We start from the raw sequence: 72089 nt of genomic DNA on the forward strand, positions 1-72089 counted from the left end.
CACATGTTGGGTCTCTCTCTTTTTAACTGCAGTTAGCCTATCCTCAACACTACTTAGTCCAAAGAAATCATTCTCCAGTGAGAGAGAGACAACATTGAGCAGAGTTGGGAGGGTGAAGGAAATTTCCCAATTCCCTGCAAATTGCCTTATTTCAAAGTTACCTATGCACAGAACTCTTTCAGTTGTTGACCTCTGGTAAGAATTTGCTATTTATCAGTCACTGGTAGCTCTGCTCTCTGGCTGCCTTCCTGCCCAAAGACCTTCTGCAACCTAGTTCAGTAGCATTTGTACTCAGTAATCATTACTGAGCCTTAGATATTTTCAACAAGTTTTCCCAGCTTATCAATTTAGAAATTCACTGATAAATGAAAATCTCCTGTGTCATGGTTTCATTATTTGTTCATTCACTCATTGATTCAAATACTTACTCAATACCCAGATATCAAGTAACCTGTTAGGCACAATTGAACACAGACAGCTTTCTGTCCATTGGTGTCAGTAAGTAAAGGAATGGTCATGGGTACAAAGAGGAATTGTAAGATGATAATCTAGGTAACTGGATAATTATCATCATAGCTAAATTTATTGAACCCGTATCATATGTCAACACCCTACTCAGAACTTGACATTGTTTATTTTATGTAATCATCCCAACCCTATCCTCATTTTACAGATACAGAAACCAAGGCTCAGAGACATTAAGCAACATGCTGAATTTACACAAATAACTACCATCAACATGGTGATTTAAACCAAATTCTGTCTGACTCCAAAGTCATTTACTAAGCATGTGACTTTGGGCGAATTAGTTAAACAATATAATTCTCCTTCTCTAATCTGAAATACCATCTCAGTCCCAAAGAAGTAATTTGTACTAAGAGTTAAAATCCAGGACAGAGATGTTTACACTGTCACTGCCCAAAGTATACTTTATAAATACTATGTGTAAAAATCTGGCCTCTTCAACAATTTTCTTGATTCTGAAATGTCAGTGGAGGGAAGAGGAAGCTTAAATAAATATTTACAGTACTCATATTATGAAAGAATTTTCCAGCTGGTGTGTCTTGAAATGTTGATTGCCTTCACACAAACTGAGACCCTCCAGGGAAAACGTCGCAGACTTCATCTTCACGAGCTGTGAAGTTGTGATAAGGTGACCAACAATTATCACATGACACGAGGGACTCCTGTTCCGGGTGCCTACGTGGGTGTGACTTTGAGTTCTGAAAGAGGCCAGAGGAGAGCCTTTCTGCCTAAGTTTCTGGGCTGTGAGATGTACCACATCCAAGCCCACTGCGAGACTGGCTTTGCTGCCAAAAGCACACTTGATCAAATCCCTGCACTCCAGGGGCTTATTCAGGTTCAGCCACAGACTGATAGCTGACCAACCCCTGGAGAACTGAGAAATACACATTTGGAAGACACTTGGAGTCTGTGTTGAGAAAGCAGACAGAAAGGTTGCCGGGCAATTGGGAAACAAGCCGATAGGAGCCCTGTGGATTGAAGACTGAGGTGCACTTGGAGATCTTCATTTCCTGGGATGCATCAGTGTTATGTGGAGCTTAATTATGGCTAACCCTGGGAGGTAGGTATAATTATTATTCACATTTCCAGTTAAGGAAACTGAGGTTTAGAAAGGTCTCTGTACTTGCCCAGGGTCACACAGTAGGAAGTAGTGAAGGAAAGATTTGAACTCAGGTGTCTGACTAAAAGTCTCACTCTTGACAACTTTCAACCCAGCTCAAATTAAGAAGAAAAAACAAAACCAAAAAATTAATTCTTTTCATGAATACAATCCACGTTCCTTGGAACACAGTCCATGTTCCTCCACCCCAGTGGATGTCATAGGATCATTTTACGAACCTGGTTCTTGTTTGGTTATACTCCTTTCTACACTCCTTCCAACCATCTCTGGGAGCTGAAGCTGGCTTCCCCTCTCTGAGGAAATAGGAGTTTGAGGTTATCCTGTGTGGTTGTCAGAATCTGAGTGTCCCCAGCTGACGACTAGGGTAGTGGGCATCAAGGAGTCACCCTGTCCTCCAGCCTAGGTTAGTCTTCTCTATCCTCAGCCAGCTACCTCTAGCTAGGAGCAAACATCCTCCTCCTATCACAGGGGAGTGACTACATCAGGTAAATTGAGGTCCAAGTAGATTTTGTCCAGGGAAAGGTAGGGGACTGGATGAGAACCTCCTTGTGGAGAATAGAAGTCAATAAGCCAGTGATTCCACTGATCCGAGTCCAGTCCGGCCTGACCAAGAGAGAATCAAATCTTAGGGTGGCTTAAGCTAAGCATTCTCAGCTGGGAGAAATTTTGTTTGAAAGGGAACTCTTGGCAATGTCTGGAGACATTTTTGGTTGTCAGCACCTTGTTGGAAAAAGTATTACTGGTATGTAGTGAGTAGAGGACAAGAATACTGCTAACTATCCCACAAAGCCCAAGATAACTCCACAACAAAAATTATCCAACACCAAATGTCAATAGCACCAAAGTTGAGAAACTCTGGCATATGCCAGTCACTCCCTGGGATGCTCTGGGTCTGGCAACACTGAGTTCCATTTCCCCCTATACAACGAGGAGTTTTCATTGGCCCTTCAGACTTCTGTTGGCTAAAGGAATCAAAGCTTGGATACATAGTTATTCCCATGTGAGGGTCCATGGAGAATGAATCAGAGAGGACCAGAGAGAGAATTGATCTGGGATACTGAAGGTGCTAAGGAGCTTGGCCTTGGACAGACTATCTTCTATATCCTCAACTCCCTCCTCCCTGTCTCAGCTAGCACCTCTTCCCCATCACCCTGAAGTTTCAGACTCCCAAAGCCTTGTGGTCATTCTTCCTTGAAAACCTGTTTCTGGGAAAGGATCCAATGTTGATTCTTCCTAATGTAGAGTGAAAGTAAATTATCATGATCCCTCTCTCAGGAATATTGGCATTTTAAACCACATTGTCAACTGTGTAATGTGAGCCCTTTTTTTTTTCTTCCAGTTGAGGAGGTACAATTAGCTTATATGACAGAGTATGAGGCAATGGCAAGTAGGTAGAGGAAACCTAGGGTTCAGGGCTGGCCTGTAACAGAGGGTCCTTTTTGGTAACCTTGAAGTCACATCATGGAAGGCAACGGTAATGAGGATACTAATAGCCCACTATATTTACGGGGTACCTGCTCTGGATAGACACTGCTCTAATTGCTTTACCTCTATCAACTCATTTAATCTTTACAACACCCCACTGAGGTAGTTACTACCACGATCTTTATTTTATAAATGAGGAACTGAGACACAGAGCCCAAAAAAACTCACTCAAAGTCCATTAGCAACTGAAGGAGTAGGAGTCAAACTCAAACAGCTTGACTGTAGAGAAGAGTGTGGGCTCTTAGCCATCCCTGCTTCACGGCTTCTTGTGCTATAAAAAGAGCTCCAACCAGGAGGAATGGGCCCCACGCTACACTAGACACATGTGTGGGGCAAGTCAAACTACACTCAGGGTTATGGGTTCTTTCTTCACAAGGAGATAATTTTGGACCTAGCAAACACTGAGTTCCCTGCAAAAACTGACCTTCAGTGATTCTTACGGTCCAGATATAAAATTTCAAAATAAGTAGATTTCATCATATCTTTGGTGCCATTTCTACTGAGGGACGTGGTTGGGTAGTAAAACATTCTCTTAAATAATCTAGCAATGAGAACTTCATCCTGTGGAATCCACATTGCCTTCCCCTAGCCTTATACCCTTGCCCCAGAATTGGTTCAGCCACCAGAGCAGAACCCCAATTCCTTTATTTAATTGATCTCTTTTAGTAAAAGGAAAGAAAGCAAAGTAAATACACATTAAGCTGTGAATGGATGATGACTTCCAAAACCTTCTCTTATTCTGCAATGCCAAGCAAAGAACTTCAAGACAGTTGAAAAAGTGAAGATATTTGGGGTATGACAAATTTGGGTAGCACTCCTAAATCAGCAGGAAAGAATCTCTTTTCTCTCCAGGTCTAAAATTGTTTACACTGAACTAGTCCCATATTTCCTTTGCCTGTCATTATATTTAACCAAGAGGTAGGCACAAAGTCAGTGCTCAAAAAGTATCCCCTGGTTGACTAATTAAATAATGCCTCTGTGTACCTCAAGTTTTATTTTAGTAATTTAATCTCCATTAGAATAAAGTTAGAATTTGAATTTAGCTCTTGAAAAATACAACTTTACCACCTAACAAGTCAGGGATTTATCAGGAGGTTCCTCCATGCTCTGACTTGACATATTCCTAGAGAAGCTGATGACACATAACCAATATTTTTCTTCTCAAAGTACCAAAGCACTTATTAGGAATAAGAATCTCTGGCTCCACCCTAGTGTATTCTGAAATAGATTCTACATTTTGACAAGACCCTCAAATGGTTTGTTTGCATGTTGAAGTTTGAGAAGAATGGGAAGAGTTATTATTTATATTATATGATATTACATCATATTATGTCACATTATATTAGGGAGTGGCTAGAGAACCTACACCTGGATGCATAAGGCTAACTAAAGAATTTTTCATTTAAATATTGAAGATATTTGCATTTTTGGAGTCAGTTTGGGCCTAGAGGCAAGAATTAAATACACACACACACAGAGGAATTATCTCAGCTCTATGGGATTTTGCAGTCTAGTGAAGGACAGATACATAAAATTACAGTAGGACAATGATGGCACTGTAATGACAGTAGATTCTAGAGAGACAGTAGGGTAGGAGAAATGACTGGGCTTACCTGGAGATTCAGAGAAAGTTTGGGAATGGAAATAGAATAGTCAAGATCCTTTCAGTTTTCAGTTTCAAGACAGAAAACTGGTCCAAAGAGTGTCAAGCAAATGACATATGTTGTCTATCACCAGAAACAGAAGTCCAAACACTTCTGTCCACTTAATCATGGTACTAGAATTGCCAGGAAGACACAAGTCAGTCAAGCACTGGATGGAACAAAGCTTCATCCACACAGAAAAGGGAAAGTGTGAGATCAGTTCCAAAGGTAGGCCTCAGCCCCCCATGGCCAACAGGTCCCTCCTGGCTGCAGATGCAAGGCAAATGGGCCTGTATGTATCCCTTTTGTGCTCCAGTGGAAGGACTCAGCCCCCTCCCCAAAGAGGATAGAAATAGTAGGGTTAGCCAGGTGTCATATGACACACATGCTTAATCAGAACAAAAGAGCACACACTAAATCTGAAACAGGAAGAGTTATTTTGACACAAGGTGATAAGCCCAGCAGAGGCCACAAGGACTCTATCTCTTGGCAAGCCCAGCACAGGCCATAAGGACTCTATCTTTTAGCAAGAAAAGGTTTCAGACCCAAAACTCATTGTTTTACAGCTGTATGGGGGTCAAAAGACTGCTTGCATGAATTCTCAACTCTACCTTTTCCAAAAAGAGGTTTAAACCAAAAAATTTAAAAATGAAGAAGAAGAAGAAGAAGAAGAAGAAGAAGAAGAAGAAGAAGAAGAAGAAGAAAGAGAGAGAGAGAGAGAAAGAAAGGAAGGAAGGAAGGAAGAAAGAAGAAAGAAAGAAAGAAAGAAAGAAAGAAAGAAAGAAAGGAAGGAAGGAAGGAAGAAAGAAAGAAAGAAAGAAAGAAAGAAAGAAAGAAAGAAAGAAAAGGAAGATGTTGTTTTATATAACTTAACAATCCAGGAATTGTTGGCTTCAGGCATAGCTGTATCCAGGTGCTGAAATCTTGCCCTCAGAGACCCAATTTTATCCATTTCTTGGGCTTTCCTCTGTTTTGGCTTTACTCTTGGACAAGTTCCCTTCAGATGTTTATCAAGGAAGTTCAAGCTTACATTAAATTTTTAGGATTCCCAGAAAAAATTATTTTACCAGTTAATATTAGAAACTTACATTGGCTTGGCTTGGGTTATGTGATCATCTCTTCATCAGTTGCTGTGCCCAACAGATCTGGACTTGACTACTCATTCTACAACTAGTTTGCTTAACATGTATGAGTGTTCTCCTCTATAAAATGGCAGACAGTAATGCCCAGGTTGTAGTAGCAAGTGTAGTGAATGCTCACTGATGGGTAACTATGATTATTGTCATCATTTGTGGGTCTGTACTCCTAAAGAAGTTGACTTAGTTATTCAATATGGGGAACTTCTATTTTTGTTTTCTAAGTGATTTTCCTTGTTTACACATTTGTGAAGCCCAACACCATAAACACCTATGTCTGCTCAACATAAGTCCTGCAAAAGAAAGGCTTTTATCACACCAGCTAACCCAGTGACCCAGTGTGAGTGATGAGAGCCACCTAAAGAACATCAAACAAGGCAATTTAGATTTTAGAAAGACTTTAGACAAGAATTTAAAAAAATAAATAAATAAAAATGTAAAACCCTCACAGGGCTACAACGATTTAAAACATCATTTGTGGGGCACCTTGGTGGCTCAGTCAGTTAAGCATCCAACTGTTGGTTTCAGCTCAAGTCATGATCTTAGGGTCATGAGTTAGAGCCCTGCATGAAGCTCCACATTCAGAGTGGTGTCCGCTTGGGATTCTCTCTCCCTCTCCCTATTCCTCTCTCCCTGATAATGCTCACTCGCATTCTCTCTCTCTCTCAAATAAATAAATAAATCTTAAAAATAAATAAATAAATAAAATGTCGTTTGTCTGTGACCTCCACTGGCACTTTAGACTTTGATTTGGATCCTGATTCTACTCCATGGGAGGTTTACACAGAATTTTTCTGCTTCGGAGTCAGAATCTCGATTTCTATCACTCCCTCTAATTTCTGCCTTTGCTTTCAAGTCTGCATCACATCCCCTTGATGGGATTTCCACATGGGGCTTTTGCTGCGTAGGTATCTCCCAGAAAGTTCCTCCCTGGGCTCCATTGAATGAGGCCTAGGTAGAAGAAAGGCTGTAACATGATATGCTTTGGTCAGCTGGGGTAGTAGAATGGTGGACTCGGGCCTTGGAAATATAAATCAATTCAGAACACAACCTGTAGAAAGGAGGTAGCACAAGTGTCCAGGGGCACTTATCAACCCAGGTAGGGCAGAGTTCAAGCCAGGGCCTCCACCCACAAAAGATCTGATGGCACATTGTCTTGTCTCGTCAGCAATAACCATCCATATGAACTTAAACCTCCCCTGTTATAGTCAGAAACACCTGTCAATGAATGATAATGTGTTTAAATTTAACCTGACTATTATTTCTGAGCAACTGATGGAGTCTCGAATATTTTCAGAGACAGATCAAGGAAAAACTGCTTATTTATGCTAACAAAAGGTTATCCACAGAATACGCACAAATACTTTTGTTAGGAAAACAGAGGAGCTACATGACAAATACAGCCAGCCTACTGGAGCTACATTTCCATTCTCAGAAAATACCTAAGAGGGAAGTGGGAGAGGCAAAGAAAGAGGTAGGGGAGTGGGAAGAGACAGTTCTCATCCATAGCACGGCCTATTGTTTGAATCATTAGAACCTCTTTTCTCCTCCCAGGCTCCTTTCCTTCCACTTTAAAGGAAAGTGCTTTCTGTAGGATTAAAGTAACTTTCCTATTTAGCAGAAGAAAAAAGGAAAAACAGGAGAAACACCAAATGCATAACAATGATGACCTTCAAACTGCTGAGCTTTGAGGTTTGGCCTTTGCTCTGTGCTTGTAGCTATCTCTCAATAACTGATTAAGGGATTAACCATCCAATTTGTTCAAAAGAACAACAAGATTTATATACTTATAAGGTCCTGGAAGACATATACCTGAATTAGCATAACAATAACCTACACCAGAAGAGTCAGACAGAAAAGTCATTCACATTTATAGCTTGAATTTTAAAACTAACTATAAAGTAGAAAATCGTCTACCTTGCCACCCGCTCTAACAGGATTAAGGAGCACGTGTTGGTTTTATTTGTACTTCTTGAGCAAACAGGCCTAATTAGAAATGAAAAATCGTGGCTCAATCAAATGCAGGTTAATGACAGACAGATCTACACATGTTTTATCTGGGGGTCTTAAAGAGATACTATCTGATTCTAACAGGCATAAAAGGAGGTGAATTGCCAGCTGCCACAGAGCAGAGAGGACATTAAGCTCTACTGGTATTCTGAAGAAGGTGGGCAGGGCTGGGCTTGGAAGGGTGTCATTATGAACAGTGAGCTCACTCCAGGAGGCAAGTATTAGAAAAACAACAGAATCCCAGGCTTTCATTTTTAAATCTGGCCCCACCTCAACTGGGCAAAAAACTCTTTACTCACAAAAGGAAGAGAATTAGATTCCCTGTGTCAATATAAGGGGAATCAAGTCTTTTCAGGAAGGTCAGATGGCTAGATTCAGGCATGGGAATTGGTGTGTTGGCCCCAGAGCATCTTCCTGAGCAAACAGATGCCAGCAGATGTGGCCCCTGGGAACAGGGGGTAGCTTCAGGTTATCTGTCTGCCAAGTCTGAAAGTCCTCACACAGGATGAAAGGACTGGGGAGAACCCGCTGCAACTGCTCCTGACCTGTCTCAAAATCCACCCTGTGATAACTGACCTCTGGCTGCTGGTTCAAATCCCTAAACAGGATTTTGTAAAGAAAGTGAGGAAAGAGAGGAATTAGGATTTCACTCTCAGAGCGTAGGACCGTACACTAAAAACCATACACAGAAGCAAAGGGAAATTACTAAACTGAATCAAATTCTATCCGTTCTGTCTGACATTCCTCAGGGCTAGAAGATATTTTGCCCATCATCCCCACGCTTCCTCCACCTTTTCAGAAGAAAGTCATTTTAACCAGTCCTTAATTTGAACTTAAATTTTGGCTCCTCAAAAATGTCTCCTAGGGGCACCTGGGTGGTTCAGTCAGTTAAGCGTCGGACTCTTGATTTCAGTTCCGGGTCATGAGCTTGAGCCCCACATGGGGCCCCATGCTCAGGGAGGTGTCTGTTTGAGATTTTCTCTCTCTCCCTCTGCCCCTACCCCAACTCACACTCTAAACAAACAAACAAACAAATAATAAAATCTTTTAAAAAATAAATAAATAAAGTCTCCACAGGATTTTATCATCTTCCTCTGGCCTTCCCAGTCTTCCCTGAATGCTCTCACTTCCTTCAGAATTCAAGTTCACTTGCTCTACTTGGCTGGTCCAAACTAGTCGCTCCTGCCTGGGCTTTCCCCTTCTCTCCCTGAAGCCACTCCCACAGCTTTGTGATGCAGCCTTTCTTCTTCCAAGGCCCATTTCAAGTTCATCTTCACAAAGAAGCCCTTCCAAAAGTTTCTACCACACCCTACTTACTAACAGTGAATTTAACCAACTCCCCTGAGCAGCTGCCCATTCATCTGATACTGAGGTGGGCTGTACTGTTTTCCTTATTGTGCCTTTATTCGTGATTATCTTGGGCCTCATCCTGGGATTCCCCCTACCACATACACACACCCCAAAGGCTCTTTACTGTGCTCTGAACTTCCTCAGTCTTTAGCACTAAGCACTGCCAGTGCTATAAACACCCTGCTTGTCTGTGGATCAGGGACACACAGAAACAAGTTAATTCAATTAATAACAAGCTCAAAATACAATCAAGCTCATCATCTAATTCTAGGCACTAATCCATATGTGAGGAGTGAACCCAAGTGGCTTGAGTTTTTGTTGTCATTCCTGGTTTCGTTGTGATAGAGATATGCAAACCATGTTGTTATATCACATCACTTCTTGACTTTTTTTTTTTTTTTTAAACTCCACTGGAGTCTTCTTTCTGTGCTGTCAAGACATACGCCTATAATCATAGGAATCCCAGTTTCTGAAAGCAGAATACGGTGGTACAGGCTGACAAGGGAATTTTTCCTATTTGTAAATTAACATGAGAATATCTTAATGATATAAAGGTAAGTCGTCTAGGGGTGCCTGGATGGCTCAGGCAGTTAAGGGTCCGATCTTGATTTGGGTTCAGGTCATGATCTGAGGGTCATGAGATCAAACCCAGCATCAGGATCCAGGCTCAGGGTAGCATCTGCTTGGGACTCTCGGTCTCCCTCTTCCTCCCCCCATCCCCAGCCCATGCATACTCTCTGTCTCTAAATTAATTAATTAATTAAAATAAAGGTAAATTCTCTGTCCTTGTACATTAAGCAAATCACCTATCGTCTTCGTAGGCAGGAATAAAAATTACATTCATTTGAGAATTAAGGAAAACCAAAAACATGTCATCACCATAGGTAGAACAAAGAAATCCTATTTAATTCCTCTAATTCTTTCAGTGCCAGAAGCCATGGTCATCTAGAAAATAAGACCAGTGCATGTTAAATAGGATTCTGAGATTAGCAAATGAGGTACTCAGATTTGTTTATTCCGTGTCTGACCCAACTCCTTTGCAGGCAGAGGAAAACATGAATGTGTGAATCTTTCAGAATGAATTCCTGGCACCTCATCAGAACTAACCCAAATAACAAAGGAGAATTTGGACTGTCTGGGAGTGGCCCAGAGCCAGCTGTGGGGACCACTAGAATCAAATTCAGAGCTTCAGTGAATGGGAAATAAGCACAGGTCCCAGTGGGGAGAGGAGGCTGGGGGTAGGGGAGGACAGGAGAAGATAATTCAGACAGAGGTTGTACTCCATAGCAGCTCTCATTCTCAAAGATGCCAGACTATCACTGGGGGCTTTACAATGTAAAAATAGCTGAAACTGACCCTTTTTTGTGTTGATCAAAGTGATTTCTCAGTAAGGTGGCTTTGAAAAGCATCACAAAACTGAAAAAGGTTGTCAAACCCACCTCCTCCACCTCATGCTCCCCAGCCTCTTGGTTGTAAGTTATCAAAGGGGTTACTCATACAGCAACCTCAATCTCAAGAGTTAACTTGATAGAAGTATTTTTTGTTAACATTTGTCTCAGACACAAATGGATATAGTAGGTCACTTGGTTTTTATAAGGTAGTAAAGGAAGGGGTTCCAAAGAAACATTCATGCTTTATAAAATGAAACCGTTTTTCTGATTATTTTCTACTAAAGAGAGGAAAGAGATTAATTGGCATGAAGCAATTTCCAAGGTCGGCTCAGTGACTTTTCACTGATGGGCAAACCATATTCCCGGCATCATATAATTTTAAAGCTAGACAGGGCATTGGCGATCACCTCCCCAACTTCCACGTTTTCCAGATGAGGAACCAAAATCAGAGATAATCAGTGATTTTCACAAGGTGATATTGTGTTATAGGCAAATCCAGAATTCAAATAAAGGTCTCCAGACTCAATAAATATATTCAGCTGTGTCCTGCCACCTTCTTATGAGCTAAGAAATCATCCTGGCATGATCTAGGGGAAATTCTCTGGGAATTTCTCTAAAGTTTTCTAGGGAAAATAGCATGGCCATTGACTTAGAGAATACAGGCTGACTGAAGGCTACCTGGGTCTTAAAAAGTCCCCACCTACATCTATAGGCCTGATTAGATTAATGGTTTGACTGTTTCTATTCATGATGACACAGTTGTCTTCTATTACTATCTTCCACTATCTATTACTATTTACTATCCATTTCTGTCTGAAAAAATAGGCAGATTCATTATTATCCTAAACACTAACATTATGAAAGAACCCACCTACAAAAACCCTTCCCCTGAAAACCCCTCACCAACTTCTAGAGAGTCATTGACCTAATCCAAGTGTCTACTAGACAGAAAAGCTACCTGGAGAATGCATGCGTGTTGAATGAAGCATTCAAAATCATTTTTTTTTTTAAACAAGAATTGATCAACTCAAACAAAATATATCTCCAAAATTATCTGATGGCTTGTGACCCTGGGTGCAGTGTTTGTAAAATGATTTTTCAAGTTTTAGGTAACTCAGTCTATTACAAAAGACCAACCTCATTATTCAAGCAAAATTAGGGAACTTCTGAAGAACCGTAGCTGTGAGGCACTCAGGCTCTTCTGTTTCTTGAAGGTTCTAGCTTTACTCTGCTTACTGGTATGGTCCTGCTCCTCACATGCATTGCCTAACCCAGGATAAGAAACAGCTGTCACCTCACCATGCACAAAATGGTGGTGGTGGGTACTGAAATTCTAGGGTTGTCCCTTTCATGTCATTTGAGCAAAAAGACAGCTGCTCACCATCACACTCAAGATACCCTTTGCCTAAGTGGAAAATGCAGTAAAGTCATTCCTTCATGGCTGCATGTGGTTCCCTCTCGCATGCACTAGCATTGGCTGCAGAGGTGAAAGAGCTAAGAATCCACTCAGTGAACCATATTCATGTGAGTCGATAGCCTGTCCTTTTCATGCTTTTCCATGGTCTTTGCTTCCCTTTGCCCAGTCCCATTTCCCTATAGCTTTGTCTTCCCCCCTGTTTTTATATTTTTTAGAAAAAGGGATAATGAAGGGGAAGTTATGAGGAACAGTAGAGAAGAAATAGGTACAGTGACTCTGGCTAATCAAGCCCCCCTCTGTAATGTTCATCTGATAGGATTTGTGTCACCAAAACATTTGATCTTTTGCTGGTGGGGGAGGAGGGGTTGATCTGCATGTGCATGTATATTGTGTGTATGTGTGTGTGTGTGTGTGTTGGACATTCTTTGATATCCCAAAGACCTGACACACAGTGTTGGGTGAAGATTATTAAACTGAATGCAATACAGTGGTATTTGCACAAATTTCTTTGGAACTCAGGTGACTAGATTAATCATTTACAGTTTTATTAATACTTCTCTGGGCTTTTTTGTGATTATCCCAAGCAATTATTTCCTATTGTTCACATGCTACAAATCCAGATTGTAGAATGAGGGGAGAAAGGAGAAGAAAATCCAAGAAAAGGGAATAGAGCTAAATAAAACCAAAGTGGGTGGAAACAAGATATGTATTAGGAAAAGAATGGACCGGAACTTGAATTGCCAACTTTTAAATTAAGATGCAACTATTTGAGACTCAGTTTCCTTATCTTTAAACATGTAGAACGTGGCATTTAAAAACATTTCTGTGGAGGACAAATGGTATCATCTCAACATACATGTTTTATATACCATTAAACACCGCCAAACATAAGGAATAATTATTATAGTGGCAGAATGGTTAAGAACATCATCAAACCACCTGGGTTCATCTAGTCCTAGCTTTGCTTCTTATTATCTGTAGGTCTTTGGAAAAATAGTTAACCTATCTGAATCTAAGTATCCTCATCTCTAAAATGGAAATATTTATAGTAGCCACTTCTCATAGAGTTTTTTAAGAACAAAATGAGATATCCATAACCTAGCCCAGGACTTGGAAACACTTACAATGTACTCAAAACTGTTACCTATTTGTATCATTATTATTGTGGTAGCAGTTTTATTATGTCCCTGGTTCTACATGTTTTATGTATGTAAATACAAATACACACATGCACAGGCACACACACATATATACTCATACAGTTGATCCTTAAACAACAGTCGGGTTAGGGCACCTTCCCCTGTGAGTCAAAAATCTACATATAACTTTTGACTCCCCCAAAACTCACCTCCTAATACAAGCCTTACCAATAACATAAACACGGCCTCTCTGGGCCTATCCCCCTCCCAGCACCTTGATGTGTTCACCAACCCAGAAGCTAAAATAGTGACCAAACATACAATGAAGTACCAATGGGAGAGTACTAAGGAGCATTACCCAAAATGTGTCCCCACAAAATACCATCTCGTAAGAAGCTCCCCAAAAAAGAGATTCTATACAATTAAGAAATACTGCTTGCTGTTTTCACCTCATAAATATTCATCCTAACAAATTAAAGGTTCTGAGAAGTAATTTGTGTAACTTATCCAAAGACTCCCAGACTCAGGTGATCACCACACAGTCCTTATTTCTGAATGTGACACCTTTGAAGAGAACCAGTTTGGAAAATGTTAAACCAGAAGACTTCTCTACTCCTTCCCTTTTCTAAAAGTCTTTATGCAGATTGTTGAACATAAAATAGTGGGATCTGATGATATTTCAGGACCAAGATGATAGAACTGGAGTAGCCACAGTAGCCAAGTAGAGGAACTGGCTCATGGGCACACAGCCTTGCAGAAAATTACATAATGAGGTGGTCATGACTATTGTTCACTGAATATTTTAGGCACATAGTAGGATTCACTTCTATGTCCTCTTAATGTTAGATTTAGTCATATGATTTGCTCTGGCCAATTAAGTGAGTAGTAGTGCTAATGTGACTCTTTAACAAAAAAAGTTTGTTTTTTTAAGATTTTATGTATTTGCCAGAGAAAGCAAGAGAGCACAAGCAAGGGAAGTAGCAGAGGCAGCAGGAGAAGCAGGCTCCCCTCTGAACAGAGAGCCCCACGTGGGGCTTGATCCCAGAAACACTGGGATCATGACATGAGCCGAAGGCAGATGCCTAACCAACTGAGCCACCCAGATGTCTATAGCAAAGAAGTTTTAAAAGCTAGTATTTAAGTGACCACATCCTTTTTCCATTACTGAGGCAACTGTGTAAGCCTGTGTTGAGATGTAACCTGCATCAGTCTAGTCCTTACAGACTATGATGAGCAGAATCCCTTTTATGTTTTGTGATAAACATGTACCCGGAGAGAGAAACTCCTTTTCATTATAAGCCGGCAAGCTTTAGATGTTGTTTCTTTTCACAGCCTAACCTATTGTAATACATACTATCAATCTGACTACATACTCTCATCCATTTTTACCCCGGCCCCTCAGTGTCTATTACTCTCTGTTCCTACACTTAGACCGATTCCACCACTATCGATGGACTGATTTCACCCAAACCAAAACTGCTCTTTATAAGAATGTACATACTGAATCTTTCAATACTCAGAAACTCACCCACTCTCCATTCAAGATTTCTCCCACAGTGTAGGGAGAATTAGCCTCAATAGTTTAGAAAGATTCATGCCTCATTTTATTGAAAAGGGAAATCAGAGCATTCCCTTTGTAGATGAGTGTGACTGAATAATTCATTGAAAGCTTCATTATCTATAATTGTGATAACACACACTTTAAAATAAAGTATTGCACATATCAAATATCTCTGATACATTTCCGAGCAAATATGTGCACATATGTAATCAGCTGTGGTAATCAACTGCACATCAACAAAGAATCGGAGTGTTTTAGGGGCGTAAAGATGCTGTTACAGTTAACAATCATTTGGCAGTGTGGCTTATTTTAATAGACACATCACTTTAAAATAAGTCTTCACCATCTGCTGCAGCCTCTAATTACAAATGCAACAAGAACATAATTCACAATTGCATCATTAAAAAGTAAGACATAAGGGATTTAATGCATGCCTGTGTCCTTTTTTAATGCAGCAGACGTCTGTTCATCTTTTCTTGTGTTTCAGGCACAAAATTGGCGGTAAAACTTTCTTTGCTCCATATTGAAATTTCCCACAGTAGAGTGTTTCAGGGGACAACAGGAAATCCATGTAAGGGTGTTTAGTCGTCAAAAATATTCATAGGCTATAATCCTATTGATATTAGATTGACTTGTCAGCACTGTTTTTTACATGCAAGAAAAAAAACTATCTTCAAACCATTTACAAAGGAAGAGAAGAAAAAAGTCTATTCAGCAAGAAGTACAGATAAGGCAATTTAATCTTACCAATATAAATGGCTTGGAAATTCACCACCAGTTTAGGTGTCTATAATAAACTAACCTTTTAGCAGCCCACTTTCCAAATGTGCAAAGCTAGCTTGATGAGCCTGTCTTCTGCTAGACGCAAAATTAATATAAGAATATGTAAGTACCAAAACATCTTGTTTAAGGTCAATTCTCTATTTTTACCTGCAGATCAAACTTTAATTACACAAAGACTACTGAAGAAAAGAGTTGCCATGGCATGAACTGTCAATTTAGAAGTTTGAATTTGCTGGAGTGATACTTTGCCTAAAATAAGGGTATCAACCCCAGATGGATAAGGTCATGGTTAGAACCTTGAGGTCTAAATTTCAATGAGGTCTAAATGTTATCAAATAAAAATTCTAGTCTACTTTATAGCCTTTAAAAATAAAATCATTATCATGATCACCACCCTTTAGTTTTAAAAATATAAAAATGAATATTCATCTATATTACTAATCATTATAGTAAACTCAAGAGAATCACGTGGAAAGAAAAAACAAGCTGTATTCTTATGGCTCCTTTAGTCATTCCTAATCTTAAACAAACAGCATTAATCACTTAATCCAATCCTAGTAGATTTTCCTGTCTATCAGCATCATCGCCACAACAGTGGCTACTTTTTAAATAAGCTATGTGACTGTTTTTTAAGGTAAGCAGAGAGAAAAATATTCTTTGTTTTCCTGACATGGCACCATAACATGTACGAAGCGTCATGATTTCCCCAGGTAGTCTGTTTCATGTAATTTCAACAGGGGCACATATGCCATTTTCCTGTACTTCTTGTATTTCAAACAGATGACAAATAGTCTCTCCACAAAGTTACATTAAAGAAATATACAGAATGAAACGGGGCCACTATCTTACACTACCCACAAAAATTAACTCAAACTTTGATGAAAGACTCGAATGTAAGACCTGAACCCATAAAACTCCTAGAAGAAAACATAGGGAGTAAGCTCTTGGCAATGTTTTTGTTTGTTTGTTTGTTTTGTGTTTTTTGTGTTTTTTTTTTTTTATACCAAAGCAAAGACAACAAAACCAATCATAAACATGTGAGACTACATTTCTGTACAGCAAAGCAAACTGCCAACAAAATGAAAACACAGCCTACTGATTAAGAAAAAAATCTTTGCAAATCATAGATCTGATAAGGGTTTAATATCTAAAATCTATAAAGAATTTGTACAACTCAGTAGCAAACAAACAAACAAAAAAACAAATAATCTGATTTAAAAAATAAGCAGAGGGCCTTTTTTTCTAAGGAAACGTACAGATGGCCAACAGGTATATGAAAAGATGTTCAATGTCACTCATCATCAGGGAAATGAATATGAAAACCACAATGTGATACCAACTCACACCTGTTAGGGATGGCTACTAGCAAAAAGATAAGAAATAACAAGTGCTGTTTCACCTGGGTGGCTCAGTTGGTTAACCTTCTGCCTTCAGCTCAGGTCACCATCCCAGGGTCCTGGGATGGAGCTCTGCATTGGCCTCCTTGCTCAGCGGGGAGCCTGCTTCTTTCTCTGCCTGCTGCTCCCCCTGCTTGTTCCCCCCTCTCTGACAAATAAAAAATAAACTTTAAAAAAAAAAAGAAATAACAAATGCTGGCGAAGCTATGAGAAAAGGGACCCCTTGTGCACTGTTGGTGAGAATGTAAATTGGAGCAGCTGCTATGGAAAACAGTTCAGAGGTTTCTCAAAAAATTAAAAATTAGAACTACCAGATGATTAGCAATTACACTTCTGGGTAATTATCTTAATAAAATGAAAACATTAACTTAAAAAGATATATGCGTCCCCCATGTTCATTGCAATATTATTCACAATGGCCAAGATATGGAAACATAAGCCTCATCAACAGATAAATGGAGAAAGAAACTATCACGCACACACACATACTGGAATATTATTCAACCATAAAAAGCATGAAATTTTGTCATTTGTAACAGCATGAATAGATCTTAAGTGCATTATGCTAAGTGAAATAAGTCAGACAGAGAAGTACCTAGGTTGTTTGAGTCAGTAAAGTGTCCAACTCTTGATTTTGGCTCAGATTATGATCTCAGGGTCATGGGATTGAGCTCCATGTCAGGGGCCTCATTCAGCATGGAGTTAGCTTGAGATTTCGCCCTCCCTCTGCTCCTCCCCCTGTCATAAATTAATTAATTAATTAAATCTTTAAAAAAGAAAAAGAAAGTTGTTGGAGAATGACAAACACTGTGTGAACTCACTCATGTGGAATCTAAATAATTTTAATAATTTTCAAAATTTTAAAAACCAAGCTCATAGGTACATAGAATAGATTAGTGGTTTCTAGAGACAGAGGGTGGAGTGTAGGAAAAGTAGGTAAGAGGAGTCCAGGGGTACAAACTTCCAGTTATAAAATGAAGGATACAATGGGGAATATAATGGGGATATAATGTATAGCAGGGTAATTATGGTTGACAATGCTGTGTTGCATATTGGAAATTTCCTAAGACAGTGGACCTTAAAAACTCTCATCAAAAGAGAAAAAATTCTGTAACTCTATATGGTAACAAATAAATAAATAGATTTTTGAAAACAAATATACTCTGTCATCTATTCTTAACATCAGGCTAAAAGTAGCTTAGAATTTCTGGTGCTTCAGTCTGAAAATCCTTTAGCACTGCTAGTTTTACTTTTCTGAAATGTGTCCATGGAATGTATTAGCTCTTTCAATACTCTAGCATTTCCAAGGATTTGAATGAATGCAATGACTTGGAAACAACCTAGAATCTTCTCTCAAGACCTCTTTTTTTAAAGATTTTATTTATTTATTTGAGAGAGAGCACAAGAGTGGGGTGAGGGGAAGAGAGAAGCAGATACCCACTGAGCAGGGACACCAGTGTGGGACACAATCCTGGGACTCCAGGATCATGACCTGAACTGAAAACAGATGCTCAACTGACTGAGCCACCCAAGCACCCCAAGACCTCTCTAATCAACAACATCCTTCCATTTACTAGATAACTTTGCTTGTTCCTTCTTGGATGCCATGGTTCCTTACTTAGTTACTGCTTCTCATGTGATGCCCCCACACTGGGAGCAAAGAAGTTAAGCGTGACTCTACCATTCGTCAAAGAAGGGCAACCACAACTTATTGTTGATAGCCACTATCTTGATCCATTCACACTACTGGTTTTTCCCATCCTGATTAGAGCCACTTCCTGTCCTCTGGGTGTTCCAGGGGACCTACCTTCCCACTCATTCTACCACTCCACCTTTATGGCACAACCTTTACTACGGACTTATAGGACTAGCAATTACAACCAGTCATATAATTTTCTGCATCTTTCTTTTCTCACAGATAAGGCTCTCTCATCAAAGATTCTTTGTCTATAGGGCCCAAATATTTTATCTCGTAAAAACCAACAGTTACATTTTTGCTATTAGAATGAATCATTTTTATTTCCCCAATCCTTGGATTCTTTCCCCTACGGAGTAAAAACTTTCATTATTCCAAATTTAAAACAACAGTCCATAATAATCATCACCATGACCACTTTATTTGCAGAATTCCACATACATAAAATGAATTCCTGAAAGATACTGGAGCTACAAACCCTGGGTCATAAGAACACAACAATTTTAAGAAACATTTAAGCAAACCTAAAAGTTTGAATACCAAGATATAAAATGACTTATTTTATTTTCTAAATACCATAATTTCACCTTCTTACCAAAGAGCAAAATAGAATTTAAAAAGTCATAGAATCATGGAAATATGGGTCTTAAGGAGTATTCCAGGGAGCAAAACCTCCTAATTCATCTTTGAGTCTTTAGTCAGAAAAGAATGTATGAAAACCACCTCAAAATGATAGCTTTCTGCTACACGTTATTCCAGAAACTTCAGGAAGAGCGCCCCCCACACGCACCCCTACACTCTATCCTACCATCTCCCCCCCACCACCACCTGGCTTCCTCCAAGCCCCTTGTGGACAGGAAGTTCTTTCTCAACTCCCTGCTGCATTCTTGGACCTTTTTAAAATTATTACCAAAAAAGAACAGCTGTCCATTCTTCAGCACAATAAATTGTCTTTACTGTACTTTAATAAGATTTATTGATTGAGCTATCTCAGTCATCTCTCCCCTTGATTAAACAATGCAAATGCTTTTATCTTGTCGTTATTTTCATTTCACTGATATTATTTGGTCAATATCAATCCTTTTCCTTAGAAATTTTAAATCAGGTTGTTTTTGCTTTTTTTTTTTTTTTTTTTTCAGTCACATCCAATTTTAACAGTTATGGCCTCTGCCATTTTGAGTTTTCTTTATTTCCACAAAGTTCAATTTTCCCAGATCAAATTTTGCCGTCTAAATTTTGTCAAGGAGATTTCATTTTGCCATCAATTTTTTTAGCCAATAACAAATTCTACAGGCAGTTGCATTGTTGTCAGTATTATTTTGTTGCAATCGGTTCTACCAGTAATAGCCATTATGAATTTGATAAAAGAAAGATAGCCTGTATTTGTAACCCATGAGAAAATTGTCAGCAGTTTTTGAGAGACAGAAATAAAGGCAAAAAGCAGGATATGAAGAGGAGACAGAAGACAAGAGGAGACACCTACAAGGAGGTAGAAACAAAGACCCACACTGAGTGAAACCAAGAGAGAAGCTATAGTAATTTTATCATATGAATAGCTCAGCTCCCAAATGCATGGTGTTGTCAAAACGTTCTTGGGCCAAAATGGTGGAATCTAGGGGCACCTGGGTAGCTCATTTGGTTAAGCATCGGCCTAAGACTCAGGACCCTGGGATGGAGCCCTGCATTGGGCTCCCTGCTCAGTGGAGAGCCTGCTTTTTCCTCCCCCTCTACACCTCCCCCCCTGCTTGTACTCTCTCTCTCTTTCCGTGTCAAATAAATAAAATCTTTTTAAAAAATGGTGGCATCTATACACACAGCTTTGTTAGTTTTTCCACTACTATCCAATTTCATAAAATTACATTTTAAATTATAAGGACTGAACCCAAATATCATACACTCCTAATGGTTTGGTCTGTGCTCTGTGAAAACAAAGGGTTTGGCCGTGGTTTGTTCAGTCATCCAGTAGTTCATTCATTCACTAAATAAACGTGAGACACTGCTCACCACGTGTCTGATACAGTGTTAAGGACAGAAGGTGTGGGCTATGCGGACAATCGGAGCCCCTGCCTGCTCTCATGGCCAAGACCGTCTATATGAGACAAATAAATAAGTAAGATAGATGCCAACTGAGGTCAATGCTTTGAAGGAATGAATAGGGTTACAAGACAGAGTCAGTGGGTGGGAGAGCCTCTTGGGGGGAGCGAGATTAAAGTTGAAACCTGAAAGGTATAGCACACACAGCCAGCAATGAGCACCATAGACAGATGGAGCTGAAGAAACAAGCACTCTGAGGCAAGGAAGGGTGTGGACACTCACGGAACAGAAAAGAGATGAGTGTATTTGGAGAGAAGGGAGCAAGTGAAATATTCCAGAATAAGATACCTTCCTCTGACAAGTGTAAATGAGTAAACAAAAGCTTATTTTCAAGAAAATGAAAATCTGAGTGTTTGAGGTAGATAGTAGACTACTCAGAAACATTAATTCCGCTATTCCGTTTCCCACCAAACTAAGTTTTCAATTACCTTAAGCATTCAACCCCATATATGTCTGTATATGTCTGTGTGTATGTATGTATGTGCAAGTCATATTTCCTATTAACAAGTCTAAGATTACATTTTGTAATCTGTTTGAGGGATAAATGGAGGTTTGCTCTGGCTCAAAAGTTCCTGAAACATAATTTTCCCTATTGGTTTAGCCCAGTATGCAAAGCCCTGAGGAATATTTTAGCAACAAAGACCTTTCCCCCATCAAACACAGGAAGAAAGTTAACTTCATTTCCTCCTGTTCCTTCCTGCCACAAATCTACCTTCATATCAGAAGATAAACTGACCCCCAAACATAGGTGTAATTCAATATTCTATTTCAAATGCCATCTGATTTGAAACCCAAGTAATTAACAGCTCACCAGAGACCCTGCTGAAATAAAACCAACTTTGATCCTATTCCCAAATCCCTTGCCAAATGGATGGGCAGCTCAAAACCCTCTGCTTTTGCATTAATTGAAATGAATGCCTTTATCAGAAGAATGCTGTATGTGGGAGAGCAGGCTACATGGAGGTGTGTTTTTCAGCTTATTAGAGAAGCTAATTTGAGTGTTGGGATGGCATAAATATTGACATGCACTCTCTGGCATCTTGGAGGAACAGAGGCATACGAGACATGATACATCTTCATTTCAAGGAATAAACCTCTGTTTCTCTTACTCTACCACAGAGAGGGGCCATATTTTATTTCTAATATTTCAGTATGCAGAGAGTGGCTTTCGGGTCCAATGGGTGACTAGCCACAGACTAAGTGTACACAACAGGATAGTTTTCAGTAACTTGTTCTTTGTTGCTGTTGTTGTTCCAGCGCTCTGATAACCCACAGCATAGTCCACACACCATAACAGCTTTATTTACAGCAGTTACTTGGATAAGGTCAAAGGGTCCCTGAGGATTCACTTTAAGATAGATCAACTTGAAGACATAATTAGTGGTCACTGGTACTTATAATACAATAATAGTGGCCACGTGTTGAACTCTTACTTTCTGCCAGGCTCTGTGCTTTTGACCCTATACTGTTTTCCTCCCACCTCTGCTCTTAACCACTGTTTTCAAGGTACTTTCCAGTTACATCAGCAAGGTGAGTTGGAAGCCTAGTTTTCAGTCCCAGCTCTGAAGCGTAGTTTTCAGTCCCAGTACTTCTTACTCTGTGACTCTGTACAAGCTACAGTACCCTCTCTGGACCTCACTTTTGTCTACTACGAAAAGGACATAATAAAACCTATGCCAAAATCCATTGTGAGGGTGAATTGAATTTTTTTTAAATGTGAATTATGTTTAAATGCTAAAGTTCTACATGAGTATAATATATAATTATTATCAATTACTATTGTGAAATATCTACAGATTGCCAAGGAATGAGTAGATCCTTACATTTTCTTCAGGTCCCCATACAATCTGAAGAATAAGTATTATCCCCACGTTCCAAAGAAGGAAATGGATGTGGAGAGAGAAGAAATACCTTGCATGAGGTTTAGGCAGAAAAAAATCCCTTTCAATGTGACAGATTATTCCCAGAGATTATAGCAGCAAAAAATAAGGTCAGCTGGAAACATCTATTGTCTTCCAATATTTTTTAAGCTCCTAGAAATAATCTGTAAATGGTGCATATTATATGATCATTACATGTGTATACAGAATAAATACACATCTGTAATAAATACATTAAGGTGCCCATTACACATGAACAGAGTAAAATTGGTATATAGGGAATGAAAAGTCATTGAGTAACCTGGAGTCTCCCCATATTCCATAGAGCCGATGGAGCCCAATTAAGTATAGTCAGCGTGTGCCAAGGTAGAAAAGGTAAGCCACTGGGGTTGTAAATTTCTCTAATAGTTAAAAGTACAGCAACTCCTGGGGGAGATATGGTACCTTCCCATCTGCTAAAAATATTTATTAATTTCCAAAAGGCCGTAGTCCTTCTTAGGCCAGGTAACAACAAAATTGAATTGGATGTTGACTTTTGCCCAGTTGTTTTCAACTAGCCTCTGTAGAATTTAACAACTTCTTATACTCTCTCATTCAGAGTTCCCAATACAACTTAAATGAAGTTGTATGCAACTTCATACATATGAACTTAATACAACTAAGTGAAGTTGTATTAAGACAGAAAAATGGAAGGTGCAAAAAAGTTGTATCATTCAAGCAGATGCATCTGTAGATATCCAGACTTGCCATGCAAATCCATGAATTATGGACCATCTGTACTAGGCAGAAAAGACCAGCCTTGCTAGGGAAACAAACCCTAAAATCTCAGTGGCTGAATACAGCAAAAGTTCATTTTCTGCTTATGTAAACTCTCTTCTGCTTGGAACAATTTTCCAGGCCAATTTTTTTCTTCTTGCTTTTCTTCTTGTCCTATTTTCTTCTTTTGTTTCTGCCATCTCAACATCAGCACAGTCATCAAAGCAGAGAAGAAAAAGCTGGAGGGTCACACAGACCTTTCACTGACTCAACCTAGATGTGATGCATGTCACTTTTGTTCATTTTGTTGGCAAGACCTAGTCATATAGCCCTACCTACCTGCAAGGGACAGAGAAGTTTCCTCTTAATGCTACCCAAGGAGGGAGAAACAGCAAGTGCACTCCCCATCTCTGCCACTACTCATTCCATATGCAAAGGCACTGTGCTGGGTGTTGGGATTCAAGGATAAATTAAACCCACTCTCTGTCCAGGAAGGAATGACATTGTTTATTTGTTTATAAAACAAGGTACCCTGTGATTTGTACTTAAATGCAACAATAAATATGGGATGAAGATAAAGGAGTTATTAATTACAAAAAAGGACATAAGAGAAGATTTAACAGAAATGTTGTCTGAGTGGAAGTGAAACTAATTTTTACATGTCACTCAACGACATCATCACTAAGAACCAACATGTGCCAGGTAGGAGACAGCACAGACTCAATAACTAGAGGGGAAAGAAACATTCAAGTAGGATAATGGTAAAGAACCAAGCTGTGGTCCTGAAGCTAGCAGAGATGTCATGGGTCCCGACTCCATGCCCTGTGGATACAAAACTGCCAGCCAGTGTGTCACAGACCTTTGTCCTCAGTGAGACTGAAATGATTGGCAGCAAACAGTGATTCCTTTATGCAGCCTGACTGGGGAAAGGGCAGGAGCACACAACACACAGGATACAGCAGGAGAATAAGAAACACCCTTGCCCTGTGCTAGTGACAGTGAGTGATCTGGGATGATATCCAAAAGACTGCAATTGCATGGGACTTCTAGTCTTCATACACAAACCACTGAAGAAATATTATGTTGGATTCCATAAAGTAACCTCTTTCTCTATCTATGATTTCCTAGGATTTCTAAAATGAGATTGGTAGAGTGCATTCTTTTCACTCAACTAAAGCCATAGTTCTGCATGTAAAAGCCACCTCATAACAAAGGCGAACACTGACCAAGCCAGGCTGAGGAGGAATTGTTGTTCTTCATCTGGCCAATAGCCACATGGTTGCTGTCTTTGTGGTTCTTGAGCTCCTGCAGTTTTGTGCATGTTGGAACTGCTAAGGAACCTGAGCATGAAGGAACAAAAGGATCTTAGGTTTCCACAAGACTATATTTGCACTCAATCCCTTGAAAAGTGAGATACTATGGAGACTCAAGACTATGGTTATGGATCCAAAGACCTCCAGGCTTTTTCCATCTCTTCATAGAACATTTCTCCCAGACTCCTGGTTACGTGACTTAGAGGAACCTCCCTATTTCCATAAACACAGAACGAGCCACCCAACTTTGTAGTCACTGGGCTATCCAGTATCTACAAGGGTAGAGTAGGGAACATTTGGCAGAGAGTCAGGAGACCTGAGCCAATTCTGGGTTTGGGCAGGTCACCTAGCTTCTCTGAACCTCAGTGGCTGAGCTCCAAGTTCAGTTTCTTCAGTTAGGAACCCTGAGAACAAATGTCCTTGTCTGAGTCCTGATATCCATGACAAAATCAGAGATTAGAAAGAATGGGTATTCCCACATTTCTGGTGAATGGTAGATAGGATCCCATTTATGGGCTAAAAGTCAGATGATCAAGTAAGATGACACATGCCCTGGATTAAACAAGGTGGAAACTGAAGCACAACATCTTCTCTACAAAATAGCAGTTAAAATAGCTTTCATTGGGGCACCTGGGTGGCTCAGTGGATTAAAGCCTCTGCCTTCAGCTCAGGTCATGATCCCAGGGTCCTGGGATCAAGCCCCGCATTGAGCCCCGCATTCGGCTCTCTGCTCCGCGGGGAGCCTGCTTCCTCCTCTCTCTCTCTCTGCCTGCCTTTCTGCCTACTTGTGATCTTTGTATGTCAAATAAATAAATAAAATATTTTTTTAAAAATGTAGTTTTCATTGCTGAAGTATCATAGTTCAGCATACTTCATCTCTTTTAAAGTACTTTTGAGTACACCTTTCTCATTTAGTCTGCTTTATTCTTCAAGACAGCTGAGGATATTGACTGGAGCCCATACTTTAGGCTCACCTTCTGTAGGTGTGCTTTACGGGAAGAAAATCTTCACGTTGTAACTTGCATATTTGCTTCTGTTCCGGATTCCTACTAGGCTAATAGCTATAATCTAGATCTCCATTTTTTTCCTGTTCACAGAAAATAGTCTGAAGGTTTTCCTTCAAGAGAGACTAACTCAGCATGAAGCCCTGCCCTTCAGAGTCTCCCATCTTCTACCATTAGAAAGTGGGGATTCTCCATGAGCAAAAGCTTCCTGAAGATACACAAGGTAGGTATTAGAGAGAAGTTTACATATTTCACCTGACACTTGGGCTTACCCTGGAAGCTGAAGAGAGAGATGTATGTTCTGAAAGGGAGCACATTAAATGCATTAGAACATCAAGGAAGCAGGGAAGCAAGGGGAGAAAGAGAGAGAATCCCAAGCAGGCTCCACTCTTAGCACAGAGCCTGACACAGGGCTTGAGTTCATGACCTGAGCCAAAATCAAGAGTCAGATGCTTAACCTACTGAGCCACCCAGGTGCCCCACAAGACATCAAATTTTCAATAACCCTCGGCCTCTAAGAGAAGGTTTTACATTTTATACTGGGTGAAAGGCAGGTTTCCCTGGGGGTTCTTCATTTGAGGCCCCATCTTCCTCAGTCAGATTCCTGCATTTCCTTCTCTCAACTCCTGTCAGTTTTCCATTCACCTCTTCCTTCTCTTTTTTTCTTCTGTCCTTCTACTGTTATTCTCTCCAGGTCTTCTTCCGTTGTTCTTTAATCCTTACCTTTTCTCCCACAAGAAGCTTGGTAGCCTGTATTTTAAGCCTATGTGGCATTAATCAGAAAATCAGAATTAAATGCAGAGGAAATAAAATAATTTGCAACAGGAGCATTGACTTCCCATGGAACTCGTGTTTATTCCTTCTTAACCAGACTTAGCTAATGGATTATCCATTTGTTTCACTGTTTTCCCTTCATAAGAATGTACTTAGAGGATGAATGTGATGCCACATACATTTAATTACTTGTTTTTGCCCACTCTGTATTTATCTATTTATTTTTACCAAATAATTCCACAGAATTCTCAGTAATTGGCTAGACGGAATTCTTAATGAAATAAGAATTAATTAATGAATATCCAGGCCTCCCTGTTTTAACAGAATCATTTTTTACACATGTGAAAAAAAAAATTGGTGAACTCTTTCGAAAAAGTTTTCTGGATTCCCCTTATAATCTGCTCTTGGGCAGATATCTCTTGTCCTTTGGTGTATCTGGAAAGGAAGCCAAGTAAAAGAGACATTATTATTATTTTCAGAACTCTTTTGGCATGAAGAATCTTTTTTGTTGTTGTCGTTTTTAATTAACTATTCTGGGGTCATTTTTCAAAATTAACCATAAAAAAGGGCAGAGTGTCCTAGGATGTCATAATGATCTTTTTCATCATGTGTCTGTGACATCTGAGTAGTTTTGTGACAAATCAGTAGGCATGTGATGGACAGCACATTTTAGTCCTATGAAGTGTTGGACCTGAATGTTGCAACACGTTCCTAGCTCATTGTCCCTGGGGTTTGGAGATGTCTAGACATAGTGCCTGCAACAGGCTGTATCATCTGACCTAATGGCCAAGGGTAGTGGCCATTTTCATGGTGCAAATTCAAACTCCAGGATACGCAAGCTCCAAGATGATTTATAAAGACCCTAATTCTTATCACAGACACTTCTGCACCAAGTCATTTGTCAAGTGTGTGTATGTGTATGTACATGCATGTGTGTGATATAAAGGCCCACATGTTGCAAAGAAGAGAACAGGCATCCCAATTTCTCCCTGGGGAAAACCTCTAACCATGGCCACAATAATCAGTAGAATTTCAAGTGTCTATATGTCAACATGAAGTTTTCTGAAATTATACAGTGTGAAGTAATAATTCTGAATGCATCAAACTAGTAAATACATATTGACAAATCTTAAGTAGAATGATTGCTTCTTAAAATAAATGCACCTGCTAGCTCAATCAGTAGTTTTCACCTATCCCCATTGGTATAGTCATACAGGTTTTCATTTTGAAACTATACGAAAATTTTGAGTGCGAGATTTTCTAACCTCCACAAACTGCTATTTTATAGAAAAAAAAATACAAATAAACATCTTCCATCAAGCAGAGTTGATTTTGTGTTGCCCTCCTAGACGGTGCTGTTTCTGAAGTGTGGCACATTAACAAGAACAGTGCCTTGTATTTAGGCCACTAGCTTCCATCCACAGACTATTTTCATATTTATTACCTCATTTCTGATTCACAGAACAACTCTGTCAATCAGGTACTACCTCTTCCTTCATTTCACAGATGCTTAATCTGAGAGCTGGAAAACACAGGGAACACACCCAGGGCCTCAGAGCTAGTTAGAGCAACATTGGTATTTCACCCAACCTGACTCAGAGTCCTGCTCCTTCCTCTCTCCCCACTTCCCTCGCCCCACATGAATGATATATCGCACCTGCAGTTCTAGCAACAAGGGTGATAACTGGGAGACCTCATGTTTCAAGTCACCTTGAAGGGCTCTCTCTTCTGCATTCCTTCTCCATAGCTATCAAAAATGGCCACATATCCAAGAAATTATCCAGTACCCAAAAGCAAGTCCTTGAACCATCTGAAAGATGATGACAGAGTTTGGGAGGTAGAATGAAGACAAGTCTCCCCCTGCTCACCCCCTAGTCCACCCAGCCATGATTCATGTTTCCAAGGCCACGTTATAAGCCTAGGGTTTGACCCTGAGCCTTCTGCAGAGAAGACAGCTAATCTTCCCAAAGCATAGTCATAAATCTATAGAAGTCAGAGATCAGGGTTGTGGGGGAAGATTTTGATCACTAAATTATCAAATGATCATGGCTGCCTTGCCCCCCACATTCCTAGAGAAGTAGGGGAGATACATTTCCCCGGGCTCCTTACCCAGTATCTCAAAGGTAAGAGTCAGCATGACTTGATAATTTACCACCCATGCATATATCTCTCAGAATAGGGGACACAGACACAAAAGACATGAACAAGAAATTAAGAAGCAACTATTGACAGCTAAGATGGAGAGAGAGGCAAAAAGGAACTAAGGGAAAGGAAAGCTATGTCCTAGAAGACTAAGCAGATGACAGAAGAATACCAGGATGTCAGGGAAGATAACAAGTTACTTGTATCCAGGGTTAAGGTGTAAGTACAGCCTCCTACCACCTTCTCCTCACTGTCTTCAGGAGCTGCCTGACTTCTCCATAGGCAGGCTGAACTCCAGAGCCATTCTGCCCTTCTCTGAAGGGGTGGCTCTCCCAAGAATCTGGAACTTCGTAGCACTCACATTGGCAAGTAAGGCAGTGATTGGTGTTTAGTGTCAGGTGTTTATATGAGTCTCAACCTATCTGGTTGCAAGTGACCGAAAACCAACTCAAAGCCAACTGAAATCATGGGCACACTTAACAAAAGGAGTCCAGAGGAAGAGCTAGCTACAATGATGGAATATGGGCACAGAAATGTTCTCATTATCTCACTTTTAGTTTTGAATGTTCTCTCTCTCCCTCTCTCCTCTCCCACCCTACCATTGCTTCTTGCCATGCGTGACACTCATTTCTCCTTACAGGATGTTCCCTCTGTGAGCAAGGATGGGCCCAGAGAATGGTGGGCACAGTTGGACAACTCTAGGCTCATACTATCTCAGCCAGAGCCTAAGATGGGAAAGAGAGTATGTCCACATAGAAAATACCATGACAAAATTCACATTACCTTGGTTCAAGTCTTAAACCCAACACTGGAGCAATCACCCTAACCAAGGGGATGAAGTACTGTGATTAACCAGTCTTGGGTTATGTGATCACCTCTATGCTGTGGTTACTACAACTGTCTACCCAACCAGAATCAAAGAATGGTATAAGGGAAAAGAGGCAATAATGATATCAGAATAAGGGTTAGATGAGGGCCAGAGGCAGGAGGCTGCATTCGATATGACCCATTTTTCTCACTGTCCATTAAAGAAAATTGAAAATATTCTCCAATAAGGCTTCTGAAAATTAAGAGTTACCAAATTTTGATATATCTGTGTAAATCAGATTATTCCTTAGTCTGCAACTCTATATAAACATGCTATGTGGATGCATAGGAAAACAAAATGCCGAATCTACCATTTAAGATGGATCTTTTGTTTATAAAACACAGGTGAGCCCTCATCATTAATGGAGGGTTCTTGTACCTCAGTCAGTACAAACAAACCAAACCAAAAGAACAGCAAGCCATGCGCTGTTGAGACAGAGAGGGAGTGAAAAGGAGGTGCTTTCTTTGATCATGTTCTTTCGAAACTGTATCCTGAAATAATCATAAAGGTAATAAGTTAGCTGCGGAACTGTAAGGAAATGAAAACAGAGAGTTCAAGCGAGGCCCTAAGACACAGAGAAAGAGGGTCATCAAAGGATGGCATTGACTTCACATCCAGTTCTCTGGGGAGCCAAGAGCTCAGCCCCGCCCCCCTGCCTTGATAAGAAGCTGTTTACTCCTCTGAACTGAGCCTTTGTTGGTGCCAAAAAGGTGAAATGGAACATTCAGACCATGATGTGCATACTAGAATGAGGACACACACAGAAAAGAAAATCTAAGAAAAGTTCTATTCATTTGAATTAATTGAGATAGCATTTATTTTTTGTTCCAATTGATCCTGTAATTGTTTCTATTTTTTTTCTCCAACAGGGATGTAGACACATCACCCCAAGGGCCAGTCCATTTACAGAAGGAAAGAACTGTGTGAGGCTGAGATGCCCAGTATCTTTCAAACATGCAGGTTAGACAAATGATTCTCTTGCAGAGACCGACCATATGGATTGATTTAGCAGCATTTCACCGGCTACCTAGAGACATAACTTGAGTCATCATGTATAAATTACTGAACTCTCCACCGCAAAAAGGAAAAAACTGTTTTCTTGCACAGCAGTAGCAATTAATGTGCAATGTGTTTATGGAGCTTAATAATACATGGCCCAGCACCCATTTCTGTATGCAATACCATTATCTCGAGAGAGAGAGAGAGAGAGAGACTGAGCTGGTGTCATCAGCATACAAGACGTGGATGATGGATTCATCGATGACTGAGCCTGGCCTTATTACAGCAAACAAATTAGACACCGTGGAATCTATTGCCATATAGACAGGACTTTCTTCTCTTCAAATATATGTCATAATTAATAGCGGTAACCTTTTGGTAACACTGAAAAACAACTTGCAATTAACGGCCCCTCTCTTCCTTTAGGGCCTACACACATAAGTGGTTGTTCAAGGCTTGGCCCAGCTCAGTGGAGTGGAGCAAGTTCTAGATACCCTCTAAAACTGAGAAAGTGGAAAGTGGCGGCCAGTAAGGTCAATCACTTCTTTACCTTTCTCATATTTCATGCCAGAGTAAGGCAGAAAGGAAAGTCGTGAGTCGCCTACAACTAATTTTCCAGCCACTTCTCTCTGCCAGGCATTGTTCTAGGCACTGGGGACAGAGCAAAGAACAAGACAAAAGGACACTGCCCCCCCCCCATCTCTGTGAGTAGGGAATGACATCAGACATGTAAACAAATAAATACTTTTAAAATTCTGATATGTAGCACGCTGAAGATAAGATAGGGCACTTTTGAATCTCTATATTTTTAAATGACAAATAGGGATTTTAACAAAAGGAGATATTTTATGGATTCAGCACCCACGTAATTAAATAATCACCAATATAATTCCCAAGATTCCATGACTTCTTTATTTCTTCTTCCCTGAATTTTAAAAATATAATGTCAGTTCTGAAGAGAAACAGGTAGTGCTTGTGATTTAATAATTTTAAAAGACTTAACTCTTTTAAAATAATTACTGTGGAGTTCACAACAGCCCAGGTTAACCAAAATAAAATGGATTGTCAAATACCAAAAAGAAATAGGTATTATTTTATATTTTAAAAATACTAGCTCCAGTATGGGGGGGGGCGGTGCTAGGACACATCAGAATCCCAGGAATACTATCTCCTATATGGATATACATGATATTGCATATCCATACATGATATTGTATACTATAGTATACTATATCCATACAGGTTGAACCACTCACAGAATGTAAGACCTACACAACATTTTGTTTCCCTAAAATATTTCATCTCTATGGTCCGTTATAATTGATATCTATACAGGCAAGTTGAAGTTCACCTTTAAAGCAATTGTCCATTAAAAAATAGTGAGGCAAAGTCCTTCTCACATGAATTCTCTGGAATCTTCCTTTAGTTTTTCACTCTAATTTTAAACATGGCCTTGCCCTATTTGTACGTGAAGCAAGAGCATTGTAACCAAACCCTGTGTTTCTTAGTCCCTCTGTGGTAGAAAACTGGGACAGTTGGGTTGGTTATGAAATGTGTCTCTGTAACTGGGAATTAATCCGCACTGATTTACTCTTTTCTATCTCTCATAACAATGCCGCTCCATGAATCCCAATGTCCTTTTTGAGTCACAGGAGAGGAGAGTTATGCATTGGCAATGGCTAATAACCCTGGGCACGTTCGTGAAACTCATGGCAATGTACTCTGCAAATCACCTTCATCTCAAATGTATGTTACAGGCAGGTAAAAGTCATGAATTACTACACTAAGTAAATACTAATTCAAAGGAGTACATGATGACACCCATGGTACTTTAGTAAAACCAAGTAGTTTTACTTTCTACCTCTTACTTCTTTGCAGAGGGAGATGGTTCCACAGGCCTGTTCACCCTCAGATCCCTTCATCGCCCTCCCCTGTGGAGGCTGCCCACCACCGGATGCCTCACTAGGCTGACTGCCAACTGTATGCAGTCAGTGAGAGCAGATGGCCCAAGAATGTAGACCAGAAGATAGGGAAAACCCACCACATTTCTCTCCCTGTCTCTGGTTTGGGCATCAGATTTGGCAATAGAGAGTCAGCTCTTCCCAGCTTGGTTCCAGCTTCGATCTGGAGGCCCCAACCCTGTCGTTCCGGCAACTCCACCTCCTCTCTGGGGTGGGACCAACTTCCTACTGTTGGCTATTCTCTGATTTGCCTCTTTATTCCCTGTTGAGCTTCTTAGCTCTTCCATCATCAATGCAATGGGTTCCCTGCATTAAAATTCCTCTGTTTTTGATAATAAGGATAGTTTCTGTTTATTTTGGTTGTATACTAATTGACACAGAGAGTTTGCAAGAAAAATGCAATTTGGTTCATATGGGGTACCTACTGTACACCAAGCATTGTGCTATACACCAGGGAGATCATGTTGCATAAAATACCAGATCTGCCACTGAGGAGGTCTGAGTCTAGTCAACAGGCCATTTCACAATTATCTGGCCAGCATTATGACAGGGCCAGACTAGAGGACTTTGGAAACTGTGAGAATGGGTTCTTAGCTGGATCTGGGCTTCAGGGAATGCTTCCTAGAGTTGGTTGAGCTGAACCTTGAAGGATGAAAGTTAGCCAGGTGAACAGATGCTGGAAGGCTCTTTCAGGCAGAGGGAGTAGCATAAGTAATTGCACCAAAGCATTAAATTGAATGGGGTTGGTGTCAGAATAGAGCAGATGGAGCAGCTATGGAATGGAAGCAGAACAGTATCATTAGACCTCAGGGTATGAGGCCAGAGAACACGAAAGGAGGTCAGAGATGTAAGGCAGGTTAAAAAGCTTCAATTCTCTTCAATGCACAATTAGGAGTAATTGATGATTTTTAAATCAGTGCAACCACATGGTCACATTTACAACCTGTAATTTAAAGGAACCACTCAGGTCAGACTAATAAATAGTAACTCCAAAAGAGACAAAATAGAGGAAAGAAACAAACAAAAGAATTACTTGAGCCAGATTATGCTAATAATTCAATTCACCCTACCAGCATTGAGTGCTTGGGTACCAGCCACAGTCCTAGGTCAAGGGGGTATTTTGCGTAACAATCCCTCCATTGGGTGGTTCCCCAGAGTTTACCAAGTCTTACCAGTTTTAAAGACATCCTATGATTCTTATAGAAATCCCATGAGTTAGATATTAATATCCCCATTTTTCAGATGAGGAAACTGAGTCTCAGAAGGTGACAGAAGATGTGAGTTGGCTTAGATGGCTTAGTTGGTTAAGCAACTGCCTTCGGCTTGGGTCATGATCCAGAAGTCCTGGGATCAAGTCCTGTATCAGGCTTCCTGCTCAACAAGGAGCCTGCTTCTCTCTCTTGCCCTCTCCCCTTCTCCCTGTCATGCTGTTTCTCACTCTCTCTCTCTCTCTTTTAAATAAAATCTTTAAAAAAGAAGGAGGAGGAGAAGATGTGAGTAAGAATTGAACCCAACAGTCTCCTGACTGTGAAACTTTAAGGTAATTTTTTGTTCCCCATTATGCAATAGGATGAATTGATGTTTCAGAAAGTGAATTTTCAGTAGCTAAAGAAAAGGAACATAGGGACTTATATATACACATACATTAGGTTATTTCACAATCAATGCATACTCTATATAGACATGGTCTTATTTGTTTAACTACTCCCCTCAAGTTAGATTCTAGCTAGCTCTTTAGAGAGTTGAAAATAATCATAGGTAATTGACTCAACTTCTAGATCAAGACTGACGGAAGATAGTAGGTTGCAGCTAGTAGAGTTTCAAACAAGATTTGAATCAACTTTTCCATCCTTCCCCAACATAACAGGGGTGTGACAATAAGGATATTAGGTAAAGAAAGTCATTATATGAGTATTCCATCCAAAATATACATGGAGTCTAGAGGAGGGCAGAAAATAATTGCCTTTCTACTGAGTGACATTTCGTCCCTCTAGCAGAGGGCGATTGGTCAAGTTCACAGAAACTGTCACTCCAGACTCCATACTGGGAGGGTGATGATGGATTCTTCACCATTAGGAGTAACTCAACACTTCAGAGGTCTTCAGGGTTTTCCAGACCCTTAAACCTCCCTCTTGCTAATACTAATCCCCTCTCAGAGCAAAATACTAATCATGCAATCTGATGTTAACTCCCCATCCCAGTGGGGGGTTAAAAAAGAAAGCAACCATTGGACTGACCAGAGAGAAAACTCAATACCACCACAACTATACTCCTCTTTAGAAAACCAGCCTCTCTACTCAGTCCTTTCCCTTCCTATGATAGCCACTCCCAAGCCAGGAGCAAAGATCTCAGCACATTCAGAACCTCCTGAGATTGGAGCAGTGATTTACAGAATAAAGTCAGTAACCGTTCCCACCAGTAACAGGGCTTCTTTCGGCAGCCAAGATTCTGCCCACATTTAAGAATCACCTTAGGACTTTTATGGGCACATATTCAGACTTTGTCATAAATAAACCCCCAATCATCTTGGGTGAAGTGAAAATTGCGACAGTTCTGGAACAATATTTCTTGCCTCTGAACCATATATGCCAAAAGGATATTTATGCAAATAAGACTCCCGTTGACTATAAGCTCTATAAGTACAGGGATCTTTTCTGTCTTGTCTGCTACTGCATCCCCAGAATCCAGTACATTCCCTGGCACATAAAAAGCACTCTGTAGAATAATAGTTAAAATTTACTGAGCATGTACTATGCACCAAGGCACTGTTCTTAGCATTTTATATACATATAAACTAGTTTAATCCTCAAAGCAACCCTATGAGTTAAGAAGTACTGTCTGCATTGTGAGGCACAGATTCAAAAGCACAGAACAGTTGTGTAATTTGCCTTCTGACATGTAGATCACAAGCAAAGAACTTGGGGCTTAAACCGAGGCAGTCTGGTCAAAGATCTAATGCTCACAACCAATAAACTACATTGTTTTTCATTGACTGCGTACCCTAGTCTACAAGGGGAGACTGTGCTTCCTTCCTGCCTTTTAGCCTACCCTCACATGAGTCAAACATGGCATTCTATCTAGGGAACAGTCCAACTTCAAAGGAGTTTTACTCATGCTTTGCCAGTGTTTCTCTGCCTTGGGAGTAAAAAGACTTCAGTAGCCCAGGCAAGCTTTACCTTTTCTTGTATGAACTTGCAGCTCACTCTGATTCCAGGTCTCCTGGCTATACACAGAGGCCATAAGTTTTCTGAAATACCAGGATACTAGATGTCAATTTATCACTTTGAGCAAAGCCAGCATCTTCTTTCAGTTGTGGCCATGCATCTCACAAGTCTCTTGGTAATAATGTTCGAGCTGGATTCTGATGAAAAAAAAAAAAAAATCCCTTCGGATGTGAAATTTCCCCCACTTCAAATATCTGTTCTTATTTCTCATCAGGAAAACAGGTGGTGCAGGAGGATAAATGTTCTCCGCTTGAGCTGAATTTACACTGTAAGTTTCATATCTCAGTAATGCTATGGTCTTTCAATGCGTGTGTGTCTTTTATAATGGTTACCCAGGTGATTTTAGTCTCTCCAGAACATTCACTTTCTGATCCAGTTTTAAAAGAGATGATACCACTAAAAAGCTGCTTTAAACTTGAAAGCAGACCCTCAACACTCAGAGGAAATGCTTATGAGGAAGAAAGATGATTCTGACCTATATAGGAACATTTTGGACTAAAGTGGTTATTACTCTTCAAAAAACCTGCAAATAGCCAACTTTTTCAGAATTGAAGAGAAAATTCAGAGACATCTTTCTTACTGAATCCTGGACACTACCCTTTGTTTTCTAACAAAGTCAATACTCCATCGCCATCAGGTTTATAACTGCAGTTTGATCTTACAAGCTCCCTGTGCCATGAGCTAGCCAGCTAGATCCAAATACCTAATTGGATATTTTCATGGACCATTCAATTGTAGAATGATAGAGGCACAGAGCAGGACAGGACCATTCAAGGAGATCCAGACGCACTTCACCTCTAAGATTTCTCTTTCCTCCACTATCCCCATCCACTCTACCAACATGTCTTAACAACCCTACCAGCAAAACTCAGAAGTCCTAAATCCATCCACTTCTCTCCTTCTCCATACCTGTCCTCCAACCCAAGCCACTCTCACCTCTCTCCTGGACTATTGCAGAAACTTCTAACTTGTGCTCTCTCTGGTTCTATTCTTTTCCTTTTTAACTGTTTTATTGAGATACAATTCACATTCCATAAAATTCCTCCACAGAAAAGATATATAATTCAATGGTAGTATATTCAGAGAGTTCTGTAGCCATGAGCACAATCTAATTTTAGAATATTCTCATCACCTCCAAAAGAAACCATCACTCTTACCCTTCCAGCCCAAGGTAATCCCTGACCTACTTTCTGTCTTTGCTACATGTGGAATCATACAATATGTGGTCTCTAGTGACTAGATTCTTTAGTACACCATGATGTCTCTCAGATTCATCCCAGTTGTAGCATTCACAAGTACTTCATTCCTTTATATCATTCAGTGACACTCGATTGTATGGATATGGTATATTCTGTTCATCTGTTTACAAGATGATGAGCATTTAGCTTGTTGCCACTTTTTGACAATTATGAATAATGCTGCTAGGAACACCTGTGTACAAGTTTTTGTGTAGACATATGTTTTCATTTATCTTCAGTAGATACCTAGAAGTGGAAATGCCAGGTTGTGTGGCAACTCTATGTTTAACATTTTGAGGAACTACCAAACTCTTTTCCCAAAGAGGCTGCAACATTTTACATTCCCAGTCAGCAATGTAGGAGGGTTCCAATTTCTCCACCTTCTTGCTGACCCTTGTTACTCTCTGTCATTTTGATTATAGCCATCCTAGTGTGAAGTAGTATCTTACTATGATTTTGATCCACATTTTCCTTATATCCAGTGATGTTGAACATATTTTCATGTGCTTATTGATCATTTGTATTCCTCTTTTGGAGAAGTATCTATTCAAATCCTTTGTTAATTTTTTAAAATTATTTATTTATTTGAGAGAGAGAGAATGAAAGACAGCATGAGAGGGGAGAGGTCAGAGAGAGAAGCAGACTCTCTGCCGAGCAGGGAGCCCAATGTGGGACTTGATCCCAGGACTCCGGGATCATGACCCGAGCTGAAGGCACTTGCCTAACCAACTAAGCCACCCAGGCGCTCCCCTTTGCTCATTTTTAAATTCGTTGTTCATCTTGTTGAATTGTAAGAGTTCTTTCTATATCTGGATGCTCATCGCCTACCAAATATAAGATTTGCAAATATTTTCTCCCATTTCTGTGGGTTACCTGTTCACTTTCTGGATAGCATCATTTGCAGCATAAAAGTTTTTAATCTTGATGAAATCAAATTTATCTATATTTTTGTCACTCAAACTTTTGGTGTCATGTTTTAAAAATCATGTAATAAGCTTAAGTCTTGGACACATGAATCTTCCAACTTCGTTCTTCTATTTTCTGTTTCAAATCTTGTTGCTCCATAGTAATTGCTACATCTACTAATAGATCTTGTTATTTAATGTGTTAATAAAACACATTTTTCTTAGTTTATTCACTTTTACTTTTGATTTGCTGAAATTATTATTTTATTGAAGTATAATTAATATACTGTGTTATATTGGTTTCAGGCACACAGTATAATGATTCAACAATTCCACACATTACTTAGTGTTCACTGTAATAAGAAAGTGCAGGTATTTTTATATAACAATTTTAAGATATATTTTAACAACCTTATTCTAGTATCATAGTTACTTTTCATAATTTCATATATGCCTAGAACTTTGTGGAGGTTTTTGCACATGAAACACTTTTCTTCAAATAAACTTTCCACTCCACAACCATAATCATAACAGTCCCTGAGAAAACTCTCCAATTGTTTCCAATAAGAGTAAAATCCACGCTCCTATCCTGACCCTGCTTACTTCACCAACCCATTGACTTCCTCTTTTCCCATACCCTCTACTTCTCATCTCACTGGCTTTTTTTCTGTTCTTATACTCCCAGGCCTCTCATGCAGAAGGGCTTTTGCTCCAGCTCCTCCTTCAGCCTGGAACCTTCTTCCTCTTGATCATTGCAGAGTAGATCTACCTATCAGCCGGGTCTCAGGTCCAGTCCAGACTCCCCATCCTTGTGACTTCCTTTAGCAGTCTAGTAGGTCCATGGACATCTTCTCAGAGAAATGTTTTTAAATATATAAAATAAAAAGCATGAAGTTACAAAGAAAACCCATATCAGCTAAGATGCAGCTATCAAAATATTAAAGAAACAAACAGGTGAGATATATATATATAAAATACATAAGTTTCTTTATTACTCTATTAGATAGCAAGCTTTAGTTATTTGCCTCATAACTATCATGACTTTGAAGTAATAAGATGCATAAGAGACATTTCAAGATACTCACAAAATCATGATACAGAAATATCTGTGATTTCCATTGGTGACAAGTCATAGGCATTGCTGATACTGTACAGCTTATTCCCTATCATAATAATTAAATAAAATGTTATATTTCAATTAGATAATTGGGAAAATAAAGATTTTTTTTTTTTTACCATAAAATTCAAAAGCACCCTGAGTTCTTTCTTGGCTTAAAACTTCAGTAAGTATGGGGTGGAACTGGGAATTGCCTTTTAAGGTCCCCATGTGATTCTTCCTTGTATTACTGTGATCAACATTGAGAGAAATAGTGATTTAAGGCGTGTCTCATGAGGAGCATTGGGAAGTGATTTCTCTTGTGCTAAGTTCCCCCTCATCTCAACAAGGGTCCTACAATGCCATCATGCACTTGGGTTCAGGGATCTTTGAAGAGAGCCATATTAAAAAGCAGCTCTCTCCAAGTATCTTCTTGCTAACACCTGGGAGAGAGAGCTGAGCCATAGAAAGTTAGAGGGAGGCAACAACCATCCACCCAGAAATCCTACAGACCTCAAAGACCTTATTAGCCTATGTACAGAGGAGTTGCCTACCTATAAGAGGGTAAAGGCACATGCATCAGGCCTAAGAAAATATCAAGAACAAATTGCAAAATTGGGAAATTAGCAAAACAGCTTACATTTGTATTTATTGCCTTTTGTATTTATTTTTTATTCCATACCTCTGTCCCACTTTTTTTTTTAATTTTCCTCAAAATCCATTCCTTTCCAAAAAAAAAAAAAAAAAAGTAAATCTGTTGGAGGAGTGAAAAAAAAAATTCATTGGCTCCAAACTACAAAAAGAAAATCTAAAATTAATGCAAATCTAAAATGCAAATCTAGATTCTAAACGCAAAATCTAAAATTAATGTGTGGCTCAATTAAAAGTCTACAAAGGTAAAATGGAGTACACTAGTCAACTGCAACTAAAAGTAAGTTAACTAAATCGAATGTAAAATGAAATCTCCAAAAGTGAATGTGCTCAGGGATGAGATGGTCTTAAAATGTCTCTGATCCCCAGAGCCATCCTCCATCCCCAGCACTCTCTCCCTACAAGCCTAGAGGCAGTGTGCGAGTAAGGCCCAGGCCTATAGTTTAAGGAAATCTCAAAACTCAAAAACTCAGATCTAGGAAGCTCCACCCTTCCTCCCACCCCAGCGTCCATGGACTTTGCTTCCCTTGTCCTTGGCACATTGCCCAGTCTCCTTCAATCTCTCTATGAATACCCAACTTTTGTATCAACATGGACGGGACTGGTGGAGATTATGCTGAGTAAAATAAGTCAAGCAGAGAGAGTCAATTATCATGGTTTCACTTACTTGTGAAGCATAAAGAATAACATGGAGGACATTAGGAGAAGGAAAGGAAAAGTGAGTTGGGGGAAATCAGAGGGGGAGATGAACCATGAGAGACTGTGGACTCTGAGAAACAAACTGAGGGTTTTAGAAGGGAGTGGGATGGGGAGTTGGGTGAGCCTGGTGGTGGGTATTAAGGAGGGCATGTACTGGAGCACTGGGTGTAGTGCACTGAAAAAATAAAACAAAATTTAAAAAAAGAAAGAAAGAAAATGCCAATTTATGACTAGCCAGGAGTCATGACTTCTTTTTTTTTTTTTAATTTTTTTATTTTTTATAAACATATATTTTTTATCCCCAGGGGTACAGGTCTGTGAATCGCCAGGTTTACACACTTCACAGCACTCACCAAGGAGTCATGACTTCTAATACCTAGAGGGGTCTGAAAGATTATTTGATTCCTGAAGCAATTCAGGCACTGTCTTTTGGGCCTATATACTTTTTTTTTGAAGATTTTATTTATTTTATTCATTTATTTTTTAGATTTGGGGGAGGGACGGAAGGAAAGAGAGAGAGAGAATCCCAAGCAGACTCTGTACTGAGTGCAGAGCTCGACTGGGCTCCATCTCAGCATCCTGAAATCATGACCTGAGCCAAAAATCAAGAGTTAAAGGCTTAAATGACTGAGCCATCTAGTTGCTCCTCGGGTCTATGCCCTTTTAAAGGGCCTATGATAATATCTGAAAACTGAGGAGAGGGATACATGTAATATACATTATTTTATTTAATATGTCTTTATGTTATATATACATATATGTAGATATTATATATACATATGTATATTATATATTTTATATACATATACATTCCAAAATATGAGGACAAAAAAATGAAAGTATTTTCAAAGGAAAAATTATAAAATCCTTACCAAATCCTTTACAAACAAACAAAAAAAATCTGTGTTTAATGTGGCCTGTAGGTTAAATATGTTTGATATGATGTGAAATGGGACCTTTCAAAGTAAGAATGTCTAGAGCCCATGAAATTATTAAAAACCTTGATCCAGGTAAGAAATAACAGGATACAGGTACAGAGTGAAGACCAGGAACAGAATGCCCGAACCCCCCCACCCCCATCAGATATAGGGATGTAGCAAGCATATGCCCTTGTGAAAGAGGAACATGTTACTTCACTCTAGCAAGTTGATGTATCATGGAAAAGGGTGTTCATCATTACCTGATAGCCCAATTTCTAAGGAAAGTCAGAAATCTCAAGTCTCCTATAAAACCTCCAATTCCAAATGTGAACAACTGATTCACCATTTTAATAAACACCCCTTGGGCCATAAGCAAAATTGACCATCCTGGATTTGGAGACATAGATTCAGAATGCTAATTCAAAATAAAACAACTTGTTTTTTCAAAACAAAGAAATTCCCTTCCTAGGTAGCTGGAGCCTGCAAAGTCTCCTACAAGGGGTGTGGGAGGGGTTGGGTGCGGGATGCAGGAATTCGCAGAAGAGCACACTATAAATGACTTAAGCCTATATTTATAGGTCTGGAATTAGGTTCATTGTGAATATTATAAAATTATTTGAAGAATAATTAATTCGATAATGAGTCTGCAGGTGAGAAGCAGCTGTTTTGCTCCTGGGCTTGGGGTCACTGTCTCTGCTGTGTGAAGAGTCAGCAGTAATTAGAAAAACCCGCAGTGCCAAACTAAATTAAAATTTTTCAAACCGTTACTCACTGTATGATATAATTTTGTTTCATGTTCCCAGGATGAGGAAACTCGAATTAAGTCTCTATTCATTACAAAAATAGGCTAACTAATTTAAGGCTATGAACTATCTGTTTGTCAATGATATTGAATGGTTTCTATCTACTGTAACATCATTCTGCACTAAAATAAATGGCAGTTGATTATATGCCAATGGTTTATTTAACAACACTCAATTGCACTGAACTCCGAAAATGTAATGGGTCTCTGCGGACCCGCCTGCCTGCTATTTTTCTGAAAATAAAATATTGATGTAATTGGATTTCCCACCCACATTGATCCTCATACACACAGATGGGATCAGTTTAAGCAAAAATTTGAGAAATGAAGAAATTGTGATTATCGGTAAATAAAGTTCTTTCAGGACACTTGGGATAAGTTTAATTAAACGCCCCTTAAATCCATGGAAACTTTTGGATGGTGTTCCCATAAATCCCAGGGATTGCTGTAGAATGTCAGGCAAAGACCAGGAATTTTTAAAAAAGAAAAATTCTACAAATGAACATTTAAAAGCAAGAAGAAGAAACCTTCAAAAAGATTTCATGAGCCATATCCCTCTGATACCAGACCAACTGGTTGTTTCAGTCAGTTTAATGAGGAAAATGCTACAAAACCAGTTGTTCAGCATCTTTTAGAATAACACAAAACAGTTTATTAATTGAATCTTTCACTTTTCAACTTGGTATTTTGCTATTGCATAGACACAGCTTTAATCACACCCCTGCAAGCAGCCAATTTTACTGATGTGACTGTGTAAGCAAGACCACAGGGTTGAGCTTTTAATAAGATGGGCTTACTCTAAATGAAAGCTCTTTTAGTCTTTCCTTTTTAGGTTTTCTCTGTTTTCTTTAGTCATCAGCCTCTGGACTAATCTTGTTAATAGAATGATTTTGCCTTATTTTTTTTAAATGTCTTCTGTGATCCAATCAAACTTGAGCAATTGAAAAGCTGTCTTTCATCAGCATTCAAAAGGTAGCATTAGCAAGGGGAACAATGAAAAGGCTCAAATCCTTACTGAATTTTCCCATCATCCCCAAAACAAGATAAACAACTCCATGGAGTACTGAAGTGCTCAGCATCTATAGGCAATTAAATAATTTTTGTTCTGAATGTAGACCACACCCTCACAAGAAGGCGATTGGTCAAAGGGCACCACCCAAAGGTTATTTCAAGGTGTTTTTTTTTTTTCTTTTTTTTCTTTTAGCATTAAAGAAAACAAAAATGACTTCCCTTCCCTTACCTTAGCCTCCTTGTGTGTACCTACAAACCTGCACTCTGGAGTTGTCTCTCCTGAAGTGATATGAACAGTGGCTTGTAAATTAGGTCAGATTTTCAAGCACTGGAGATCCTGACAGTTTAAAGAACTTTGTTGTGAATTTTTTTGTAAAGTGAACAATACCTTCATATATATCTATTCTGTGAATTTGGGTCAAATTTCCTTTAAGTGATATATATGTTAAAAAGTGTGTTTTCACCTTCTCTCAGCAGATGAAATGTGGTCACTAAAGGTCCGTGGTCAGAAGAACCGGGTCTTAATGTAGCACTTTTTCCAACCTGCCATGTAGCCTTGGAAAAGTTGCTGAATCTCGTTGGACATCCAGTTAACTCATTTATGAAGAGAGGATGATGATCATTTCTACTTCCCAGGGTCTTCAAATCAACAAATAAGATTCTTTAAAAATGCAAGGGTGTTTTGCAGACTATTATGGACTACTAGTGCTATCCAACTTTGTTGTTATTAAGAATAATTATGGTCAGCGTGTGAAAGAGAGTGGTATCAGGTGGTCATCAAAGCAACTCCGGGGGGGCCCACATTGCCAACCGGACTGGGAATGACATTCTTGGCTTGATGACACCTGTGAAGGTCACTCTTGTGACCCCTGTTATTCTCTTAAAATGTCTTATCAAAAACCAGGTCAGCTGGAAACACTCTGAAAATGCAGTTTCTGGATAGGCACATAGCCGCAGACCTCTGGCATCCTATTAAACTAACAAACGAAGGAGTCTCTTGTGTTTCCTGGGGCAAATGAAGGAAAAACTAGCTTTATGTTTATAAGATTTTAGTAGTTCATTTCTGTTTCTCCGGGGATTCCTATGCACGTTTTCTGTAGTAAAGAAGTAACTGTACATTTTTTGGATTTTATTTTTCCCTCTTGATCAATGGAGAAATGTGAGTGTGGTGGGCAGGTAGGTATCCAAATGGCATGGAGGGTAGATGAGGGAGTTTATACAAATTAGTTCGCCAAGAGTCTAATACTAGTATTAACAGGCCAGCCAAATTTATTCCTCCAATTGTATTCTTTAAAAAAGAAATGTACCAACACCTTATAAATGTCTGAATCAAGGCTGTGTAAGGGCATTTTTTCTGAGGCCACTTAATAGGAGAACAATGACTAGTAAAAGAGGTCTAAAATTAGTTTCTTTTACCAGGCCTCCCCAAGAAGTGGTAAAACGGAGCACATGGGAGGTCTCCACCCCACTCATTTCTCCACACCCCTGAAACATTATGGAACCTGTAGGGAGTGATTTAACCTGTTTGTCTCTTTTCTCCCCAGTCAAAAAGAAGGATTGAGCTTAAGTTCCCAACCCTAAAAAAAACCGCAAATGGTAGATTGCATGTTTTAATCCAAAACTAGGCTATAGGTAAAGCGCAGTAGAACCCAGAAGGCAGATTATCACAGAATCAAAGGATCTTAGCATGTCTGTGCTGGCAGGGCATTTGAATAAACCACTGGTGTTCTGGTTCTAGCAGTCTCTTTTGCATTTGAGAGCTTGGTCAATCCCTCTAGGCCTACTCATTCTGAACTCAATAACAAAACTCAATCCACAGACTCCCAAATCTGAGGGTTCCAAATTTCCAAAGATGAGTGAGACTCAACCTCACCAAGGTCCTGCTACCAGTGAAGAACCTGATCTGGTGCTCACATTTATGCTGTACCATCCACCACTGCCATTACTCCCAGGGTGCCTTTTACTGCTCTCTTAACCACAACAAACAAAACCCCGTGTTTGTAAAGGCGTTGATGGTTTGTAAGCCACCTACATATACTTTATCTGACAGGGCAGGGATTGATCATAATTTTCAGAAGATGAAATCATTTCTGGGGAGTCAAGTAATATCTTTGCAGTTTATACCACCATTAAGTGGTGGAACCTAGTCTAGAATCCTTCTAGAGAGGGATTCCAGGAACTGGTTAGACCACAAGTGAAATGGGTCTCTGAAATTCTATAAAGTACCCCAAAATGTGTCCCTGTAATGTCTAGCAAAATCTGGCAAATAGTATACCGTCGGTTAATACTCTCTGAGTATGTACACTATTCTCCAGAGGCTTCCCACACCTAAGAAGTAAACAAGTGCTCCCATACTTCTCCTTCCCTTTGATGATTCAGAGGCTAACTTGGTAGAGACCCAAGACTTCCCTCACAAGCAGCTCCATTCAGTGACTGAACCAGCAACATCCCCACCCAAGACCAAGGCAACAGATGCCTATTTAGAAGATGTTCAGCTGTTCCTATGGCTCAGAGAATCCCTCCATTCCCTTAACTGCCCCCTCCCTCACCAGCTTTGGAGACCACCACCAGCACCTTCTACACACACACTGTGAACTGCTTTTCCTGTTTCTGACCTGCTATATGAATTCACCCATTCTGTCTTGGCCCTTGGCTTTGCCAATACTCTCTGCTCATTCATTGACTCTGACCCCTTATCTTGTCTCTAGTGAACCAAAGTCTTGGCATCCTGCATGGCCAGAAGGAAATATAGAAAAAGCAGGGTTCTCTCCACTGACATCAATCCCAGTATTATTTGATGTTCATATTTCAAGAGCCATGTCTACATACCTCCCAAAACTCAAGGATGTATTCCAGCTGTCCCCAAAGTAGAGTCTACCCTAACACTGAGTCAGGAGTTGGAAACTTGCTGTAGAAACTTTAGGGACAGTGGGCTCATGAGTACACACTCCTCCTGGGGCATTTGAGTTGGCCTAAACCCCCAGAGCCTCGGGAAGTGGGAGGGAAGAAGTTGCCATCGCTTTAATTCATTAATGTCTCCCTAAAATTCTGGATTTCCAAATTGATTGCAATTGGATTTTTAAGCACCAGAAATACCATCTTTCCATGCCTGATTTCACATTGTTCTCTCTCCATTCATACGTCAGATCCTCAGAGAGGAATTCCCTACCCACTAGGAAAAACCACTGAAGAATAAGCCTGATTTCTCTTCTGTTCTTCTTTATCCCATCACCAGGATTATTTCCTTCCCACTTCCCAGCACTGATAACTCACTAATATTTTTGTTTGTTTCTCTCTGTATTATCTATCTCCCCTGAAAAGAATGGAAGTTCCGTGGGGACAAGACCTTTGCCTCTCTCATTCCTGGCTACTAGAGAAGCTCCTGGCATAGAGGAGGCTTTCAATAAATATTTGTGGTAAATAAGTAAATAAATATTTTTGGTAATAATAAAATAATAATAATAATAATAAAATAAGTAATAAATATTTTTGGTAAATAAGTAAATAATCTGATGGTGAATGAAGGAATTGGCTATGAATGAATAAATTAACCTACCACTACTAGCGCTCTTAGATGCACTAAGCACTTATTAAATATGTTGTGTAGTTGTATACGTTGTATGCATACACAGTGATTTTCAAAAAATTTTTTTGTTCAGACAAAGTCTAAGAGGAACCCTATAGAGGACCCAGAAATCAAAACATAAGCAAAAAGGCCAAAGGAAACAGTCTCACGTTCTCAGTCATTTCTTCCCCTTTGGGGTCTCATATCTCATTTTATTCCCTTACCAGTTCTATCAGATATGAATTATGGTCCATCCCACTTTCTAAGTTGGAGCACTGGGGTTGAATATTAGGGACTTCTCCACGTTCACATACATGATGAGTCACAGGACAAGGTTATAAACCAGTTCTATCTGAATTTCACTATGTCTCACTCTCTAAACTATAATTCTAAAGAGCCTGCACATTCTCTGAAATCCTGGGGAACTCTCCAGAATAAGCTAACATTACATGGGTATTTTCAGCACTTATTTGAATAAGGTTGGAATAGCTTATTGTAGCGTTTAATAATTAATTGCTTTAGGTATATGAAGAATGACTTTTTCTTAATGAAAAATTTCAAGATGATATTATAATGTTAATATTCTCAGAAAGTACTCTCATGTGACATAGACCTCAACGTTAATGGGAAGAAGTATATTCATATTTTTTCACAGGTAATTCTTGAAAGCCAAAGTATTTAAGAATCTTCATTGAGGCAAAATTGTATTAAATGAGAAGTAGCTGCTTGGCAGTTTCAAAGAATTTAATAAATCTCTCCAGGAAATGTTCATTTCAAAAGAAAATTTCAAAAGGGACTAAAGAATATTCTCTGTTTTCTTGTATTTGCTTTACAAATGACCTTTTTGCCAGCTATGAGAAGCCAGAGAAAACCATAATGTTCATTTTGCACTTTTTGGTGAGTGGTATTGTGTTACCATTTTTTTTTCCTTTTAATATGAGAAGCCCACCAATTTCATGGCACAGATTCATGGCTATAGAACGCTTGTTAAGAGGTCTGTGAAGTATCACTTTCACCAAGTCACCCTACCTCGGAGTCATCTGGATTTCAGATGACTTCAGTGCAAAAAGATGACTGCCACACAGAGGTCCACGAGTGGCTGCCCTACAGGATCTGCCCTGGACACTTTATACTTTCCCACATCTTATTCTTACTTTAGACCATGCATTCCACATTCTGGGTATGTGCATGTGCACATGTACTAAAATACGCATAACTGGGTGCCTGGGTGGTTCAGTTAATTAAGCATCTGACTCTTGCTTTCAGCTCAGGTCCTGATCTCAGGGTCTTGGGATTGAACTCAGCACTCAGCAGGGAATCTGCCTGAGATTCTCTCTCTCCTTCTGCCCCTCCCTCCCTGCTTTCTCTCTCTCTCTCTCTCATAAATAAATAAATCTTTTAAGAAAAGAAAATGTACGCAACATAAAATTCACTATTTAAAGCCGTTTGGGGGATACACTTCAGTAGCCATAATATATTCACATCGCTCTGTATTTGGCCCTGATATCAATCCCCAGAAATTTTTCATCATCCCAAACTGGAACTTCACACCCATGAAACAGTAACGCCCCCTTGCCCTGCCCTCCCGACAGTAAGCTATCTACTTTCTTTCTCTAGGAATCTGGCTACTCTAGGTGCCTCAAATGGAATCATGCAATTTTTGTCCTTTTGTCATTCCACTCTTGGTACACTTGACCTTTATTTTCTTTGAAATGAGGGACATTTCCTAGTGTCCAGGTGAGGTGACGTAGTCCCGCCGCATGACTCAGGAGAGGCTTTGAAAACATTACTATGGGACACCTGGGTGGTTCGGTTCAGTCATTAAGTGACTGCCTTTAGCTCAGGTCATGATCCCAGGGTCCTGGAAATGAGCCCCACAGTGGTCTCCCTGCTCAGCGGGAAGCCTGCTTCTCCCTCTCCCACTCCCCCTCCCTCTCTTGCTCTGTCTCTCTCTGTCAAAAAAATAAATCTTAAAAAAAAAAAAAAAAGAAAGAAAACATTACTACTGTTTTTTAATACCTGGTTTAAACATTCCGTAGTAATAGTGCTAATGAACCTATAAATTTTGTCAAACAAATTATCAAGATCATATCATTTGTTCTTTCCTTCATTGAAGAAGGTAGGGGGAGAATTAAACTCCTCTCTAAGATGGAGGAGCAACATTTGGCGCATGTCATCTCACAGGAGTGCCTACGAATCAGGAAATGCAGTCACAAACTCACAGTGGGAAAGAAACAAAAAGAGTAATAATTCTTAGTCCATCAGCTTGTTGTGAGTTTTTATAACTTTGTTCATGGTTTTCATCACTGGCACCTTGTCTTTCCCTGCTGATGGGTAGCAGGAAAAAAAAAAAGGGAGGTGGGGAGAAAAGAAAATTCTGTGTGGGGTGGACATACGGCTTGAAAGGAAAGTTGAGAGAGCAACAAGGAAGGACCCCGTGTGTGTCTGTTCCTCTTCATAGCTGCTGTGGGGAAAGAAGACCCCACAAGGACAGACACATAGGTGTTGGTGGTGGTAGAGAAGAGGCAAGCAGGAAGCATCCAGAGCCTCTGAGGAGGAAGAAGGTAACCAGGAGGAAGTGATGAAGGACTGAAGACAGGACCCCTGAGGGTGGGGAACAGCTTCGTTCAGCAAAGCCACTGGCTGAGATCTCTGAGATGAGTCAGAGCACTCGGACTTCCCTCTGTGGCACATGGGATAACAGTTTAGGAACCGAGGGATGGAGAGATGACCTTGGTTCCGAGTCCTCCCAAGACATCCGCCCCAGGACACGGGTGTTCTCATAGACTTTAGCCAGAAGGTATGTGTGTGTGTGAGTGTGTGTGTGGAGTTGGGGGAGAAACAGAAGGAAGAAGTAGTGTTTAAAGGACAAGATCCTATTAAATACTTTACAGTTTAGCACTGTTCCCAATACTTCCAAGCCTATGGTGTCCAGTTGGCTTTGATCCTTGCACGTGCTTCCTCAACTAGACAATTCAAGGTGGTTTCTATGGATTTCTCTGACACCATGTGCACTCCTTGAAGTTCTGGGGTTGATTTCTAGGAACATCTTATTTTGCTTCTGGACCGACATATTGAGCTCTCTACCTCTCTCCTTTGCCATGTGGATAACATAAGATGACAGGAGCAAGAATGTGATGAGAGAAAAACAGAGCTGATTTATATGATCAGTTATTACCCCTTGCTGCTCCCATTCAGACTTTGAGGGTAGGAGTGCTTTGCTCATCCATGATAATCACTCCATAGGCAGAGGAAAGATGGGTCAGTCTTCCAGTTAACGATCAGTTAATGTGGATAAGAACTGTCTGTTTCCTCACTCTTCTCCCCATTCCTCCTTCTGTCATGAGTCCCAACTTGCCCCCATCCAGGGAATTAATTACAGCTAACCACAACTGAAGACCAGTATGATAGGAAACACACATGGAATTGCATTGGTTTCCTAGGGCTGCCATAACAAAGTACCATAGACTGGTTGGCTTAAAACAGCAGAAATGTATTCTCTCATAGCTCTGGAGGCCAGAAGTCCAAAATCAAGACATCAATGGGGCCATCTCTATCTGAATCTCTGGGCAGAATCCCTCCATTCTTTTTTGTAGCTTCTGGTGGTGATTGTCTATGTTAGGCATCCTTTGACTTACAGTTACAGCACTGCCATCTCTGCCTTTGTGGTCATGTAGTATTCTCTGTGGGTCCCTGTCTTTACATGGAATTTTCCTCTTATTATAAGGAGACCAGTCATATTGGACTAGGATGTACCCTAATGACCTCATCTTAGCTGGGTGACATGTGCAAAGACTTTGTTTCTGAATAAGGTCACATTCGTAAGTACTGAAGTCTAGGACTTCAACATTATTTGGGAAATGCAATTCAGTCCATGACAAGACTCTAACCTCAAACCCTTGCTTTCTCTGGGGCCCAGCCTCCTTGCCTTGATTCTGATTTGATGATTCCAAAATCTTTCTTTAAAGATTGTATGTATGTATGTAGGAAGGTAGATATGTATTTGAGAGAGAGCATGAATGGGGGTGGGAGGCAGAGGGAGAGCAAGAGAGAGAGAATCTCAAGCAGACTCCATGCTGAATGTGGAGCCTAACATGGCACACTTGATTTCATGACTCTGAGTCCAGGATCTAAGCCAAAATCAAGAGTCAAATACTTGGATTTGGGCCACCCAGGCACCCCCAAAAATCTTTCTTTAACACTCTAACACCTCGTCTCTCCTTTCTATATTTTAGTTCTTCCTGACTGACAAATCAGACTTTTATTCACTGTCCTCAACCTGAAAAACTTATTGATCCTTTGGCATTTGTCTGACTACCCAGATTTGGAGGTTTTGTTTTAGAGAATAAATCAGACCTTTCCCCAGCATTAAGTCCCTAGCTTTGTGATGGCCACGGCCTCTAGGTCCTCTCCAGGGTCCAGTCCTACCCTGACCCCCACCTCTAGACACATCCTTGGACTTCCCTTCACCAGACCACAACTGGCTTTCACCACCTACCAGGCCTGTCACAATCTGACCAGAGCATTCCTTTTCCAAAAGTAAAATTTTCTATTTTTCTACATTTCAAAAAAGGGTCATGTTTCTGACAAAAATTATAACCCCTGTCTCTCTATTTCATACAATTCTTATACAGCTTTAGGCATCCATTTATATTTTCATAGTTCCTCAAACTCATTTTGAGAAGTAGGAAAAATTAGCTAGCTTTAGATCATAGTGGTAAATAAAATAATTTAAACCTGAGGGGGCCAGTTATGAAAAATAAATTAATTTCTTCAAAGTTCAAATAATTAAGTTAGTTCAGGTTTACACTAACAAAAGCCTCAAATGGAGAGGTGTAGCAATTTTTTTAGATTTTGGATTTTAAAATAAGTCTTGGATCACCTTGGTGGCTCAGTTGGTTAACATCCACCTCTTGATTTCAGATCAGGTCATGATCTCAGGGTCCTGGGATCAAGTCCTTCATCAGGCTCTGCACTGAGTATGAAGCCTACTTGGGATTCTCTCTCTCACTCTCTCTGTCCCTCCTCCCATTCACACTCTCTCTCCCTCTCTCTTTCTAAATAAATAAATAAATAAATAAGCCTTAGTCACAAAATACTCAAAGGAAAAATTATTTTACTTTAATTATTAGATTAATTGTATTAGTCCTTCATTTAACATGTTGATATAGATGTGGTCTAAAGCCAGATCCATGTACAGAAGCAAGCACTGCTGATCTATTGGCCCACCATCCTCTTTCTAAACAAACAAGATTGCTTAGCTTGAAAAGATTTGATTCTCTCTCAATCCATAAAAAATCAAGCACTTTCTAAAGAACCACAATTTCCATTCCTTCAGCACAGAGAGATGGCCAATAGTACACTTAAACAGACTGATGTTGCCAACAACCATGTCCTCTTGTAGCTGTAAAAATCCTGTTGCTTACAATTTATAAAAAGACTACCCACTTGGCCATGCTTATGGCTGACAAATATAACTTAATAACATCATTAGACTGTTCCAATTGGCCCCATTCATGAACCCAAAGAAGAAAGCCAACAATTTATCCACTACTAGTCATTCTGGTTATATTGATATGTGTCTGTACACCTCTTTAGTCTGCCTGATCCTCCCTTGTGAAGTTTTAAAATAAATCATTGCCCTTTGGCAGAAAGAAACTCAGAAAGTACAACTGATCAGCACATGTTTTGCTGCCATCCAAACCCAGCCAGTACTCTAGCCACTATTTCTGCTCATGAAACCACTGGAGACTAAATGAATATTTCCATCCACTGCCAAGAATACATGCCAGTATTTACTAGTACTTATGCAAAATTATTTTCCAGAATCACTTTTCAAAAGCTGAATGCTCAGTTGACTTATAAAAGTCTAAAATGGATTAATAGGAAAGAAATAGACAGTCCCAGATGCACAAGTTATCAATTTTATGAACCGGATGAGTAAGACTTACATATTTCAACTAAGCTGGAATTACAATAACCCCATTTCTCTCAAGAGAAATGGTGGCTGCTGTAAAAATGAAGATGTGCTTTGTTTTACTTGCATGAGAGGAAGTAGTCTTGGCTTTATTCAAATGATTGGCATGAGGTCTTGGAGATGCTGACTCACCAACTGACTGGTCACCAGTTTTAAAATGACTCTGGTTGGCTGAATGATGTAAGAGGAATTTTGTATTCATTCATTCATTTGAATAATTTGTTCAACCAACATTTATTGAGCACTTACTAGATGCAAAATATTGACCTCCAACTCTTGAATTGAAAGACAAAGAAGAGAGTGTTCCTTCTTATAAAGAACTCTGAATCCAGCAAAGACACTTCACTACTTTCATAGGTATTACCTTTGTATCAGGGCTGTCAGCAACAGAAACCTTCTCTAGCTTGCTTACAAATATGTAAGCCTAGGAAAGATGACGGACAATTCACCAAACGTAAGGACCAGGCAAAGAACAGGTCTCAGAAGGGACAGGAACCAGATCCCTCATGGGTTTTTACGTAGTAAGAAAAATAGTGTTCATGTTGCAACACTCTAGGTGGATGTTCTCTAACTATTTTCAGTCTTTGTCACATCGGTTTGGATTTTAATGAACTTATATCACATACCCACCCTTTTCCGGATAAGGGTGGGGTGCATTACTGACAAGACTCATCTTAATTGTTTCCAATGGAGGAAAAGCAGTTCAAAGCAAATCCAGGTGCTCTTTCTAGAACAGGAAATGCATTCTGGGCAAGCAGATTATTCCTCCCATATTCCTACATGTACTTTTTCCATGGCTGAGGCCACTTAGACCCTGACCTGAAGTTTAACCTTGCCCTAGGCTTTGCAAGAGGCCCAGTTCAACAGCCCAGAAAATAAATATTAATTCAGCCTTGCCTCAAGTCCCACTCAGTCCTTAATGCTGAATCTAATCACTGGGCTCTGCATTGTTGACGAAGACCTGAGTGCCAGGGACCATGCATCCAGCACCCGTGCATCGTGGGGGCCCAGCACAGGACCTGCTGCGGACGTACTCAAGATCTGCCTCATGGAGGTTGGATGTCCAGCACTAGGTCCTCTTTTATTTCTCTGTGTTGTCATCCCTGCTCTGATAACCTGCCTGAGTATGATGATCTCTATCTCACTAGGGACCTGCCTTGCAGACCTGCCCTCCACCTTATTTCCACCTAAAAACTAGACCTCTATACTTGAATCTGGGCAATAAAACTGATGGTTAAGAAACAACCCTTCTGGGGCACCTGGCTGGTACAGATGGTTAAGCAGTCGACTCTTGGTTTCAGCTCAGGTCGTGATCTTGGGGTTGTGAGATCAAGCCCCATGCGGGGCTCCATGTCCAGTGCAGAGTCTGCTTAAAGCTCTCTCTCTTTCCCTCTGCCCCACACCCTCATCTTTCTCAAATAAATAAATCAAAAGAAGAAGAAGGAGGAGGAGAAGGAGAAGGAGAAGAATGAGAAGAAGAAGAATCAGGAACACTTCTGTTAAGGCCAAGTTAAACCCAGATTTCTTCCCCTTACTATGTGATCTTGAATAAATTGCACCTTGCTAAATAAACCTCAACTCCTTATCTATGAAATGGGTACAATAATATTTACCTCACTAAGTTTTTATGGGGATTCAATAAGAATAGGTATTTTAAAAATTCTGTCACCCTGTGTCTGCCTGATCACAAAATGCATAATAAACCCCCCCTTGATCCTCCAATTAAGCCTATTTCAGAATTTTACTTTTTAATGTCATACTCTTGTTTCCTGATTCTCTAGATTTCAATCCCCTGTTTATAGGAACCTCTGAGTCTGGACTTCTCCCATGCTTCAGCTTCCTACTTCTCATGCTCTGGAGTGGCCCCAGACTATTCACCACTGGCTATGGCCTACACCCCCAGCGCCACATTCATGTGGGCCACCTCAGCCCCTTCCCTACAGCCTCAGGGGCTCTGGATTAAGCCTCCCTTAGCCTTCTCCCTCCTCACAGCCTGACGGGCATAACCAAGGGACTTGGCCCTTCCGGTTTACTCATCCTCATTTTTACAGTTGTGAAAACAGTTGGTCTGCTTCCAGAGAACTAACTCTCCTAGGGCTGTTTAATATCCACCAGATTGCTAAGCAATTTTTTTGTGTGTGTGCTATAATTATTTGGATAAATCCTTAGTTACTTAAATCCAAGAATGGCTTTTTGCCCTTTTTAGCAAATAGTGGATCTAAATATATTGGTCAATTTCTATATGCCAGACCCTGGATGAAGAGAGGCACAAAGCACAGTGCCTCTCCACTAAGAGGTGATGCCAAGACAGAGGAATCCCAGAGATGTCATTTCTCCTCATTTCCTTCTGTGTTCACTAGCAAGCAGTGATGATACAGATATCCTAAAAGATCATTCTAAATAGTAGGCAATAAAGACATCACCTCGGTTGGGTTTTAGAACACTGTTTGGCAATTACGTTTGCAGAGAAGAATACCAATCGTAAACATAGAGCTCAATGAATTTTCTCATCCAGCATCTAGATGAAGAAAGAGAACACTAGCAGCCCCCTCTTTTCCTTCTTAACCAGTCTCTATCACTCAGAGCCACTGGCCTGACTTTAACTTGACTCACACACTCTGCAGTTTTGATTGGCTTTTGATGATCGCATTCATCATTAGAGTCGAAAGCCCCATCCATGTGGTGGCACGTACCCTTGGTTTGTTCATCCTTGTTAATAAATAGTACTACTCTGGATGAATGTTTTAGACTTTATTTACACATTCTCCCTCATGGATATCTCTTTGGCTTCCAGTTTGCAGTGTTATGAATTGTGTTGCTATGACCATGTCAGCACATGTATTCCAGTTTATCCATACACTCCTCTCTGTTGAGTTTATACCTAGAAGTTGGAGCACTAGGTCATAACATATGCTATATGTAACTTTAATAGATATTTCCAAGTGGTTCTCTTCTGCATGTGTGTTTTGTTGTTGTTTCTAGAGAAACAACAGTTCCTTTGTAGAGGCCTGATTCTGTGGTACTGAAGAAGCTGATTCTAGAATCAGCATTCATAGCTCTGGGTTCAGCTCCTTCCTCCCTGCTATCTCTTTGTATTCAGGGTAGACCATTGTCATGACCTCTAGGCAGGTTCACAAAGCCAGCATCAAACAGAGTTTACACACTCCCCTGGAAGCCTGGCAGGAGTCCCCAGAGCTGAGAGTATGGTTTACCCTGGGTCACAGGAGTCTCCCAGAGGCAAGTGAGAAGGGATTCAGCCAGAGAAAGAGAGAGGGAGGGGTAGGGTGAAAAGTAGGGTCAGGACACCAGGACACAAAATCCAAAAACAGGCTTTCAAGGCAGAAGAACAGCCTGGGCATATACTTAGGAACTGAGGGTGAGTAAGTGAAAGGCAGCTACAGAATGGCCAGTGGGGAGGCATCTGGGCTAACACCTGAGTCCAGGACAGCTGCCCACAAACAACTGACTCCTGTTTCCTTCAGCATGTTCGTGGGCTGGGGACCAGACAACAAGAAGGGGAATGAAGCAGACATCGCTCTAATTTCCTAGCTCACTACTTTCTCAAGGTGATTGTTTAAAAGATCAGACCTGGTGGCTGAATTGCCAAAACCCTTCTCCACGGTTTTAAATCTTTGAAACCTCCATGTCTCCTGGTGTGACCCATTTGGAAAGCAACATAACAATACATAATGATCCATAAGGTACTTATTCTCCTTAATGCAGGAATCCACTTCTGAAATTTTATTTTAAGGCTATCATTTAATACAGAAAAAAAAAAGAAAATCAAATGTATTAACTCCTACATTGTAGGTGTATCTATACTGTTTGTAAAAGGGGAGGGGGCCAACTTCAATGTCCAATGGTAATGGACTGTGTATCAGTTGGACATTTATAAGATCATCAAAACCAATTAAAATTAACCTCTGTTCAAATTTGTGTAAACTAAAATCTCAGTAAACAAAATTGTACAGACATTAAGATTAAGATGAAATAAACATGCATCTGGACGTGGACAAAAACCTGAAAGGAAAATGGAGAATCACTGACATTATATGCTACCACACACCAGTACCATTCTGAGGGTTTCCTACAAGTTAACACATCCCACGAGAGGCTTGTGAGGTAAGGAGTGTCCCTAACTCCACCTGACGGATGAGGAAAGCAAGCCACAACGGGCTAAAGCAAGCTGTTCAAGTTGGTAAGGGACGGAGCTCAGGTATTTTGACTTAAGCCATTAATATGAAAATATGAGTCCTACTAATAAGTGGGACCATTAGATTTCTCCATGGTTGTATGGGAAATCTTTTACTATCTTTATAATGAAGTCAGATAGCACAAACTTTTGTTGAGAATCCATTATGCCTCCTGTGTAAAGCTAATTCTTTCCCAGGCATTATTTTACCAAATGTTTACAAGAATCTTATGCCATGGGGACTATTATCTTTATTTTAGAGATTAAAAATTAATGGTTGCCTAGTTAATTATAAAAACCTCAACTACAAACAAAAGAAAGCAAACCCTACAATTTTCCATATATCAACACAGGAAGTAGAAACACCACAGAGAAAAGCATAAGGAGTAAGAGTAAAGTCAAGCACCACCCACAGTGAGTAAAGCCACCACTGGGAGTTGAAACTGTAGGAAAAAATATGCCTGCTTTCTGTTGGTATTTGGCCAAATTGTAGAAAAAGTTCATAGCATAAAACTAAGGAGTATCAGTAAGTTGCCTAGAGGCTCTGAAACAACCAAAGGACAATAAATGGCTAATTGTGAATTTCTGGTTTTTTTCTTGAGGTCATTGTGAATCAGTGCACCAAAAGACAGGGAGCATTGAGAATAGGAGCCACCCAAAGGCACAGAGTATGGAAAGATTCTTTGAGGATATAAATTTAAAAACCTTTGATCTTGAAATAAGTCTGAAATAGGAGAGATTGCCTTAACATTGGCTCAGCAAGAGCTTTTTTCCAGGCTTAGAATTAGGCATTACACGGCTGACATGCTTTACTGAGTGTCAAAATTATTGGGATAAATATACATCTGCATACACACCTCCACAGATACACATAAACATGGACACACATGCATGCACACACATATATAAACATTTATACATACATGTAGATACAGATCCACACTCTGTGGATGTTAAAGGAGTTATTAAACACAATGAGTTCCCACCCCCCTTTCACGTCGATTGCTGAGACCACAAACCTCAGACATACATCCTCGTAAGAACAGAAGCCACCCGGGAGTCTCGATACCAACCTGTCTCATTTCTATCTCCTATTCTAATGTGTCACTTCAAAAGGAAACCAAAGCAAAAGTAACTTTACACCAGGTCGAAGGTGAAGTTTTCACCCTTCTCAAAACCAAACTGGACTCCAGCTTCTGGCGCTCCGTGTACCCAGCAAGCCTCCTAACTCCCCGAAATGCCAGACTGGCAACCCAGGGCCACCTCAGAGGCTGGTGCACACTTCAAATCCAAGTGCATGAGAGCTGGAAAAGAGATTATTTCATCCAACTCTCTTGTTTTGCAGGAAGAAAACTGAGACTGTGGGAGTTAAAGCACTCCTCCAAGATCATAGGCTGTTCCTCCAAGATCATAGTTCCCAATACTGGGAACCTGGTATCTGGAGCACAGTGGGCATCCTCCCACATCTCAGGGGCCATGTGGGGGGGCAACACATGTGGGGTAAAGATGGAGAGACACAGTGGAGTCCACACCTCTGGCCTGCGAAAGACAGGGAAAGAAAAAAGGCAGCCGATCTGGTTACCTAGTGCCGACAGAGCCCAGAAGCAGTCAGAATATAAAATCCTACAGGCAGACCTGGAATGTATAAATCAGAACAATTGGGTATAATAATTCGGCTATCAACTGTTAGCCCGACAGAAAGACATTTCCTTGGGAGGAAAGGGGAATAGAAAGAGAGCTTTGTTATACACTGCACTCAAACCTGGTGAAAACATCAAAATAATCTCATTAAAGAGTAACACACTTACTCAAGACAGACAAAAAGAGTTCACAGCAGTCTTAAAAGATCTGTTTAAGGAATTTCACTCAATCCTCCCCTTCCGTAGACTTGTTTTTATTCAAATGTGCTTGTAGGTTAATACTTACATCATTGTACTTGGAGCAAGGGCCAATCTCTGCAAACACGTATTTAAATAAATGTTCTTTCCACAGCCTAAAAGAACCCACTGGTATTGGATTGGATCTTCCTAATTTGTTCAGTGACAACCCTTTCTGAAAACCTCTTAAAGCAGAGGTGACCTGTCTTAGTTTTTAATAAGCAGCAGTCTTTTTTGGACTAGGAGGTGAGGAACAAAGTCACCTTTCACACCCAAGAAACATTTACCTAAACCAACAGCATTCAGAGTATGCAATTTTAAAAAATGAATAGTTAATGAGCCGACCAAATTATATGTACCCCTCCCCAGAGCAAATCTTATTAAATGATGAGTGATGGAGTTTTCCACAGTTGAATCTCTTTTTTAATTGAGTAAATAAGTGAAGGTAAGAATTAAAGCATAAAGTTAAAGCATAAACGTAAAAGCAATAGGTAGAGGAGAATGGAGGATAGAGGTATTCAGTAAGGAAGTAGGAAGATTTATTTGTTTGTTTGTTTGTTTTCAATGTTTGTCTCTCCCATTTAACATTGTATGTGTGTGTGTTGTGTGTGTGTGTGTGTGTGTGTGTGTGTGCTGCACACAAAAGGTTAACACAGGTTTTGGAATCACTTTTTTGTCTGTGATCCTGCATCCTCCATATTCATTCGCTAACCCTACTACCAAGGGGAAAAAAGGTACTTCTGTTTGTGAATGTGCTGTCCAGTGAGAATGGTGGCTGGCATTCCTACCCTAATTCTTCTCTTTTCCTTGTCCCCTGGATCTCTGTTCGGCCATGGTGACCAGCCGGCCAACAGGGTGAAGTAGACAGGAAGGTGTGTCAGTTCCAAAACTAGGCCTTAAGGGGCCTTTCAAGTTTCTGCTTCCTCTCTTGTACCTCTGCTCCCACCATGTGGAGAACCTGCCCAAGCTAGCCTGCTTGTCTGAGAGGACGATGAGGGAGGCATGGAGCAGAACAAATCTGTCTGTGGCCATCTTAGAGCAACCAAGCCAGCCAGCAATACCAGCAGAGCCACCGAGCCCAACCCAGCCAAGTCCAGCTGCCCTACAGCAGATCCACAGGGCCTTGAGTAATGATACTTACTAGAATAGCAATAAGATATTCTATATTAAAGCTACGATAATGACACAATAATAGCTGTTGTTTCGCCCCCTGACTTTTAGGATGGCTTATCACACACCAATAGCCAAAAGATATACTAGATTTGCTCAGAAATCTAACAAAGATGAGGTTTCATCCTAACGTATTCAAATGATAAGGAAGACATTTCATTGCCCATTCGCTAATTCTCCCATCTGTAAACAAAAACGAATACTACCTATTACCTTCTTGTAAGGCACTACAAAAATTAAATGGCAATAGATTTCTTACTCTAGAAAACTCACACTGCTGAACACAAAGGGTTATGTTCCTGATATGTTGAAAAATAAAAGAAAGAGAGAGGGGGCCTGGAAGGTAAAAAAGCAAGAGAGGGAGGGAAAGAGAGAAATACCCCATCTCTGGAGGTCATTTTATGACTTGAAAGGACACACATGACAGCAGTGATTAAACACACATGCAGGGGGATAACTGACACATTTGCAAAGGCTGATCAAGGTGACAGACATCTCCTTTTAAGTAATCCAGATAATTCATTTGTATGAGAAGACATGGACTAAAGATATATCTGAATGTCCCCATGAAGTGGCCCTAGACAATGGAACAGTGATGTCTGTGAAATGAAGCCCAAACTTCTCTTTTCCCAGGCTTTCATGGATGTCTGCATACAGGGACAACAGTTGAGAAACCCCCCAAGAGAGTCCTCCCCCAGAATTTGAGTAACAGCCTCAGAAAGCAGGCCAGTGAATCACTGAGCCTACAGCATTCTCCTTGAGGTGCGACAGGCACACCAGACACACCTCACGCTTTCCGTGATGCAAGTGCAGTGGGGGCAGAATCATGGACTAATCACTAACCTGCCCTGCCCTGCACCTGAGGCACCCAAATTGTTGGCCAGGTCCATGCTACTCAGAGAAATCATACCTCTGCTAAGCAGCCGTCACATGAACATCTAATTGCCTAGAGAAAGCTCCATCAAGAAGAGTTGTGTGTGCCCCGTTTGACAAATCCAAGCACAGCCAGAGACAAGGTCAGACATGTCTTTATCAATCAGAAATTGGCATCGACCGCCAGCCATGGGGCTGGCGAGGTGTAGATGCAGCCCATGCGCAACAACACGCACAGGGGACAAGCTATAAGCAGATGGGAAGGCTCCACCTGCCCACCACTGGATTCACTACCCACTTCTGAGTCCTTCAGTTTGATTACTCTTATGTTCAGACACATAGTTCCTCTCTCCCTCCCACACAGAAGCTAACCTCCGTGCCCAGCCTGCAACTGATAAGACAGGCTACCTCCAGTTGAGCACTCATCCATATGCAAATGGTGCTAGGTTAAAGAGCAATTGCACATTGTCAACATCTTTTCCCCTTGACCCATTAAACATTCCCTAAGCAACAACCTAGCAACTAGGAGGACCCATAAGAGCCATAATCTTGGGCAGTTTCTGTAGTCTGGGTGGATGGCAATGCATTGCAAATTGAAGCTGAAAGGAGAGGCACGTGTTGCTAACACTTCTGGAGAAAGGGTGTCTGTTCCCCAGGTCTTCTCAGGTCATTAGTGGAGGGAGGCTGGCTCCTTCCCAGGCAGCAGCGTGGGTTGCTCTTGGATCTCTAGGAGGTATTCCCTTCGGTTAACTCTTCTTCTCCGAGGTAAATCCTCTAACCCTCTTAGGAGACAGAACAGCCTAGTAGTCATTCACAACTTACTTCGAGTATAATGAGATTATTTCTGATCAATAGAAAAAGGTTGATAGTGAAAGAACAATCACTGGTTTGTCTGGAGGAAACGGCTACCATGGAGTTGCAGCCAATGCTAGGCATGGAAAAGAACTTTCGGTCATGGACTCCAGACTTCTAGAGGTGTCTGTGACATATACACTGAAGGTTGCCAGGGATGGGATTGGGAGGGGAGGGGACAGCAAAGTCTGATAAGGACACATAGAAGGGGCAGTGCTTCTGCAGTGGATCTTAGAGTCCAGGTCTTCTCCCCAGAGGTAGATGCAGGAAAGGTCACTCTCTCTGTCCAAGAGAGACCTAAAACACACAGAGCCCTTGCAGTTGCCTCCATGGAACCTACATTTACCATCCTAATACAGTTATTTTGAGGGCACCTGTGTAGCTCTGTTGGCTAAGCATCTGCCTTCAGCTCAGTTCATGATCCAGAGTCCTGGGATGGAGCTCCATGTTGATCTCCTTGCTCAGCAGGGAGCATGCTTCTCCCTCTCCCCCTGCCACTCTCCCTGCTGTGCTCTCTCTCTCTCAAATAAATAAATAAAATCTTAATTTTTTTAATTAAAAAAATATATTGTTATTTTCTATGATGCCACAATGTGAAAAAATTAGGAAGCCCAACCTTAGCTTAATGGTATAACAGAGTAAGTGGTCTTTTTAAAAATGTCTATTTTTACTACAGCTAATGACTTTGAGGTGTTTCCCAAAGTCAGGAAATCTGGTTCATCATCCCAGCTCTCTACACTGCCATCTGTACGTCTATATCCTCACTTATAAAATGAGAGGACTGTACTAGATGGTCTTTAAAGTTTTTTTCTGGCTCAAGATCTCAACTGACTTTTTGACCCGTGCATTCTACCATTCCCATCCACTGTGCATCCACCGCATCGATCCTAGGACTCAGTTGGAATTCCCCTCTTCCAGAGACCCTCTCAGACATGGACTAGTTTAAATCCCTTTGCTCTATGGTGCTTCCCCTTTGAAAAAACTCATTATACTTGCAATTACTTCATTCATTCATTCATTCATTCATGCAATAAGTATCTGTTGAGGGAGGGTCCACCATGTTTAGAGCATGGTTTTAGGAGTTGGACTGCTGGATTTAAATCCCAATGCCACTGCTTACTGCCTCTGTGACCTTGAGTAATTCACTTAGCCTCCTTGTGCTTCCCAATCCCTGTGACCAAATGAAATAATAATCATGTCAAGTCTGTTGTAAGGGTAGAGTTAATGCTGGTAGAGCACAGTGTCTGGCACAAAGTAAGCACTCAGGAAATTAGCAATGATGATTTTCATGAGGATTCCTTTACATCGTACAGTACAACGTTTCTCGCTCTCCAATGCCATTCCCCTGCTAGGCTGTAATTCACATTTGCTTCTTTACCACCTGAATCTCCAGTGCCTCACACAAAGTCTGGCATATAATCACATACTCAAGGTTCAAAGTATTTTGAGTGAATTAATGAACAGGAGTAGCTCACTTTGTTTTCAGTCCCATCAATTTCTCCCCATGCTAATTTTCACAGTTAAAGTTTTCTGCCTCTTCAGCTTAAACTGAAACTTGCTTTGTTCTCAGTCTTTAGAGAGAACAAGACCAAATCCCCTTTCTCTGTCCACAAGAGAAATATTACCATTTGGGGAAGTTGCATGAATACCTTTCCCCAACCTTCTTGCTCCCAGCTCCCCAATCTAATTGCCATTTAAGGAATAATGGTTTGGGTAGCCAAGTATCATTTCCAAAAAAAAAAAAAAAAAAAAGAGGAAAATGCAAAAATTTATGTATTAGATTTCCAGATGTGGACAACTCTTGTTTTTGCCTAAATGGTGCTGACAATTTATGGTTGTCTTTGGAAAATCATTTGATAATGATCCAACTATCTAGAACCTCTTTATTTTATGCCTGTTAAAAGAAAAGAAAGTTATTACCCAGGAAAATTTCCAGACTGCCATAAAAGAAAAGTGATTGCTGCCAAGAACCATCTGCCATAAAACCTCCCCTAACAGCTTCTTACCTTTATGTATCTGTAAAGCACCCTTTTTTAAAATGAGGCAAGGCCATCAATCAATTCTTTCAAGGCTAATTGCAAATGTTTAATACAGAAATTAAATATTACAAAATGGGAAAGAAGGTGTGTGGCATTCTCGAAATAAATGCAGGCATCTCCTGGAGAGGAGCGTAATTGTGGAGACTGTGGACCCATCGGGACAACATATCAGTCACTGGGTCCCTCCGTGTCCACATAGGCTACTGGAGGTGACCATGGCAGTCCTACTGACCGTATAGGGCTTGTGTGGGATTCATATGAAACAAGAGCAGTAAGAGCATTTTGAAAAGGTGAATTTGGTATAAAAATAAAACATGGAGCCATTCTTAACAAGAAAACAAAGCAAAACAAATGTATGTGTGGTTCCATGTGGATTCAAAGCTGCTCTCCTGAGGATGCAATCGACTGAGGGGCTTGGGTTCTAGATCAGTGGTTCCCAAATTTGGCTGAGCATCAGAATCCCTGAGGGTCTCTAGTTAATAATACAGAGCCCTAAGCCCCACCATAAGCTTAACCGAATAAATCAGAATCTCCAGAGACCTATAAAATTAGAATTTGACACCGGACATGGGAATCTGTAATTTTAGTACACTTCCCAGAGGACAAATGAGGAGGTTGGGGAGATGCTAGCCTGGGTAAAGTCTAAGCTCTTCTGAAGCAGGGGAGAAAGGAAAGCCTAGTACCTTCTTTTTTAATGTCCACCACCTGTGTGGTTCCTGTGTCAAATTCTACTCTGCACATTGCTCTGCCTGACCCTTCCCACTGCTCATCAATCAGAGGGACAGATGACAGGCTCACCCTGGCACCAGTATCACCTCCTCCCACCTTCAGCAAGGATAAAAGAAAAAGTACCCATGGAAACAGAGAAAGATACCCCTCTCCATCTTCCTGTACCCACGGAGTGGCCAATGCTGGCTCCAACCTGACTCTGAGTGCCCTGGAAATGGGGGCACTTTGCATCATGTTCCATTATTTCAAAGAATCAAATGGAAACTGGACATTTAACCAGAGTAATGAAACTCTTGGGTATCTCTCTCACCTTTCTTCCCTTCCTTCCTTTACTATTATTGATGGCATACTTATTATGTGCCAGGACCTGTATTAAATGCTAGGGATCCCCTGCTGAGCCAGGTGCAGCCCCAAGTCTGTGGGGAGAAGCAATCTGATGAACCCCTGAAATGATGCTGTGAAGGAAGTCAGCTCTGCTGTAGAGGTCATAACAGTGATCTGACCCTGCCTGGAAAGTGACCTATGAGATAGAAAGATGAGGCACAGGAAAAAGCTTATATAGAAGTCCTACTGGACTAAGGCCAAGGTGGCCATCCCAGAGAATGAGGGAAGAGTGGGTGACAAGAGGTGACACTACAGAGACAGATCAATGCTTATGGGTCATCCATATAATACTTTGGACTTTATTACATGAGCAGTGGGAAGGCATAAGCCATGCAAGGGGAGAGCTCACCAGAACAAGTGTAAGAAGGGTGGGAGCAAGTGTTCAGATTGGGAGACACTTAGAGGGCCACTAAGGGAACCTCTGTGACTAGACCATGGTGGTGACCATGGACATGGGAGAAATGGACATTTCAAGGGTTAAAACTAACAAGGGATGAATTCGTTTTTTTTATTGGGAAATTTTTAAAAATAATAATTTGTTCGATTTGGCAAGAGAGCAGGGCAATAATGGAAGAGGAATAATCAGAGGTGTCCTTGAAGGAAGAAGTCTGAGAAACTCTGATCTGATCCAACCTCGTATACAGATAAAGAAGTCCTGCCCCAGAGACATGTAAGCAATTTGTTTAGGGTCACATATTGGGTCAGTGACAGGGAGACGGCTAGAACACTCTCTGCCCCAGAATTACAAGTGGTAATCAAGGCAGAGAAATTACACCAGCTGAGGCCAGGTTCTGAGTCAAGCCAATCCCAGGCTCTGCAAAACTGTTGGAAAGAAAGGGAGGTGTGTTCAGTGGCCCTCAGGCTCTGGCCTGTCCTGGACCAGATAAAGCCTCATGCTACAGCACACCACCATAAGAACAAAATCGTGCAAGATGGGAGCCAATGGCACTGTCTCAAGACATTAGAATGACACCTCTCCTCCTCTCGCCCAGCCACAGAGCCAAACATCATCTCCAGCAATGTCCAGGACAAATGCAAGTCAACCAGACCTTGCTTACATTCCCCCTTGACACATGCTGCACCTCTGCCCCTCCCTGTCCACTCAGAGGGGCCCCTCACACCTACTTTCCCAGATGTGTTCCCTGGGCTGATGGAGCACAGCTGGATGCACCAAGCCCCCACCCCGTGCAAGTCTGGGGGCCTTTGCAGACATTTACATAAATGGAGGCAAGAGGCTTCCCCTGGTGTGCATTACACTCTCCCTCAGCCAAAAAGATGAGCACAGCCAAAGAACTTAGAGACTCCACATGACATCTGAAACAACTTGCCCCTCACGTGGATTGATATAGCGGCTGCTACAAGATTAATTGTGTTTTTCCTGGAACAAAGCTGGAAATCACTCAAAGGGCAATAAATGCTGAAATCTGTCTATGCTCTGCCAAAATTTCAGACAAAAAGCCAATAAGGCAATTTTTACCTTACGTGCTCGAATGGATTTTTTTTATTTTTTTTTTTTTAAACAGATCCAGGTTGCATGCAACGGCCTAGATCCGTCCAGGAGCTCAAAAGAGACTGCTCACTTTTAGGAGGTGAGTGAATTCTCCTGGGTCAGCTGCACTTCAAACCACGTATTGGATATGCCACCCAAGGGAGCCCACAGCCCACATCTCCTTATTAAATTCCATACAGAAATAACGGCCTGCCAACTTTGTGGACAAAACAGAGCAGTTCACAAGGTCACGTCTTCTTGGAGTAGAGAAGCCAAGAATGTGAATTTTATGGTAGCAAGGCAAAAGAACCTGTTAGCCACAGCTACTTCTGGGTTTTCAAAACATTGCAAAGATCAATATTGCAGAATCTCAATCTGGAACCAAACCAAAGCACTCCAGGACTCCCTCAGGGTTAAGTAGGTGGTGATAATAAGCTGTGTCTTATATGTGTAAAGCAATTTATAGGCTATAAAGAATTTTCATACATTATCACATTTATCCTCCCAACAACCCAGTGAGTTGGGCATTATTATTAATCTCACTTGACAGGTGAGGAAAGTAGGGATCAGAAATTTTAAACAGGCTTCCAGAAATTTGCTAAAAAGAATTATCAGACACGTATGTCAGACACGTATGTAAAGACTGATAAAAGTTACAACTTGTTTACAAAATGTAAAAATGTTGCATCAGTTGGTGTTCTAGCAGGAATTGGATAGCACACTCAAAATAGAGTAAGTGTAGAAAATTTTAACAAGAGGTTATTTACAAAAGTGAGAGACGGGTGTGGAAAGTACACAAAGGCTAGATTAGCCCCCTGGGACCTGTAACCACAAGGCTATTACATTCTGAGGCTGAAGAGCTGTGGAGAAGAAGCAGAACCTGGAAAGAACCCACATGAAGAGGTACCCTGACCTTCAGTCAAAGCAGAAAGTGAGTCAGGGAAATAGAAAATCCAATCCCTGCGTCCCAGATTGGCCAAAACCAGGGGGGAAGTCAGAGGGCAACAGGACCATCGAGTTAACCACACAACCAAGTCTCCCTGAGCAGTAAGCAGGCTGGGAAAAATAAGGAATGAATCAAATGGAAGAGATCTTCAAAGAGTTATTTATAGCTAAAACCCAATCTGCACACTCAACATTTGGAGAATAGTTAAACATAGTACGGTTCATGCAAACAATAGAGTATCTGTGCAGCCACTAAAAATCATTTTCATTCTCAAAGAACAATGCTAACAGAGTATGCTCATGATATAATAAAAACTCAAAAAAAAAAAAACAGACTTTGTGAAAAAGAAGAAGAACTACACATACAAAATGATTTGAAATGTGCTTGAGATGAAGAAAGGCTAGAAGGAAAGACACAGAAAAGTAATCATCTCTGGGTATTATTTCTGAGTTGTACAATGAGTTTGTCATTGCATTGTTGTTTCTGCTTCTTTCATTGCACATTACTCTATTCTTTCCAAATGTTCTATAATGAACACATCATTATAACCTGGAAAAAATATATACTGACTTAAAGGAGATTACCTTAAATCCTTAGAAATTCAGAAGAATGAAAAGTGAAAAATCCTCAGCTCTAGTTAACTCTCAATGCAAGGGAAAACAGGAAGAAACAAATCTATTCCTCGGCTGATCTCAAATCAAAGGTGGGGTATGCTCAGGATAACTCGAAGTCAGGTGTTGGCTTATTTGTCTTATAATGCATCTTCATAGCAATCCTGTGACAAAAGGGCCATCCCCTCCTTCTATTGACAAAATGACCCAGGCTTAGAAGAATTACATCACCTACACAAGGTCACGCTGCCGCCGAATGACAGAAGTACGATTTGAGTCAGATCGCCTGTTCCAAAGTCAATGCTGTTCCCAGGAGCTAGGAAACATCCCTAATAGGGGCAGCTATACTCCAGGAGTCCTTTCCCACACAAGTTCTTAGAACCCCATGACCCCAGGGTATTATAGCAGAGATGTCCCAAGCATTTCTTGGGCTTCCTGAGCTAACTGTCAAGATTGAGAAATTCCAGAAAGAGCAAAATAATTAAGTCCTGGTCTGGTGTTTCATTCATCCAATCCACATCTACAGAACAAGGAGATTGATGATCTCAAAGTTCCCTCCAATGCTCCCCCATTATGAATAATAATGATCATACAGAATGAGATTTATTAAGCACTGACTACGTGTCAAGCGCTGAACAGTGTGCTTCCACACTCACCTAATCCCACCCTCACAACCTTTGGAAGCAATTCTGTCACCGTCTCTGTCTCACACAAGAAGACATGGAGTTCTGGAGAATTTAAGTAACTTGCCCAAGATCAGACAGCTAAGTAAGTGCAGACTACATCATGAATGCCGATTTGTCTGACCAGAAAACTCAGTCCCTCGGAGCTTCTTAATTAGGTGAGGAGATGGGCCAGACTTACTTGAGAAAGTCACAGAATAATAAATCAGCCGTACTTATTAGTACTTAATAACAACATCTCCCACTGGGCTTCTATGATGCTCAAAATCCTACACAGGGACTTCATTCTATTGTGCAGCTCACTTCCCCAGTGTGAGATGCTGCTCCTTGGTGCTGGAAAATGCATTCCGGCCATGTGCCAAGAAGAGGAAGGGCACAAGTATCCGTGAGCATTAGCAGTTTCTGTTCCAGACAAAAAAGCGGCTCTTTCTCTGAATCATCAGAACTCATCCCTGGGTGGCAAGATGATCAGAGGTTCATAGAATAGTCCAGCTTTTTTAGTGTCCACTTACTTTCCTTATTCTATTCCCGGCACCATTACAAAGCAGCCCCACAACGATGCTGGTTTCCACCTCATTGCTATGGGCAGCATCTTCCAGAACAAAACATGAAAGCTTCTCCAAGTGCCCCAGCTACAAAACACTCCCTCGGTTCTGTGGCTCATCACTTTAGGGGTTCACAAGAATTAACCAGTAGATGTCCTTTCTACCCCTCTCGTGGTCCACATTCTGGGGAATGGCAGCATTGCCCACTCAACCCGGCTCTCCTGCCTGCTTCTCCTGCCCATCCCTCCACTCCCAACTCCATAGCCAGAGTTTACTTTTCTCCCCACAAGGGCCTCTGTACATTAAGATTCCATTTCACAGTGGGGTGAAAAGATAAGATGTATCTTAATTTACCTCGTGTTCTGCCTACCTAGCTTATTTAGATTTTCGGCCTGCTGAGAAGGAATTGCACCTAGCTTAATGACCAGTTCAGCACTTAACCTGTTGCTGACACTTGAATGTGTTCTAACCCTGGTTAAAATTCAGGGACAGCATTTAGGTTGGCAGCCTGGGGGTAAGAGACACTCTCTGGTCCTCTGTCATTACTGAATTTCCTGCCCAGCCAAGTCAAGAAAATAGGACTTATAATGAGATTAAGTCTGAACTTAGAAAATGTCATTCCTTGAATTCCAACTACTGGTTTTAATGCTTTTTGGCATGGGTGAGGTCCCATATTTCTAGCCTGACACCCAAGCTTTGCCGTTCCTACAGCTTCCAGGAGCTTGGTGGTTCTCTGCTGCCTACCTTCTACAAATTATTAGAAATTAATTTGACTTGGTTCAGCATTATCTGACAATTGCACTGACCCCCCCGTGAACCTTTCTGGCTAATTTACATCCCCACCATGTGGCTTAATGTCTCCAACGCTGGTGCACATTATTTTAAGCTCATGCCAATTATAATTTTTTAATACAGTCTGAAAATCATGCTGTTACTTAGCAACAAAGGTCACTCCAATAAATAATAATATCTTGCGAGCCTATTGATACCCTCAATTTTTTTTCAAGGGGATTGAGAGCTCATGGTAAGACCTTTCCTGGTCACTGCTAACATTTGAGCTACTGATGAGTGTCCAATACCTGCAGCTCCTTCGTGATGCATGGGCTCAACCCCTCTGCACTTCTGGTCCTCTTCCTCCTCACTTATGACCCTTTTAGCCACTGATATGCTGAGCCTGGCTGAACATCTCCCTTCTTTTCCCTACTCCCCAGGCTCCTTCACACCGGGGTCCACAGTAGGAAAAAGGGTAAATGTTCACATACGAAGGGCCACTGGATGCAGAAACATCAGCAAACGTCCCTGGAAGCTTTGAAATCAGAAGCCAAGGGTTGAATATTGCCAATGATATAGAAGACCTCAACTTTCTTTGCACCGTAGAACTTTTTCTCTCCCATTTTCCCCTGGACCTTAGCCGCGGCATATTGCATGGGTAGATCTTTGGTGGACAAGTCCTGCAGTAATGAGGGTTCAGGTACTCCCAAGCACACTTGGACCTGAGACTTGAATCCCAAAGATAATCCCCTTGGCATCTCCCAGGTTTCCAAAACACTCCTGTCTTCCCAGTTCTGTTGGGGTGAAGGCCTTCTTTCTCCCCAGGCAATGAGGTAGCCACATGTCACCTTGGGAAGCTCATCATACAAGGTTGTTTAAAAGCTGTAAAGTCCCATGTATATTTTTAAAAATCTTTCTTATGGGCCCCTGAAAAGATCAAACATGTCCCCATGAAGTCTAGGAGATGTTCTAGAGAAGGAGATGCCATGATACTCCCTCTGGATGCTTTTCATTCCCCAAGAGCAAACTGCCCCACCTATGTCATCCTGGAGGTTGATTCAAAGACAGCTGGCTCCTACCTAGCTCACTCTTCCCCATTAGGAGGAGCTCCCAAACTCTTCATAAAGTTTGACCCATCTGACATCTCAGGGGTACCTAGGCGAAAAGGACATGGTCTTACACTAGTGGGTCATATTGTATGTTCCGTAGACAGCAGGCCTGGTTTTACTAGTTAACTTTTATTCATCACCAAGTACCATGCCAAACACTTTATATATGTTAACTATTCAGTCTCAGGACACAGCACAAATGCCCTCTCCTTGACTAAACTTTCACCAGACTCCTCTCAATTTTCTTTGCCAGTAGGAGTTGACCTTAGGCTTTCGTGCCCATCTTTGCTGAGTTCAGTTTTAGCAAGACTCCCACTAAGTCATTTCAGAGAGAATTCCTTACCTTGTTATCTAAGCATCCTTGGCATCTGATCAAATTCTTCATCCCCCATCCTTGATATCTGATTATGCTGGCTTGTCGTCAACAAGAATCCTGTTAAGTTGGTCTAGTAAGAATCTCCCCTCCCCCACCCCACCGTTGATGTCTTCTCTTAGCAATTTGCCATCCATTGACCACCTCATCCTGTTCTTTGGTTAAAAACCCCCAGTTGTCCTTGCCATATTCAAAGTTGATCCCTGTGTCTCTTTTTATTGAGATACTTATATTGAAATAGTCCTGAAATGTCTTCCTTGCCATTTTAACAAAAGTCAGAATAAGAATTTTTTTCTTGAACAACAGGTACCATCATTATTCCCATCTAGAAAACCAGGAGCTGAGGCACAAAAGAGAACTCTGTGTTATTTGCCTAGCATGTATCAGAGACATGATTTGACGACAAGAGAGTCTGACTCCAAAAATCCCAATGCCTTTAACCATTTCCCTTAACTGTCATTTTGCTACAAAGTTACTCTCATCCTCTCACTAGGGATAACACTGATTTTATGGGCCACCAAGTCAGATCAGAGTGGAAAGTCTTCAGTGGTCCTGTCTTCCACAGACAAGAAATAGAACAAAAGTATAGGGGATCCTTCCTTCCTTTTCAGTCTTATTATTCTAGATGAAGTCCAGCAAATAGGACCAGCTAAAATCCTCACTCCTTAGCCACTTTTCCTATGGTTGAAAAGGTCCAGACTTAGCAGCATAATTCATTGAATACTGTCCCTTTACAAGGTGCCATGCTAGGGACGAAAAGAAACATAAACATAGATACAGATAAAGATAGTCTGACTATGATCTGAAACCTTTAGTCAGGAAACATCCTCACAGGGTAAAGAATCTAACTGAACAGGCTAGTAATATTTAACTTTATCTTTCCTATAATTACCACTTCACGTCAGTCTCAGGGA

General features: G+C 40.6%; 1 long non-coding RNA gene across 1 annotated transcript; it reads left to right on the forward strand.

Moving 5' to 3' along the window:
* The first annotated feature begins 1283 nt into the window (after positions 1–1283).
* Positions 1284–33536, forward strand: LOC131828183 (uncharacterized). Its single transcript, XR_009352273.1, has 3 exons — positions 1284–1585; positions 25794–25923; positions 30354–33536. It is a non-coding gene; the product is annotated as an uncharacterized LOC131828183 (long non-coding RNA).
* The last annotated feature ends 38553 nt before the right edge of the window (positions 33537–72089 follow it).

The sequence above is a fragment of the Mustela lutreola genome, chromosome 3, assembly GCF_030435805.1.
Source record: "Mustela lutreola isolate mMusLut2 chromosome 3, mMusLut2.pri, whole genome shotgun sequence".
Taxonomy (NCBI): Eukaryota; Metazoa; Chordata; class Mammalia; order Carnivora; family Mustelidae; genus Mustela; species Mustela lutreola.